Below are 71,100 nucleotides of genomic sequence, written 5' to 3' on the forward strand. Positions count from 1 at the left end.
GGGAAGGCTGATGTGAAGGAGGGTTTTGTAAAGACAAATCAAGGACAGATTGTCTGTAAAGTCACTGATCATAAAATAACACAGCAGCTCTGACTACAGATGTTTAATTCCCGATGGAAGGTGGCAGGAAGAGTGCGGGGAACCCACAGGAATACCCTCTGCCAGAGGGGCTGGCGGTCCCCAGATTGAATCCATATCGTAGAGACAGATTCTTCGCAGTTGTAATACAATACAGAAAACCTGGCAGCTGGCGAAGGTTCCCCTAACACCAGGCCCCATGTTACAGGCCCGGAAGTTCAGCACTGCTTTAGCGGATTCAGAACGTGGTGAAAAACAAAGGGGTTGTATCTGTTCGTATTGATTCAGCTCGTGCTACTAAATGCCACTCAATTGGCTGGGAGCCCCCATCCGGCCGTAGGCTCCTGCCTGCAATCGTTAGAGCAGGCCTGGGCAGCCCTTGATGGAACAGGAAGGCCAGTTCTAACACTTGGTGAAGGGAATTCGTTTGTGACTGAGTCTGTAATTGATTAACTCCTTCATCTCCATACACAGATTTCCATAGGTATCTTCTGGCCTCTGGGTATTTTGCCCTACAGTATATGTATGCAGCTCCCCTTGATTTCACTGCAGGTATGGGGCAGAATATGGCCACACACATTGAGGGCCAGATTTTCAGAAGAGCTCAGCACCTCACAGCTCCTATTGAGAACAATGAGGACTTCTACCCCTAGCCCACGTGAGAGCAGGGGCAGCTGCTGGGGGCCGATCTCCTTTGGGTACCTGGCCACTTGCTTTTAATTGTTTCTTGCTTCCCTCTCCCAGCCACAGACTTGACCCTTTGGGTCGGGTCAGTTGTTTGGACAGTATGTTTCTAGCAAAGCTCTGAGCCCTGGGTCACCAGGCAGAATGTTCTCAATAGGACTGGGTGAGCTCTTGCCACTCCATCGAATAAACAGCCTCGCTGCTACAGCAGGGTGGGCACAGTTTGCACTTAACAGCTCCTGCTGGAGAAATTCAGTGGAAACAGGTGTGGGGCAAGTACTCCAAGTACTGGAAAAGTTTGGGGAGATCCTAGCCTGGGAGGAACATGGGTTGCCAGGGTAACTAATAACCCTTAGCTCTTACCTTCTGCAAAGTCCTTGCAAACTGTAACTCATTCATCAGCTCCTTTCATTAAACCTGGGAAACCAGCATTCAGAAGCAGTGAGCTGACGAAGTGAACTGATGATGGATCCAGCTCCCTGTGGCAGCATGAGTGAGCACGCAGGGAATTAGTCAGCAAGATAATTAGAACCCGATGGACCATTGTTTTCCTTCAGCAGAACAGAGGAGAAGCCGGACTGTGAGACCCATGCAGATCTCAGCCTGCTTCTCTTGCAGGACTCTAACACCGGGGAGGCAGGAAAGTAAAGGAAGGATGGTAGAAACGTAAATCAGCATTGAAAGGGGGCTGCATTTTGCTGTGAGTCCAGGGCGATCTGGAGCGACTCCAGTGCATTCCAGGGAGTTATTCCAGATTTGGCTCGCACTATTTACAAAGGGGCTAGCAATCACCCTTTCGATTACATTGCTCGTCCGCTCCAGGAGCGACACCTCTGCACGAAAAGTGAGTCGCTGCGTTGTTCTCCCTTCAGAGCTCGGGCTGTCGAACATTCCATGCTCCTTGGAGCCCTCCAAAGTGGGTCATGCATGAGAGACCCATTAAAGATCTGACTCGAATGGTTTTCCACAACATGTGCTTCAGGTTCTTTAAATAACACCCATCTCAGGAGGAAATGGTTCCATGACGCTGGTTCGCCCAGGGCTCTCGCTTCAGAGTTGGATTTACAGAGAACGAGCAGATCCCACGAGGCTGATGACTTGTTAAATTCCATGCCACTTGCTGCTGCCTAGAGCGTCTCTTGAAGCAGAGTGGTGGTGGAATAAGGTTCCAGCAGAGGCACATGTGTTTCAACAACACAGCATGGGGGCATTCTAGGTGCTGAAGAAATAGCAAGCGAGCCAATTAGCCGCCACTGGTTGCTTTCCTCTGGTGCTTCTCCAGGGATGTGCTGCTTGGAGGGAGTTGTGCTCCATGGTCAGCCAGACTAGGAATGCAATAAAGATTCGTGACTGAGCTGACAAGGTGCTTCTGCATGGGCGTTTCTCCCCCGGGGGGGGTGGCTTTAATAGGTTGAAAATCCACGGAACTGGGTGCGGGAGCGCCCTCCCCCACACCTCATCCATGTGTCTTTTAATCTGATGCTGAAAAAACCTGCCTCCTGGCATTTTACTGTTATTTCCTTTAACCTCTGGCTTATTATCTGGCACCCACCCTTAGGTCTGAATGAGGGGAAACCCATCAATTAAGCACCCCTGTGGCCAGGAGGAGCCTGAGTCACTCTTTGGATGCTTGAATGCATGGTAATAAATTCATGAGCATGAGAGGGAAAGAAGTGACCAGGTTGTAATGGGGGCTGTACCAGTGGGCGACAAGTGGCCCAGAACCGCTGCAGTAAGCAAGTCGGTCCAGAGCACAACCCGGACAGTGACTACTTGGGCCTCTCTGCTTTTTGAAGCCCTATAGTCACAATCTTCACTGCCCAGTAGAATCCCAATTCGCTAAAATTTCCTGCCACGCTCTAGTCCTGCCCAATAGGCGGGGCTCGGGGGAGCCGCCTATGTTCTCAGCTCCCCTCCAGTCATGCTACCCCCTACGGGGCTTACACGGCTGTGCCCCAAAATACCACCACTGCAGCGCTTGCTTTCTCCAACAGCTCTGGGGGGCTTTGTTTGAGACTTCCTGGGACTTGGCGGGCTTGGCTTTGGCCCAGAACCTCCTGGTAGGGGTGAAAGCAGGAGTCTCTGTCCAGGATAGTCACGGCTCAGTTTACCAACAGACCCCTCTCTTAGAGCAGAATTCAGCCTGGGGGCAGATGCTGCTTTTGCATCATGTATATCATTGCTCTGTCATACAGGCTCTGGTCTTGCACGCACCTATGCACGTGTTTGACTTTAAGCTCACAAGTAGCCCCAGTGATAGCACATTCAGAGCGAAGCATGTGCAGGAGTGGTTGGTGGGTCAAGACATAATTAATTCCACTGTTACTTTATGGTGAGTCCCTGGTGATAAAAGTCACTTCCTGGACCGTCATTCTCAACCGTTCTGTCATTTGTTTTAGCAGCAATTGCACATGCCACTTGCAAGGCCCATAGCCTCATTCCTGCACAAATCACCTGAACACCCCTTTCATACACCCCCTGCTACACGTCAGACAGAGGGTACTTGAGAGGGGCCCAACCAAGCCTGCAGCTCACCATCCTGCAGCTTAGAGGGTGCCCAGAATCCAAGCGCTGGCTTGGGATTGTGCAAACCGTCCTAAATTTGGGGTCGTAACAGGCCAAACCAAAACCCCTATGCTGAAAAAACCTCCTAAATTTAGGGGAGGGATCTGAATTTTGCAGCTTGAGCTCATCCTGAGTGAAAAGAAAGCTGCCTCCATTTCGTTCCCAGTGCGAACCGAGCGCCCCTACAAGCGCTGAAGTGTGTTTCACAGTCATTGCAGTTGTCTTTGGAGACACCTGTGGGTAACTGTCCTGGCCCTGAAAAACGAGAGCATTGTTATTTATACCCACACTATGGAATCCCCTTAGAAACCAGTTTCCGTGCTGCTTTGCTATTGGTTTAATGAGGAACGTTCTGATTTAATTTTTAAGCAGAATGGTCAGTGCCAAGTTCTTCCAGTCCTCACACACACACTCAGAGCTTATTGAAGCCACATGGAACCCACAGCAGCACTCAGCCTTCGGGTGACTACCGTGTAAAGCCCGTCTGCTTAGCCTAGAGCAGGCTAAAAGCAACAGCCCAAGCCCAGATGCTGGTGGACGCTCCTGTTAGGCACTTACATGGGGGCAATTAGACACAGGCTCTCTATACTGCCCTAGGAGACTGGGGTTAGGCTCTTTCAGTGGACAGTGTCACCCGTTAAGGCACTTGCCTGCAAGATGGCTGCCGGCTGCACCCTGGAAATAAATGTTTACAAGCTCTTTTGACCCCAAATTGCTTCTGCCCTTGGGGAATAGGCCTGATTCTGAGGCCGAGAAAAAGAGGGCAGTTTTCCTTGCTGGTAATGGTTAAAAAGGCACCATTTTTTTCTCTGACATTGAGCCATTTCCTGCCCAGAAATTCCTAGGTCCCCTTCCCCCAGCCTGGGGGTGGCAGGAAACTGCCACCACAGCTCCAGCATGTCTCTGCTGCATGTCTTTTGGCCAGCAAAACCACGCAGTTGCTGACGCTGGCAGCCTATTCCCAAACCCCCTCACGCCATGGGCTCTGGGCGAGAGGGCTCTCATACGCAGCGATTCCTGGGGCAGCTCACTTGTCCCCGCCTCTCCCCTCCAACCCATTGCACAGCCCTGGCTTTAGGCAACAGCGACCTATCAACCTTCCGCCTATTTCAGCAGCTGCTGGGAGGCCCATCTTCCTTGCTTGCTTCCAAGCATGGATGTCTGTTCCCAACTTCTTCTGTGGAAGATTTTTGTGCTGGGGGAGAGAGGTGGGATCTTCCCTCCCTCCTTATTGGTCACGTTCTCCTTCCCATATACATTCATTCTCGCAGAGCCAGGCAGACGGCTTTTGCCTGCCCCTCCGCTGGAAGAGGAATGTTGGAGCAGCGATTCCACCTCCTGTATCAGCACCTCAAACCACGAACGGTCGCCCTTTATTGCTCCCCCCTGCTCCCCCTTTCCCTGCATCCATAGGGGCTGGACCTGGCTTGAAGTGGTTTCCATCATAGGCAGGGTTTACAGTTTCATTCAATGGCTCTCAGCACCCCTACTATAAAAATTGTACCAGCATCCTTTCCCACCATCTCTCCGCATTGTCTGGCAAAGCGAGGGGGGCAAAATTACCCTGGATACCACTGCTGCCCTCCTTACGTGGGTAAAACTCCCTCTCGCTCTAGTGTTGCCAGAGTCAGGCCTGCAGGCTTTGGGCCAGAAGTAGCCTATTCCTAAATCCAACGTCAAAAGCCAGGCTGGTTAGGTGGAGAAACCATCCTCTCCAATCCCACAGGGCATTGGCTTTCCGGCTGCTTTGCTGTGGCAGGAGCTGACCCTGGACTTCAGGGGGCGAGGAGGGTGAGAACTGTGAGCACAAGCTGGCCCCAGGTACTAGTGCTAGTGAGACCATGCACGTTCAGCAGCTGAGTAACCAGCGAACAGCCGCTCACTCACGCTTTGATCAAATGAAGAGGAAGGCATGGAAATCCTGGGCCAGATTTTGAAAGGTGCAATTTTAATCGGCTTGGCCTGTGCACTCCCACCCTGCTTGTGCGTGTGTGCAGGCTGGGGCTTGCACACACAACTCCCCCACTGCCACATCCACGTGCCTGGGTGTGAGTTAAGCAAGGCAACTCTGCACGTGTGAAGGTCTGGTGCACACAAACACCTTTCAAAACCAACCCTCTCACCTGGAGGTGGAACATCAGATGTGTATTGATTGACACATACAACATGCCCCCTGCAGGTACCCAGGCAACGCATACTGGAGTCAGACAGAGGCGCTTGTACAATTCTGATGGCACAAGTTACCACCCAGTAAGTTTTTTTTCATGGGCCAATCCTGCAGACTACCCAGGTAAGCTTGGCTAGGACTGCTGGATTTGACCCTGTCATTACAGGTGCTCACTCAACGTGTTGCTCCTTCCAAAGAAGATACAATCAATCCATTGCTAGGAGGCAGTGAACACAGGTGCATCAGCCTTCTTCGTTAGCAACCAGCTAATTAAGATGATAACCCCATGCTTAATAAATGAGCGCTCTCTAGTTTCTCTCACCTTTGGGGAGGGGGAGGGGGAGGGGGCAGTGGGAGACAGAGGATTGAATTTCCCATTGGCAAATACAACCAAATTTCGATCTATTGAAACATGATTTTCCACACAACTGCAACCACCTGCAAGGAAACAAAAAATACAAGCAGAGAATTCGTTTGTTTAAAAAATATCTTCAATAAAAAGGACCAACGTTCCTAAATTTTTTCTTTCTTTTTTGGGGGGGATGGGGGGATAAATATTAAAACCGTGGGCTGGTTTTGGTCAAACATACAGACAGTCAAGACTAATCAGCATCCTTTTACACTGGGACACAGAGTTTCCAAATGATCTGAAGATACAAAAGCCAGGGGTGGGTGTGTGTGTGTGTTCTGCACAGCTGGCTGTGATGTGGTGTCTGGTTCGTTTCCTACCGAAGGGCAAGGGCTATCGGCACGCTATCCTAAATATGAGCGCCACAGCCGGCTGCTCAAATAAACCATTCCTCATGCGTTAAAAATATAGATCTACTCTCCACCAAAGGCATTTCCCATCCCAAGCAAACCGCCCCCTGGACAAAGATTGCTGTCGTACGCGCAACACTGAGCTGTTCCTCTCTGGAAGGAAATCCCTTTATTTACAAAGAGACGCTAATGTGCAGTACAGACCCAGGCCTGGGGCCATCCTACTGGAGCCTAAGGGATGCCTGCAAGTTTCCTTACAAATTAATCCACGGGGAGGCGGAGGGGAGCATCCAAACAGGTGGGTTGGTTGGTTTGTTCTGTCTGGTGTTTAATCCAGAGCCGAGATTCCCCGGGGCAGGGCAGGGCAGGGATTGGATTTCACTGCAGTGACCTCTGATTTGCAGCATGGATCAAGTCACCAGGCTCCTGGCATGTAGCTGCAAGAGCCCATTCAGAGGCAGTACGGTGCAGCCCCAGGAATTGCCATGGGTTTGGAAGTGGCCCTGGTAAGCGGAGTGGAGTGGAGACGGGGGCGGGTTGCCTGGCTACCACACCCACAAGACCCCACGTCTCATTCTTGACAACTGGCTCTGCTCCAAGCCCAGGAACTGCACAAGGCAGGTAGAGAAATATCTCCCCCTGAGCCGGCGCAGGTGGGACTGCAGACTAACCCCTTCCCTAAGCGAGCAGGTTGGTAGGCCTCAGATCTCAATTTGGATCTGGATCTGGGGCAAACAGCAGTGACAACATGGAGCCTCGTACTTCGGGGACTTGGCCGCCTCGCAGCTCCACCGTGCACGCTTGCAGTGGTTCCCAAGAGACAGGCCCCACACAGCAGCTGATGCTGGGGGGCGGGGCGGAGCAAGGTGCACGGACAAAGCTACCTGGAGGGTGCTCACACTGGGGCAGTCTCACTAAGCATTGACCCCAGCCAGTGCTTTCATGAGCACTGAAATAAATCAAGTTTCATGAGAAACCAACCGCGTGAGGCCAGCAGCGAAGGGCCCCTGGGTCAGGGGATGGGTGTATCAGAGACGAGGGCACCTAGAGCGAGGAATGGAAGTTGGCACAGAGTCCCCTACGAGCAGGCATCTGTTGTGGGGCATGATCTGCGTTTGCCCGGCCGGCTGCTCCTTTCCATTGTATAAAAAGTATCAGAGGGGTAGCCGTGTTAGTCTGAATCTGTAAAAAGCAACAGAGGGTCCTGTGGCACCTTTGAGACTAACAGAAGTACTGGGAGCATAAGCTTTCGTGGGTAAGAACCTCACTTCTTCAGATGCAAGACTTGCATCTGAAGAAGTGAGGTTCTTACCCACGAAAGCTTATGCTCCCAGTACTTCTGTTAGTCTCAAAGGTGCCACAGGACCCTCCATTGTATAAAAAGACTCTCCTGCTGCTTGTTGCCCTTGGAAATATCTGGCCCTGACCAGTGGAGGGCTGGGGTGATGCTGGAACGGGGGGGCTGCAGCCTGATCCCCCAAGTGGTGTTTCCATCTGTGTCTTCCATGATCACGCTATGGGGCCAGAGCTGAGAGGGCACCCAAGCTGTTTCAGGCTGGGTCTCCAAGGCACAGCGGTCTCTTTCTCTCCTGTTTACCCATTGTTCACCCTTGTCACCCGAGCACAGTACCGCGTGCCCCGGAGACAGCCTGGAACTCTAGGGCCAGCCTTGAAGGAGCGTATGGAAGAGACGACAGGCTGGCGTGCGACACTGATGGCCGAGCTATCTGCACGGCCCTAGGAGCCCCTATGCATGAGCCGGGCTGGCAGCCGGCTGACACCCCTTCCACCCTCAGCTGCCCCCAGACAGGCTCTTTTGGGCACAGGGACACAAACCTGTTCTCTGGCCCCAAACAGCCACAGCCTCTGCTGGCAAGGTCAGGGCATGTGCCCCACACCCGGCTTGTCCGGTGTCCCGAGGGAGCAGATGGAGCCGCCTGTGTGTCTCACGTCTACACACTGCTGCATTTCTCTTCTCCTTCCCCCTCGCCCGCCTCAGGCCCTGTGAGCCAGGAAGCAGAGGGGCCACGCAGAGCCAGGATGGGGGAAGGAGAAGGGAGGGAGAAGAGATCCAAGCCCAAAGGAGAAGCCAGTTGAATCTAGTTCCATTAGGCCGTGCTGGCTTCTTGGGGGCTAGGACATCTCAGCTCCCTCCTGTCCATATCTCATCTCCTTTTCCCCAGGGGTGAAAGTAACTTAAAGGACTTACTGGTACGCTGGAGTCCCGAGTGGGGCGTGGCCTCAACCGGAAGAGGCGGGGCCTTTAAATCACCCCCAGAGCTACTAGCTGCAGAGGCGGCTGGGAGCCCCGGGTTGATTTAAAGGGCCCGGGGCTCTGGCTGCCGCTACCGCAGTGGAGCTCCGGACCCTTTAAATCGCTGACGGAGCCCTACCCCTCCTACCCCGGGGCTCCGGCAGCAGGGCTCGAGCAGCGCTTTAAGGGGGCAGGGTTCCCTGCAGTGGCAGGAGCCCCGGGCCCTTGAAATCACCGCCCGAGCCCGGCTCTTGCCAGTATGCCGTACCAGCCCACTTTCACCTCTGCTTTTCCCCCACTCTCCCTCCGCAGTGCACCATTCTTCTCCTGTAGCTTGAGCCCAGGCTCCCTGGGGATTAGAGGAAAAGGGGTGGGGCTTCCCCACATCATTTTCTGTATCCCCAATAGAGCTGCTCGGCCCCTGGAATTCCCGTGCCCTGGGAAAATACAAAAATTTTAAAAAAAAGTTTGTTCTGAATGGGAACAAAAATTCAACCATTTAAAATTTCCGGAAAACTTCAAACCTTGGACATTTTGTTCTGCAAAGACTGAGCCGACATTCCGCCAGGCTGTTTCCCCAGGCTCCCAAGCGACCCGAGGGCTGGTGAGCACTGGTTTCCATTGGGGGCTGAAAACCAGGCGCCCCCACTGGTTGGGAAACCAGCGTGTTGGGTAGCGACCCCAGGAGGCGGCTTGGCAGGCCAGGCCTGGAGGCAGCCCCAGGAACAAGTCATAAATACTACTAGGTCGGGGGGGAGGACAGGGGCGAGGGAGACAGGGACGGGCACAGAGCTCCTGCTGCCTCTCAGGACATTACAGCTCAAACCTCGCAGGTTCCTGCAGGCTGATTCAGGTGCTAATATCGAATGGTTGTAAACAGAGGGCAGGGTCCTGGGCCTGGCCCTAGTCACAGGTCGAACCCTCGGGCCATTTAACAGGCAGAGCAATGTAAACCTGACCCGTGGCCATGTTTACACAGACACGCGAGCTTTGATGAAATCCACCCCCCCCCATCAAGCCAACAAAAAGCATTTAAAATAAAAACGGCAAAAAGACGGCCGGGAGACTCCAAGAGACAGGACCCGGCCGTGACCCCGGGTGCGGCCGGGAGGGGATAAAGTGACCTCTTCAAAAGGGGAGAGGGAGCAGAGTTCAGCCACTTGGAGCTCCCCTTCCCCCCAACAATCCCCCACTCCCCCCGCTTGCTCCCAACGGGAATTCAGTAGTAAGAGTGAGGCCTGAGTTTGACGATCGAACGGCAGCGCCAGCCCAGTCTGATTCAGCAGCGCCCACAGGTGGCACCGGCGGTGGTGGGGGAGCAGCAGGGGGGATGTGGTGCGGGGTTCAGGGGTGACAGTGTTTTCCAGTGGCCGGGGAACCTGGCTGATGTTCATTGCTAAAGCTAAAAAGTGGAGGTGGATGGTGAGGGGGCATGTGAGGGGAGCGGGAGCTCCAGCCCCCTGGTCCCAGAGGCCTCCCCACCTGCCCCAGACAGAGCCAGAGCTCGGGGACCCCCCCGACACCGGTGTACAAAAAGAACTGTTTGTGGCGTTGCCACAGGCCGAGGGTGGCAGGCGCTTAGGACTCCGAGGACGACCGCGAGACGCTCTGCTGCAGCGCTTTGTATATGGCAGAGTTCAGGAAGCGGGGATAGGAGTCTCTGTGCATGAGGGTGTAGATCTGTAGCTGCGCGTCGTCGAAGGTGTGCGTCGAGGGCTCCTGCATCTTCTTGTTGATGACTTCGCGCACCCGGGAATCCAGGCTCACCTGAGGAGAGGAGAGGAGGAGACAAGGCCGTTAGGGGAGGGGAGGGGCAGGGCTGGGGTCCTGCACCCAGAGCGGCAAAGCCCAGCCTCATTCCCCCCTTCTGCCAGACTCCCCTGCACCTTGCAGGCCTAGGCTTGCAATGGGCAAATGAGGCCGTGCGGTTTTCAGAACAGCCCTCCTTTCCCCCGGCCCGCACAGGCCAGCCTTGGCTGAGAAGGAGAAGGTACTTTCCCCAGATGAGGCCATGGGCTGCGCTACTGGAGCCAATGGGGCCTCATCCTGGGCTGCACCCGCGCCGCGGCCCTCCTGGGCTCCGGGGACAAGGCTGTGCTGGCCGAAGAGGAGGGTAAGATGGCCGGATGATGGGCCGACTCGAGTCCTGGGATCCCCCCGCTGACGGGATCGGCCCCTGCCGAGGTCAGGGCTGAACTGGACCCGACCCTTCGGCCTCAGCCCAAATCTGTGATCACAGAGTCGGGTGGGTGAAGGGCAGCAGGGGTGGCCAAGAGGATGGGGCAAAGGGAGCAGGAAAGAACTGGGCCCGCGGCTGCATTCGCCAGGCCTGGCTCCTCTGCCTGCTGGGAAAAGCCCTGCTCTCCCCAGAGGTGCAGCCTTCCCCTTGGCCGGCAGAGTTAGCGGCTCCGAGCCCCTCAGCCAGCCCGGGCCAGCCGCGGGCTCTGAAATGCAGTGGAGATGTACCGCAAGCGACTAGCACCCGATGTGGGCAGTGAGCGCGACGGGGCTGGTAACAGGTGGATTTCTGCCCCTGTGACTCTGTGCTGTCGCGTGGGGCTCTGGGAGCAGCTGTGTGACGATCCAAGGGGCCCACAGGCCTCTGGAAAACCAGCTGGGGGGAAAGCAGAGCAGAGATGCCACAAAACCCTCCGGCCGCCCTCACATCCCTCCTGCAACTCCTGAGGGGAGTAGGTGGCTTTTGTGGCTTTCTGGTGCCCTCTTGAGGTTTAGGCCAGTAATGCACCTAGGGTGACCAGATGTCCCGATTTTATAGGGACAGTCCTGATATTTGGGACTTTTTCTTATATAGGCTCCTATTACCCCCCACCCCTGTCCCAATTTTTCACACTTGCTGTCTGGTCACCCTAAATGCACCCCATCTCCCATCCATTCACTCAGCATGTTTCTCTCCACCTCAAGAAGGTCACAAGCTAATGCCTGACACAGCCACATTGTATTCAGTATTGTCTCTGGGCAAGTTCCACATGCCCCCTAGATACAGGGCTTCTGCTTTATTGGGCAACGGCCCCAGTATCTGAGTACCCCAAGTGAGGCATACCCAAGATCTGTCCTTTACCTTTACTCTCCGGCTTTATAATACATAGAAGATCAGGGCTGGAAGGGACCTCAGGAGGTCATCTAGTTCACCCCCTGCTCAAAGTAAGACCAATCCCCAGACAGATTTTTGCCCCAGATCCCTATGTGGCCTCCTCAAGGATTGAACTCACAACCCTGCGTTTAACAGGCCAATGCTCAAACCACTGAGCTAGCCCCCTCCCCGCATCTGTCTCCCTGACCCAAGGAACAAAGGCTTGAATTACACCTACATTCCACGGTACCCGCTATGCACATGAGATGGCTGCAGGGTTTTGAGTGACAAATGTCTCATGTGCCCTGACCTTTAAAAACCAACACCAAGAGCAAACACGGGGCGGGCTGAAGAGTGAGGACGATGATCTGGGCCAAGCCCAGCTCCAGCAGGGAGTGTTTTAGAGGTAGGAGGTGTCTAATGGCCAGAAACACAAGGTGTGGACCTAGTGATAACAGCATGATCGCCAACTGGGGCTGGGACTAAGGGCGGGGTGGGGGAAGGTGGAGTAACTCTGCTACATGATAGTTTTACCCTAAACAAGTGAGGAGATCTACTGATAACTGATTTAAAATTTGTACTTCCCATTCGACCAGCGCTTTGAAAACAGGCACCCGTTAGTGCTCAGCATGCCTCTGCCTTAGGGTGGTGCTCGTGGCATCCTCATTTTATCGCCAGCCATGTTTTACCAGTGGGGAAGATGGAGACCAATGTCCTCCAATCTGGCCACCCAGTGGGAGGCATCAGAGGGCCTGATCATGCAGACTCTTAAGCACAAGTGCTAGCAGGATGGGGGGCTAAGTCCACATTTAGGCCGCTAATTAAGAGGCCCAGTTTTCAGGGGGGCAAGCCTGCAACTTTCCCTCCCCCTGACGTCAAAGCTCACTGCAGCTATTCATAGATTCCAAGGCCAGAGGGGACCCTTGTGATCGTCCGGGTTTGACCTCCTGTATCATACAGGCCAGAGAACTGCCCCAAAACAATTCCTGGAGCAGAGCTTTTAGAAACCCAGCCCATCCTGATTAAACCGTTGCCAGTGATGGAGAGAATCCACCACAACTCTTGGTAAATTGTTCCAGTGGTTAATTACTCTCACTGTTAAAAAGTTAAGTCTTATTTCCACTCTGAACGTGTCTTGTTTCAATGTCCAGCCATTGGATCGTATTGTACCTTTCTGGAGCTGAAGGTACTTAGCACCTCTGAATTATCAAGCGTCTGCATTAGATGCCCAGACGTGGAGTTAGTCTTTACTTTAAGCATCAAGTTTAAAAAAATAATGGCTTAAGTGACCTACCTAAATTCCCAGAGGAAATCAGTGTCAAAGGCAGGCTGATAAAGTGGAGATTCCTGGCTCCCAGTCCAATCCCCAGACCATTTTAACAGATTCATGGATTTCAAGGCCAGAAGCACCTCTCCAGTCATCTAGAGCAGTGGTTCTCAAACTTCGGCCACTGCTTGTTCAGGGAAAGCCCCTGGCAGGCCGAGCCGTTTTGTTTACCTGCCGCGTCCGCAGGTTCGGCCGATCGCAGCTCCCAGTGGCCGCGGTTTGCCCCTCCAGGCCAATGGGGGCTGCAGGAAACAGTGCGGGAGGAGGGATGTGCTGACCACCGCTTCCCAGTTCCCACCTGAGCCCAAACATCTACACCGCTATGAGTCCCACAAGCCTGAGTCAGCTAGCATGGGCCAGCCACAGGTGTCCAACTGCAGTGTAGACACACCCCTAGTCTGGCCGCCTGTATAACACCGGCCATAGAACTTCCCTGGAACAATTCCTGTGTGAACTAGCACAGAGCTTTCAGAAAAAGATCCAATCTTGATTTAAAAATGGCCAGTGATGGGAAATCCACAAGGATTAATTCCCCCCCCCCCCCCCCTTTTAAAAATCTACACCTTATTTCCAGTCTGAATCTGTCTGGCTGCAACTTCTAGCCATTGGCTCTTGCTATACCGTTGTCTGCCAGAGAGGAGATCCCACTCTCAAGTATTTGTTCCCCATGTAGGTGCTTCTAGCCTGACAGTGATCACCCCTTAGCCTTCTCTTTGTAATGCCATCATGAGCCTTGTCAGGGAGGAAGGATGTCAAACAACTTCCATCCTTTTGGGTGCATTCACTCCCCATCAGGTGAGTCCCCGTTCCGGCTCCCGCCGGAGGCCAACGGGTCCTGAACGGATTTCAGCAGGGGCACTGCTCCAGCAATGGCCGAGGTTGTTCTGTTCTGAGCTGTGAATGGAGAACCAGCCCTTTTTTTTTTTTTGGCCTGTCAGCACCTTTGCCCCGCAGTGGGGCCAGCCAAGGCTGAATGACGTGAGCGTGTGGACTCGCTTTCCCTCACTGCCTCGACAGGGAAGCCCGCCCCAGTCGGAGCATGGCTACCAAGCAGCCTGGAGTTCCCAAGAGTCCAGGGGCTCGGGAATCGCCTGCCTGGCCTGCCAGCATGCGGGGAGGGGGCCCAATACCTCTTTGGGCGAGAGGATGGAGATGTAGTCCTCGTAGATCATCCTGGCCTTCTCGTCGATGGTGTGCTTGTTGCACTCGTTTTTGAGTTCCTCACATGCTAACCAAAAGAGCATGTTTTCCTCGCTGTACTCAGTCCGTAAGAATTCCCGGAACACGTTCCTGCCCGCTGGGTTCTTCATCAGCTTGTCGAACGACTGGGCCCAGCCCTGCACTTCGTCGGGAGTTGGCTTGAGGCTGGTCGGGCCCCGGCGTCACCAAAACAAAAGGGGAGTCACGAGAAAGAAAGAAAGGGACAGGAGGGAACAAAACAGGATTATTGTGAGCCTGAGCCGCCTGCCTGCTCCGAGCCAACCCCCTCTGGTACGCAGCCATGGCGGGCCGAGAGAGGCTCGACAGAGTTTAGAAACTCTCACCCTGTGACCCATCTACCAGCTGCTCCTCGGCACCTGTTAGAAAACCTGCCCACAGCTCTCCCTCCACCTCTCTCTCTTCCCAATGCATCTGGACTATAGCATCTAGGAACCATACTGCAATTGTCGCATTTAATTCTCCAGCTTGATCAGTTCTTCAATCTGCCTAGCATTCTGCGGTTGACTGACACGAGAAGCACTGTGGAAAAGAAAGGGTCTTATAGAGTAAGGCATTCCGGCCAGGTCCTCACACGTATTTAGGCTCCCAACTTCCACTGATTTCAATGATTTTCCTAAATACTTTGTAGGAGCTGGACCTTGATGAGTCTAACACTTTCCTGATAGTGCTATAACGTACTATTAAGACTAGTTGCACCTTCGAAATGGTCACACCGGGGTTTTTCTGTTTGGTTAATCGGCCATTTGACCGGTCGAGAGGCTGCTCTTGATCTCAACTGAATTTCACAGTTTGAGACGCACCATTTCGCTGCCGGGCAGCAACTTCACAGCATTCCAGCAAGCAGTCAAAAAGGGAACGAAGAACAACCACAATCCCCCCCCCCCCCCCTTATTTTATCGTTGCAACAAAAGGATTTTGAAGAGAGCACATCTCCTCTCCTGGCCCTGAGCGCTGCTCTGTTTGTAAGCTCTGGAGAAAATCAAAGCAGCTTCTGCAGAACGTCAGTTTAGCACCAAAACGGAAAGCTGCATTTCTTGTCGGTTTGCTTTTCGGACTGCAAGATGGAAGTCTTTGGAGTGAATCCCCTGTGTGTGTGACTGCCAGCCCAGCACGTTTGAGCTGTAACCACAGCGCCCCTTCTGTTCTACTCCCTATCTCCCCGGACAGCCTTTACAGTGGTGGGCTTAGGAATTTGTTTTGGAGACATGGAAACAATCAAAACCTCAGAGCTCGAGAAAAGAAGCGGTTCTACAATATCACCACGTGTTCCTCCCCACCTTCTAAAGGGCAGCACGAGAAAGCCACTTGGCAGGAATGTATGTTATAGTTTATTATTACCGTTTCCATTCCATCAGCCCCTCGGGTTCCCCCGTCACAGGCCAGGACCCCACTGTGCTCGGTGCTGTACAAACCCAGGACTGGAGCACACTGAGCGACTACCAGACGCACGTTTAGCAAATTCCTAATTTTAGCTCCCAGATTTCAGTTATTAGTTCAAGTCGTTGGACTATCTCCAGGAGCTCGGGCTGTTCTTCCAGCAGCAGCAAGGCAATGTAGTGAGATGGCAGGATTTAGATTGAATAATGCCCGGCTCTCTCATGCTGCCTGGAGGAAGCTCTGGGGTTTTCATGTAAACTCCACAGCCAAGCATGCTGCAAAGGGATGCCTGCCCCTCTAGACAGGTCCGATTCCTGGCCTTGGGCAGGGGGAGATAGAGAGAAGCCGGCGCCAGCCGACAGCAGGTCCATGCCTCACCCACCCGCTGGGGTTCCCGAGGCAAACGGAGCCTCATTTTGCCAACAGAACGGAGCAGTCCCTCGACTAATTATAAAATCCTTATATGGCAAAGGCTCCCACAGCAGCCGGGCCTGCCACCCCCCTTCAGCCTTGGTATTCCGCGACCTTACGGCCCGAGGTATATTTAGATCACTGCTGGCTACGTTTAGCTGTCAGTTTCAGTGTGGGAAAAACAGGCCTGGAACAGCAGGAGGGTACCAGTGCTGTGAGTGTGCCAATCTAGAGGGGAAGGGCACAGCCAGGGCCTAGGTAAACTGGTACCTTCGCCCTTATAACCTCTCCTCCCATGATAACAAGACTCCTGTCGACTTGGTCTCCTGTAGCAGGGAAAGTATTAGCTAGTGCTTGAAGTGCAGGCCTGGGAACCAGGAGGAATGGGGTCTGATTCCTGCCTCTGCCATCCACTTGGCTTGTGGCCATAGGCAACAATCCCTGACAGGCCACTTAGCCTCTCTCTGTGCCTCAGTTTCTCCTGTTAACGGGGGATGATCACCAGCAGCAGCACAAGTGTGTGTAAAGCACCAAGATCCTCGGGCAGTAAGTGCTAGAAAAGGATTCTTACTTCATCAGGAGGGGCTGGGCAAAGCCCAAGCAGCGAGTGGTGCTGGTGTCTGGGGCTGGGAGGTAGGGCCAGGGAGCAGAACCACGCTGGCCTCGCCAATCATTATTCCTTCCCCTGCTTTTTCAATTTTTGTTCATAAACTGCCCCTTTGAGCCGCCCCTCTCAAGCCCTGGGGAATGGGGGTGCGCTGCACGCTGCCAGGGAATGGGGGTGCGCCTTGCCATGGGACGGGTCAGTCCATTGCAGCTGGCAGCCTCTTCAGACCGGACTGACTGCACAGCGGCAACAGGAAAGCTTAAAACAAAACAAAACAGAACAATGGGGGGGCAAATAGCCCAGCCAGCGCAAGCGAGACGGCCCACGACACGCAGCAAACATGGGGCGAGGGGCGCACACCAACGGCTGGGGAGGAAATAATACTTTCCACCTGCTGCCCGCGGCACATCCCCCAGCTCGGCATTTAAACACTCCTCGGCACCTTCAAACGGGAATGGATTCGGTCTCATGAGCACCTTCACAAGTTAAGGACATATTACAATGTCCCCCTTTGGGGGAAACCGAGGCACCGAAAGGAGACGCTGTGTGTGACCCAGGAGAAAGTTGCAAGCCACTGGCAGGGCAGGGAACAGAACCCCGGAGTCCTGACTCCCTGTTCCCAGGTCTAGCTGCGATGCAGTGGTGCAGATCAGCATGATGTGTGTGCGTGCCAGTGCGAAGGCAGCGTGTGTGATGCATCAGGGGATGGGGCAGAGTCAGGATCCAACACACTCTGCCGGCCGCTCCGCAGACTGGCTAGACAGCAGAAGGGCCTATCTGGCAGCCCGACCTATAGCGGCAGGCAGCCGCCCGCCAGCCCACTAGCCATTCACATAAAGGGTCAGAGTCACTCACCAAGCTTCACAGTTTGGAATGGTCTCCAGTTTGGTGTCTCGAGACGCCCGCCACGCTCGCTCCCGATCTTCGTTCCTAACAAGGAGACGGAAAGGTAGTCAACGGTGCTCAGAGGGAACAGCGCTGCACCTTTCCACAACGGCACTACAGACCCAGCCTGAAGCGAGCAGTGCACCCGGACAGATCCACCCTGTGCATCGGGCGTCTCCTAGGGTCAGGCTGGCCTTTGGAAACGATCCCGAACGCTCACTCTCTGCTGGAGCCCGGTGCAACTGATCGGGTCTCTCGCTGTCTCTGCATCTTTTGCACAGATGCTGCAGCCCTTTGTCAGTTCACATCCTTGTCTGGTCACTACCTGGCTTTGAAGAATACTCAGATCCTCAGGAGCCACCTTGAGTAGCCTGTAAACAGTTTACCGACCAACCACACTTAGCGTTTGCTTGTCGACAAAGCCCAGGGGGAAAAGGCCACTTCATACCAACAATGTGACTCAGCCTCAATTAGTTCAGGCTGCTGAATTGCCTCTTGTTTTGTTACACAGGCGGAGCCCTCCAGAGGCAGCAGCTACCTGTCCTGTCCCTGTCTGCTTCCTCCCCCAGCTCCCCCAGTGCATCAGAGCCCTAAACTGCCCCCACCTCCGCCTCTACCCTCGACGGGATTTCACGATGGTGTCCCGTGGAGAAAGGCGCGTGCACGTCCCCTGCTCCCACCACTTCCAGCCAGGCCCAGGTGACGGCGGGCAGTCAGACAGTAACAAGGGCTGCAAGAGGTCTCTGTTTTGGGGGAGTTGAAGAGCCATATCGGTCTCTGCTTCCCTCCCCCAATACAGAAACATCAACTGCTGCTGTGTCATCGACTGGGCCAGGTTAATTCCGAACGCCGTTCCCCACTGCTGTGTGAGACAGCTGCTACGGGGCAAAGTCAGCCCCTGCCCCTCTCTCCTGCCAGCTGCCCACGATCACTTTGCTGTCTGCCAGCCATGAGCACGGCAGCTCCACAAACCGAAACACTTCTGGTTGGTTTGGTTTTGTAAAAGGCTAAAACACTTCAGCGCTCTTATTGGGCTCTTCCCTCCCTGCTTCAAAGTCACGCGCCAACAGCCCTGGGCGTCCTGGTGTGTTTTTAACCGAGAAGACCCTTTGAGATACCTGGTTCCTATTGTTATCAGAGCCCCATTCCGCTAGGCACTACAGACACACACAGTGAGAGATGGTCCCTGCCCCAGAGAACTTACAGCTTGACCAGATGAGACAGAGGCCCAGAGACCTGCCCTCGTTCACACAGCCCCTAAGCTATCAGACCCCACTGTCTCCCCAACTCTAAAATCCAAGCCTCGGAGATGCAGGATGGCACTGAATTAGTGCTCTCACAGGCGAGAGCAGTATAAATGCTAAGACAGAGACATGCAGTATTGTAGCTGTGTTGGTCCCAGGATATTAGAGAGACAAAGCGGGTGAAGGAATAGCTTTGACTGCACCGAACTCCTGTTGGTGAGACACAAACTTTTGGGCTACCCAGAGCTCTTCTTGACCTGAAGTTCCCTCGCCAACAGATGGAAAATTCAAAGTGGCAATTACTGGAACCAGCCAGTAGAGGGCACTGCTGCCCCAGGCCAAAAACAACAGAGGAAACACAAACCCAGCAGGAACCACTTACAATAATCACGAAAAAATGAATCCATGAGATCTGTGAAGTGAGCTCTGAAGTCAGTGGCTCAGGCAAAGGGAACAGTGATGGGATTTCAGATTAAGCTAGTTCCCGGAAGCCCCAAGCGCACCGAGAGCGGGGTAACCTCTGACTGCAGCCTTCTATTTAATAAATGCACTGAGATACTCAGATCCCACGGTAATGGGAGAGGGTATATCACCCTAGACAGAGTCAGAGAGAGAAGCAAACGCCTGCATCAACGTCTGATAGCTGCAGCAGGGAAAGCCAAGCTTGGATTTTATGCTTTCTCAGAACCCCAGATTTTCACTGGAGCGAGCCAAATTGGTCTGAGTGAGAAAGGGGGTACAGTACCATGGGGGCTGTAGGTACTGCCATGCCTTTCAAAGGCCTACTCCCTAGATCTGGTGCTGAGAAGTCCTGGCTGCCCTCCATCAATGGGGGTGGGATAAGCACTCACACCGCAAGCACCCCCAGCTGGCGGAAGTCTGGAGTGGCATCATCAGCAGCTCAGGTTCTCCTAGCCCTTCGAGCTTGTAGGAAAGACAACAACTTCCATCAGGAAACGACAACAGGATGGACAAAAATCACCTCCTTAGCTGAGCTGGGCGAATGAAACTGGAGCAGAATTGAGTCCGTCTGCCCGGGGATCCTTCGGAATGGCTTCAAACAGGAGGCTGACTAATAAAAAGGAGCTTCTTGTGCAGGTTTCATGGTAATGCTTTGCACTTCCAGAGCTCTAAGGACAGCAGCTCACATTGATGAATTAACTCTTAAAACTCCCTGGGAGTTAGTTCAGGTGGATCATCTCCATTTTACAGATGGAGAAACTGAGGCACAAATGTTCTCTGGCTTGCCCTAGATGACATAGGAAGCTGAGCTAGGACAGAAACCTGAACTCCTGACTCCTAGTTCTGCACTTGAACCGCTGCACCCTTTTACTTCTCCATAGGACCATCAGCTTCCCCACAATAAAATGAACACGACCCAAATCTGGATACCTTGGAAGCCCCACCCTGGCAACAGCCAGATGAAGAGAAGCTTAAAGCTACAGCCATGAGATGTACTGATGCAAAGCACTACGCAAGAGCTAGGAGAGTGTAGGTCCTACCGATACCAAGTTCCACTGGCTGGGAATTTGCAGGCCAGGCTTTGCCCCTGAGAGCTGCAAGGGACCTGCTCTATGGAAGCAACTGCCCGTGGAAACCATGCCGCTGACATGGCCAGGAGCACGGCCTCGTTCCCCTGGGAGGTTTTGCTCCAAGGGGTTAGTTTGGGTTTTTTTTTGAAAGCCCTCAAGTGAAACCCTTGTCTCCCCTCTCTCGCCAGGAAGGGTGCTGTGCAATCGGAAAGCAGCACGCAGGCAGGCAACTTCCCTTGGGCCTCTTGAATTTCACATGCGTGGAAAACCGCAACAGGAGCAGCACTTCCTGTTTGCGACATTGTCCCTTCTCTGCTCTTACCAGATTAAGACAGAAACTTCTTCCTTTGCAAGGCAAAGGCTGCACAGCAGGGTGGGGCTCAGAAAACAACAAGGGCAACCTCTCACTTCCTCCAGGGCCCCTTTCTAGAAGGGCACCGAGGCGGCGTGAGAGCCAGGCTGGGCTCTGGCAGCTCTGCTCTGGGGGTGGCTGTCAGCTGGTTTACAGCCGCCTGCTCTCCTACATACTGCTCAGGCCCGTACTGTCTGCAGCCCGGTGCTCCCACCCCCCTGGGACATTCACAGCTTAGCATGGCAAAGGATCGCTCCCCACTCTGCTTTTAAGTTATTTTGTCCTGGGTTGTTTTTTCGATACATCACAAATGGTTGGTGCTTCAAAGCGCTCGTCCCATCGGAGGAGTTGCCGAGCGCTTTACAGACCTTCATTAATTCTCACAACCCCTCAGCGAGGTAGTTCAGGGCCACGCTTCCTACTTTTGAAATGTAACCACTTCTGGGGTGGAGCTTAGCTGTTGCGTAGGTACCCTGCAGCTGTTTAGGACAGGTGGCGAAGGAAAACGTGCAGGGGAAATTCAAAGCAGCAAAATGTGATCAGCCCAAGTGGACTCTGACCATTAACCCCCTTCCTTTTAGAGACGGTGCCACAGGGTCTCATCCGGAGGATAGCACCCCACACCTCTACACTACGCTGGGGCACTGCTTTGGTACTGACTCAGAGGGGAGAGTGCCACCTACTGAGTCACCGATACCATCTCCTGCACTGACTACATGTTCCTTAGAAGTCCCCCATGTGAGCATGGTCACAGCCCAGTCCTGCTTAGCTTGCAAAGTCTGAAAAGGCCACGGCAGAAAGTTTCTGTGGCTGGAGGAAGCATACGCTGTGCTGTTGTTGTTTTCAACTGGGAAGTTTATTGCAAGAAAAAACTATTCGCTGTATGAATCAACAAGGCCAAAAGTGCCAGGGGATAAAGCAAGGGTCTGTGTAGCGAGTTTGGGCTGTCTCAGCATGGTTACCCAGGTGTGTGTGTCTGTGTACACACATGTACACTGGGGGCAGGGATTGAGCAGGGATTTCCAGCAGAAGGTAACAACTGGACTGCAGTAGTCACATTGCCTCTGCCTCCTCACCCAGCATCAGATTCCTCTGCAACCCTGGGGGTGAGGTGTGGGGACAGCTACTCTGCAAAGGGGTCTTTGAGGGTCCCTCCACTGTCAGTCTGCCTGGATCAACAGGTCTGGTTTCTGCCTGGAGGAAGCCGCACAGACGGGAGAGAGCCGCTGCGATGGATCTGGGGACTCTCCCTTGTGCAGAAGGTGGCTTTGTTGGAGTACTGTGGTTCACTCTCCACCCCTAGCTGTGCAGAGGAGGAACCTGGCACAGTACAGGGACAGCGAGGCCCAGAAGGGAGACAGTACGTGAGATAGCACTTCATGTCTGCCTGTATGGGAAGGAGCTGATACAACCCATCGTAGGTTTTTTTTGTTTTTTTTTTAAATTAATGGAGATATCCTATCTCCTAGAACTGGAAGGGACCTTGAAAGGTCATCGAGTCCAGCCCCCTGCCTTCACTAGCAGGACCAAGTACTGATTTTGCCCCAGATCCCTAAGTGGCCCCCTCAAGGATTGAACTCACAACCCTGGGTTTAGCAGAACAATGCTCAAACCACTGAGCTATCCTTCCCCGCCTTACTCAGCCTCTTGCATACCCAAGACATCCCTAGGCCACAGCAGGCCAGACTCATCCCTGGAATTAGCCACCAGCTCCGCTGATCTCACAGCGGCAGCGATTTTGCTCTGATGAGCTGGGGAGTAACAGTGCAGCGTCTGGGTAGCCATCCAAGGTCAGAAGCCGTCGGAAGAGAGAACGTCGGCCAAATCACCTGAGACAGAACCTCAAACAGCGCAATGGGATCTAGGAATCCCGGCGGACATGGACAGGAGACATGGTGAGGGGCGAGCTTTCGAAGGAGGCACCGTACAGCCAAGTGCCCATTTGCCCACACAAGTTCTCAGGCAACCATTGTGCGGGGGTATTTGTGGGATCCTCCTTCGGGAGAGAGGCTGGGCTTCCAAAGGTCACAGATGCCGCCCCGCCCATTAATCTCCCTCCCCCCAGTCATACAGTGCACAGAACAAATGTGTCCAGCCCACCGGAATGGTTTCCTGCACCCCACCAGCCTCCTCGGGAGAGGGACCGATTCTGGGCCTGCCGTTCAGCGGGCAAATGCTGTTTGACACTGAAAACTAGGGGCATCTTGCTTGGGCAGGGACACTGTACCACTGAACTGTGCAGGAGCTTCTGCCAGCTGCTCTTACAGATGTGTTTACATGGTTTTAAGCAGCTCCCTGCACGAAAATGACAGAGATTCTAACCAGGAAGAATCATTATTTCCCCCCTGACCTGGCTAAATAAAATCAAATCACCTGCGTTGGGCATCCTAATCCTGAGCAGGTTGTGTGCAGACATGGGAATAACCAGACAACAAGACTGCCCACCTGCTGGGCTCAGAAATCCAGGCCTGGGTCTTTAGTGTGACTGGCACCAGAGAAGCAAATACACCACCTCATGAATCTGTGCTGGTACGAGCCAGGCAGGGGCTCCCTCCCTCTGAATCAGGAGACGATTGGGGACTATTTTAGGTCCATTTGAAATAGATTATCGGCCCTAGATCTGGGGGACCGAGAGTCTTATCACCTGCATGGGATTTCTGTGCCCCCCTGAAACAGGCACCAGGTTTTGGCCCCAAAGTGTTACTCACACTTCTCCGTGCTGAGCAGTCTGGTAGGGGCAGCACAGTCCGTTGTGGATTTAACAAGTTTCCAAAGAGCGATTAATAGGCCAGGCCTCAAGGATTCCCCGGACCGCAAGTCGCGTTACACTCCGTTCATTTCAGAAAACTCGCCCCTTTCCTCCATTTACTACGTTCAGAATCTCAGGACAAAAATCGACAAATGCCTTGCGTGGAGGAGAGTGAAAACACACGCACGCACAGTGTGCTCCATGGGGCAGCACAAACACTGGGGCCATCTGCTCAAAATGGTGTTTACAGTCAGTTTTTAAACACTGCACTAATTAGCCTTCCACTATAAACCAAGCGCAAATACACAAATGTCCTGGATGCTTCAGCCCGGCGGGTGGGGGAGGCCGTTCCCACACATGCCCCACAAGCTTCTAGTGGCAGATTAAGAAAAGGCAGCTCTGCATTTTCGGAGGCCCCGACCAACATCACACCCGGCCGGAAGAGCCTGCAGACATCTCCCCCAAAGGGGTGCTCTGGGCTCAGCGCCGTGGGGCATTGGCAGAGCTGTGCAGAGGAAGAATGCTACCTTGGCTGTATTGTAATGGGCCAGGAGCGCACTGCACAGACGCAGACCACAAGATGGGCCCTGTCTCAGAGATCTTACAATCTAAGCAAAGGACAAAATCACAGACGAAGGGGCCCCCCAGGAACAATACACCTGGCGTTTCAGCAACAGGGAGCTGATGGGGGAGATTTTGGAACACGACCCACACGGGGATCCAACTCTCCCCTCAGGGCCTCGTCCCCGAGACACAGGCAGCAGCGGGTGAGAGGGATGGGGAGGGGGCTTCTTTAGCGCCTCTGGTACTGAGCAGGGCACAGGACGTACCACGAGCAGCTGCAGCAGCAGCACCAGCAGAAGCAGCAGGCATTGGGGCGGTGGTTGCCAGCCGGTTGCACCGTCGTCGGAGAGGTCTCATGCCGGGACATCGAAAGGGGTCTCTCTGTGGACTCAGGTCCCGTGTACTGGAAGGGAAGAGCACGGAGAGGATAAACGAGCTGCAGGGCCTTACGAACCCCTCCCAGCTCAACTCCCCCCCAACTTCTTGGAACCCAGATCCCCCCTCTGCTTCGCGCTGGTCGCCAGCAGCACCGCGGAGCTCAGACACCCTCTGGACAGAATGACGAACCTTTAGGTAACAACCAGGCACCTGTACAACCTGGGCTAGAGAGGAAAACACCTCTTACTCCAGAGGGGTGGGGCGAGGGCTTGGGCTCTTTCTGCCCCCAGAATGCAAAGCACAGACAGGAATCTGGCTGCACAGAACGCCACGCCTTGGGCGGTAGTTCCTGCATTTGTCCTGCTATCTGCTCAATGGTTCACTGGGATTTCTTTAAGGCTCTCCCCTGGCCAGCCAGTCCAAGGATTTTCCTTTACGATGGTTATTTCATCTCCGGTCCCCCAACAGGTCAGATCTCCAGCTCACCTGCTTCCCAGCTTCATACACAGTCGGCATGGGCAGCTTGTACGTTCCCTGCTGGCCCACCTCTGCTCGCCTGTCCTCCTAGGTGATGGTGACTGTCGACACGCCCCCCTAGGGCCTTTGCAGCCTACTGGATGGAGCCTATGAGAACAGAGAAGCATTCCTTAAGCTAAATCCACCTGCAGGCCAAAACAGGGACCCCCCTCTCCCGCAGGCTGGAGACATTTAGGCAGGAAAGAGCCACTGAGAAGGGAGGTGCGCAAAGTTAGCAAGGGCTCGTCTCCAGCACTGGAGCCAACAGCGCACTCCTGACAGCGGTAGAGGGGCAAGAAAATAAAGGATGCAAGGAAGGAAATAAAATGTGAGAGGGAAAGTGCTGCTCCTTTAGGAGTGTCTGTCCAAGCAGCCCCTTCTGCAGTGCTCATTGCTAATGCTTCATTACACCCTGTGCTCTGCTCCGCAGCTCAGAGCGCCATCGCGGCATTAGACGAGCCTGCCCACACTAGGTTCTGCCAGTGATTCATGTGCTCCGGTGGGAGCCATACAGTAGATGAGGCCCTGGGGTTGTCCAGCCCTGCCCTGCCTTCTCGACAGCTCCCACTGGCCGTAATTTTTCGTGCGATTCCTCTAGCATAGATACAGCCTTAGAGAACTGGATAAGGCAAGAGCCGAGCGTCTGCCTGTATGAACTACTGTGGCCCGGCCTGTTACAGGCCCCTTGGTAATGATCCAGGAGGAACATGGATTTGATTAACAGCGACACACCCTGTCCTGGGCTGCCCAAACCTGGGGAGGTTCTAACCCCTCCTCAGCCAGAGGGACAAGTGAGGGTAGGAATGGCCAATGCGGATGGATGGGTAGGAGCTACCCTGGAAAGTGTCTTGTCCTGCTATGGACAGGATGGAGAGAAACAGAGCTGAAGACACCTGTGCCCTACAGATACCCAGAACCACGGGCAGGTGGAGAGTGCTATGGGAAGACCAGCTTTGCAGTTGAACCAGTTTGCACCTCTCCTTGCATGGGAAGAGACCGGGTACGGTTCAAGCTCCCCCAGCGCGATCTTCATAGTAGAGAGTTGAGTTTTACTAGGGGAGTGCGGGGCCCGGGACATAGGCGCTGGGTTTCTAATCTGCTGGGGGGTGCTCACCCCTGGCCCCGCCCTCGCTCCACCCCTTCCCCCAGACCCCACCCCCACCCCGCCTCTTCCCCACCCAGTTCCACCCCCTCCCCGAGCATGCGGCGTGGTAGCCGCTGGAAGGGAGGGGGAGGCGCTGATTGGTGGGGTGCGCTGGCAGGTAGGAGGCGCTGGGGAGAAGGGGAAGTTCTGGTAGGGGGGCTCCTCCTTGCCCACTCTGTTTGCCAGTGGTTCACCTCCTCACCCCGCTCGTCTGCCCGCCTCACCTCCCAGCCCGCGAGGCCCGAGGTAGTCGCCCCGATTCGCTGTACCCAAGGGACAGCTCTGGCCTCTGGTACCCCAAATGCCTGCACAGCATTTCACGAAGCAGGGAGGCAGGCCCTGGTGCACAGTCACCTCACTAAGTGAAACACAGCCCCTAGGACATGCTCAGAAATACCTCCCACAAAGTGTTGACCTTCCCGGCCCTGGCTTTGTTGAGAGAAGGATTTCTGGCTGGGAGATCTCTGACTTCCACCTGGAAGGCAGATCAAACAAATCCCCCAAACATCACATTAAACCCTTCCTTATCTATGAGGCCCCTTGTTTGGAGGCGAGAGCCTCACGCAGGGAAAACAGGCATGTTATACCAAATATTATGATCGAAGGCTCTGCTTGGAATTCTGTTGTGCAATCCCATGCTCTCCGCAGCCACGGAATTTACTGCTTCCCCGGGCGAGCTCCACCGTGACATTAAGACACAGCTGCATCTACCTCCCTCCTGGGAAGCCCTGTACATGTAAGGGGAGTCGATAGACTCAGGAGTCAGAGGCAAGTCCAGTGATGCAGGACAGGACTGCGCTGGAAAGGCCGAGGGAGAGTTAGATGGTGCCATCTGAGCACAGGGAGATGGGAAAGGAAGTTTTCTTACAAAGCAGAGCTCAACAGTTTTCATTTGCTAAGAGGAGCGAGTCGGCAGAACAGGTACAGAGAAGCGTTTCGAACTGCTGCTCTAAAGGCCGGAGGGGCTCGAAGACACAATGCACTCATGCGGTGAGGGAGGCAAACACACCTCCTCTTCCACCGTAGCCGCGGCAGAATCACAGCAGAAAGAACCGTGCCAGACAGCAAAGTGGTTCATTGATCTGGGCTGCGCAAACCAGAGGGCCCGCCCAAGCCCCCGGCATGGCAAAGAACTCTCAGCCCGTCTGGAAGACATTTCACTGACAGGAGGAAAGGACGCCCCTGGCAGAAGACAATTACCAGGCCATGACACACAGTTCTAGACGGATGGCGACGGAGGCGTGTTTATACTACTCAGCCACTCCTCAAGGTGCTGCCCACCCACTTACCAAACCTTGCGAGTGTCGGTACTTTTATACCCCCACTGATCCCCTCACAATCTCTGACATACGTATTTATCCTCAAAACACCCCTGGGAGGTAGACGGTGCTGTTATCCCCATTTTACTGCTGGAGTGGATGGAGCAGCTCACACCAGACCTAGGTAACGGTGTGATAAGCAGCTGCGTTGCATCCCCAAGAGGCCTGAGTTCTGCAGGTATCCATCCAATCCTCCCTCTTTAAAATCTACCAGAGACCCCATCGGAGAGGCGGGGAGAAGCCACAATGCACTGACAGCACCCAGCTCCACGAGCGCGCAATAACCGACTGGGATGGCAAACTGTTTGGGGTGGGGAGTGTCTCTTTACTGAGTGTTTGTACAATGCCCAGCACCATGGGGCCATGATGGGGGGTCTCTAAGCGCTAATGCAATACAAATCGTAAACAAGAACCATGCCTGCATAAGGTTAGCCCCTCGATGAAGAGAACAGCCGGGTCAAAAGGAGCTGAAGCAAGACTGAAGTGGATCCAGCCATGACATCAACCTCTCCCCTCCATTTATCAAAGTAACTCCAAGTACAGCTTCAGCGTGGCAGGGAACTATGCTCCGTCCTCTCAGATGGGAATCTAGCCCCAATGATTCACGCACTGAGCATCTCCTTTCTGGAGTCAATGTATCTCAGGCTGATGATGGGGCAATGGAAACTTCAGTTTGGGAAGAATTTTGCAGCCCACTTCTTTAGCAGGAAAAGCCACAGAGAACACACTTTCCATAAAAAGCAACAGAGGGTCCTGTGGCACCTTTAAGACTAACAGAAGTACTGGGAGCATAAGCTTTCGTGGGTAAGAACCTCACTGCACTTGCATCTGAAGAAGTGAGGTTCTTACCCACAAAAGCTTATGCTCCCAATACTTCTGTTAGTCTTAAAGGTGCCACAGGACCCTCTGTTGCTTTTTACAGATTCAGACTAACACGGCTCCCCCTCTGATACTTGACACTTTCCATAAGCTCCCAGGTCATTTCTGGGCTCAGTCCAAGCCCCTGGGCCAGGGTGGATAAAAATTTAGGATTTTTTTTTTTGGAGGAGCAGCGGGGGAATCAGATTTTTTTCTGTTATTTAAATTATAAGAAGTTTTTCTTTTTAAAAATAAACCTGCTTAAAATGCAATTTGAATGTAATACAAAATGTGTTAAGGCCTAAACTTACTATGATCTTTTAAAACAAATAAAAAATATGCTGAATCCGAGTCTCTAGCAAAAACTTTGAGTTAAAGGCCGCTTTTCTATATAAAGAAAGAATCTGGGGAAAACTTCCAGCTTTTGAGGTCAAGCTTTATAAATATGGCACACTAGGTCATGTACTGTATTAAGGGCTTGTTTTGTTTAATACAAATAAATTGTATATGCTGTTTTGTGTGTTTAATTAAATTGCAGTTACCATCCTAATGCAACTTGACACAAATCATGAACAAAAAATTAATTATCTAGTAAAAAAGCAATATATCCTTCCCCATGTTCTGACGTACTCAAAAGGTACAGTTAATGAGAATCTGAAAATATTAAGCTAAGTAACTGCATAAATAATGTACATAGCTATAATAGCATATCCTCCTAGGGAGCAAAAAGATGTACCAAATCTAGTGTAAAGGCTCTCTATTTAGTTGTAAATCAACATGTTTGAATGGTTATATCAATGAATGAGAATGCATCTAGCTTTAGAAAATTACAGAAGTACAAATGGAAAAAGGTGAAATCAAGGCTTTCGATTTGGGGATTTAAACCATGTTTAAATCAATCCAACCTACTCTGGGGCTGGAATCTTTCCAGGCAAAATTTACCCGACACCTTCTAGCCAGGTGAACTGTCACGGCAGCCCTGCCTCAACTCAAAGACTATTATCTTACAATGCTACATTTATCCCTCCTTCCCCACAGCATCGTTCAAAGGCTGCATGGCAATCCCATCCCATCCTCTATAGTCAATCCTGAATGGTAACACTGGTTAAACCAGCTGTTCAATGCTTATTTACGGATGTTGTTTCTTTTACTTTAACTTTGCATCATGGTACACCTCTACCCCGATATAACGCAACCCGATAGAACATGAATTCGGATATAACATGGTAAAGCAGCGCTCTGGGGGGGCAGGGTTGTGCAAAGCAAGTTCGATATAACGCGGTTTCACCTATAATGCGGTAAGATTTTTTGGCTCCCGAGGACAGTGTTATATCGGGGTAGAGGTGTACCTCATTTTAGGGCCATGTTCCATCCAGGCTCATGTCTTCCACAACTTTCCAACTGAAAAGTTTGCGGCACAACTAGGCTCCAAAATTTAAGCTTTAATTAAAATTAAACACCATGATTGCAAAAAGAATCTTCATAATGTAAACCAAACGGGACCCAATTCAGCCATGCCTGGCTGCCTGCATTTGCAAATAAGACAGCCTGAAACCATAGTTCCAAGAGCTGTAAACCATCCCTGTTCACTCTGGATCATAACGACAACAATTAATATGTCACAATAATGAATTTTTTCACTGCTGATCATTTTAGCAGAAACATCCCGCTAGCGTTCTTAGCCATCATTTTTGAATGCAGCAGTGGATACTGGGACAGTGAGGAGGGTGGTTGCTGTCAAGGATGAGGAACTAAGAGTTGATGCCCTTCACCAAAATTACACATCACTTCTGCCACTGCCCATTACATGAAGGTAAAAGCAAAAACTTTTCCCCAAAAGTAAAACCCTCAACTGTGCTCCTTGGTGCTCAAACCAGCAGATTCACTGGGCACCAATGCCCCATGTTTTCACCACCTGTGTGTCGAAGCCTCCAATTCCTCACCCCTCTGATAACTCCTACAACACAGTTCTGTGCTGCCTGTACAAAATCCACAGCACAGTAAACTGAACGCTGGGAGGTAGCAGAAAATAGTCTGGTTTGGTTAGTCAATTTCCTACTCAATAACCACACTTTTAAAAACGTTTGGTGCTTGCCACAAACCTGTCAGGCTGCTGCATAATTCAGCACTAGGATGCCACCGAAATCAGGAACCATTGTGCTAGGAGCTGTACAAACATAGAGCAAGAGACAGTTCCTGCCCCAAAGATCTTACAGTCTGACAAGCTAGGACAAAGGGTGGGATGAGAAACAGGAGCAGAGAGCCAAAGTTACTTGCCCATATCACACGACAGAGTAGTGATAAAGCTGGGAATAGAATCCAGATCTCCTGACTCCCAGCCCAGTGCACGCTATGCACTAGTCTATGTTGTCTCTCTACATTCCCTTCCCTCTATTTCACACAGGGCTGCCTGCAGGATTTAGAAAGGATTGGACGAGAAATTGTCTCATTGCTGATGACTGTGGACCATGTGGAAAGGCAGGAAGACGACTGCAAGAATGGGAGGTGGAGAGTGAGCTCGGTGGCGTGTCCACTCTTTTGCCCTTTGAGAGACACCCCGTTATAACGAGAATTGTTTGTGAATTGGGATGTTACATGAGGCCATTTTTTCAGACCTGTCACTGTTATGGTGCTTTACAGCACCCGTCTGTCTCTGTTCAGCCCGCTGCGCTGGGCTGTTACCCTGTGTACATTTTTTAGCAGGGCGTTAATATGGAGTGTAATTTGGGCGTTCGCACACATCTAGACAAATTGCACGAGGCACTCGGTACGCCCCAGGAAACACAACGCAGCAATCCTCCTTTACAAGGGTCAGTCACAAATTTTGTTTTATTTGATTTTTAGCTGCAATATTTATACATTTCTCTCCCGGCCCTTTGAAGAAATTCCACTGTCCAATACATCTCACTGGAGCTGAAAGGGAGCGTCTCTATTTCTCTCCTCAAATGTACCTATTTTTAGATTTCAAATGCTGGCAGAGTGCCTGTGACCTTGTGAACCTGCTTTGCAGCAATCTCGGCTTCTCTTTAAGGGGGCTTTGCAGTCAGGCAACCTTTGAAAGCCACTCTCTTTTTGGTTTGCTGGTCGACTGAACCTTTCCCATTGCGATGGTTGCTGTTTCATTTGACAGTGAACTCGAGCGGCAAACACCTAAATCCAAGCAGCAACCCAGCCTCAATCACTCGCTAAGCTGTACCAAAAACAGCTCTCGGACCCTACTCTTGAAACCTGATTGTTCCAAGGAAAAGGAAGCTGCTAACCACGGAACAAATGGAAATAGGGGATGGCCTTATAGACAACCTTGCTCAGCTCTCCTGTCCTTGTACATGCAATAACTAAGCCAAAGCTTCAATACGATGTAGAAAAGTAATTATCCACTAATACAAATCGTTGCTTCCCAACAGGGTAGCGGCTCCCAGCAAGAATGCAGCGCTCAGACCCTCTAATTACAGCCAAACGGGATGATGTGCAGGAACAGAGTAAACACGAGGAAACCCAGCTAGCCCAAGTACTTGGAAAGCTTCCCCTTTAATCCTAAAAAAGGCGTAGTCAGCTACGCATCTGCCCAGCTCCACTCCTCAGTGGGCCCAGAGGTGCGTGGGTGCGTCAGAGAGCAGGGCATAGAGAGGAGAGCGCCGTGGCTGGAGAGCATGTGAAGAGGAAAGCTGCTGGGAAAAGGAAGAGAGAAGGGAAGATAGCATTCAATCCTTCTGGGCTGTGCTCTCCTTCAACCTCCTGGGCTAACTCAAGCCAATGGCTTTTAGCGTAGGCCTCTGTTTACGCTTGCAATAACCGAAGCTACCAATGAACTGAACGGTGGGCAATCACATACCATCTCTTCATCAGCTCCCCCTTCTCGGATTCGGGGCTCTCCAGAGATCCCTCGTCTCGGTATCGTGAATGAGACGAAGCACGTAGAACCAGAGAGGCCGAGAGGGAAGCAGTGTGTGTGGGTGGGTGAGGGTGGGGCTGTAGAAACCCTGATTGGTTAACCAGAACCTGGCTCCCAAGGGCGGCGAGCATAAATGATGATCAGACCTGGCTGGGGAGGAGCACCGGGCAGTGGGCAGGAAAGCTGAGGAGAGCCAGGGGAGAAGCAGCTGGGAGTTTCCTCTCTTGGGTGAAAGGCAGAGAGAAGCCTGCGCCTAAGGGGCGTTTGAACTGAAGCCTGAGGGAAGCTGTGCTGGCAGTTCCTCAAGGGACTAGAGAGAGCAGGTCAGGCTCCTGCACGAGGCCCGGAGGGAGGGTCTGGGAGAAGCAGGGAGAGACTCAGCCCAGGCGCAAGGGGAGACCCTGCGGGGAGCCGAGCAGGGGTAGCACTCCCCGATGGAAGGGCCAGGGGTGGAATGCTTCCAGGGACTGGCTCACAGGAGCCCTCGGGGGGGATATGGCTGGAAGGAAGAGGGGGTCAAGGGAGGCAGCAGCAGGACTCTGGCGATGCAGACCATGGCTGGTCAGTAAAGGGGCTTTGGCCTCCCAGCGTAGTGGGAGGGCCTGGTTCCCTGGCCCGCCATGGGGGAATGTGGCACGAACTCTTCTGATATAAGGGACAAGGACTTTTGAAGGCCCTGGGATGAGAGGCTGTAAGGACCACAGGGCCCAGAGTCAGGAACAAAAACCTGATGGAAGGACTCTGGACTTTGTTACCCTGGAAGAAGTCGGATTAGAATGTGTGTTGGCTAAAAAGGTCGAGTCGCAACAAGAGACAGACTAATGCTGGACCGCCATGAGCATCGGCAGGGGGGCGCTAGAGACGGAAGCGCTGCCACGCTCCACCCAGCCACGAGGGAGCACGCCTATGGTGAGTGCAACTCTTCCACTAGGAGGTCCATACTTTTAGAACTCACATACATTTAGTATGATTAGTACTGCAGTGGCCAAACAGGAACCCTATTACGGCCCATTGTGCTAGGCGCTGTACAGACCCAGAACAAAAAGGTGGCCCCTGCCCCAAGGAGTTTACAACCCAGGTAGAAGCAAAGAGACGACCGATGGATACAGACAGAGGGAGGGAGTACAAAGAAACATAGAGACAACACTGGTCAGCACGATCGGGTCTGGGCACATCAGTGGTCTAATGGCAAGAGAGCGTTTTCCGGAGGATAAGCTTTGTCTTTGCTGATATCCGAACAGGTACATGGGCTAGTGCAGTAAAACGAGTCCAGTTCTAAACCCGTCGGATTGTAGGACTCAAAACTGAGCTTCCTGACTAGACAACATAGGGTGGAGAAGGGCCTGGGGATACTGAGAAACAACGATGCTGAGGAGAGCCAAGAGGAAAGTGTCTTAGGGACACTGAAAAGCATTAGGGACTTTTTTAGCAGGAGTCATGGTATATTTAACCCCTTCTGTGCTGCACGATGTACAAGATACAGCCTACAAACATGTGATTCTATTGCCTGCTGGATGGCTCCGTCTAGCAGGGCTGGTCAAAAGATTTCAACGTTCTTTCACCAACAAAGGCGGGGCAAGCGTAGGGTTTGGTGGGGGTTTTCAGACTAGCTTTATTCTCGCGTGCCGACAGGGTGGGCTATTGGCAAAACATTCACATGCAAGACCCCCACGTTCCTAGAAAGTCAAAGCAGGTGCAGGAGCGAACGGGTCAGAGTAATCCGCAAGGGGGCACAAGTCTTTGGGAACCCCTCCGTGGGCATCGGGGAGCCCATACGCTCGTACAACAAGGCAGGTGTACAGAGCTTGCTTGGAGGCCCTGTGCAATGCTCACACCCATGCAAGACTCTTTCCAGACCTGTGTCACACTGTGCTGCACATGGAGGGCAGAAGATGACTATTTGCTTTCGTTAGGCGGCTCAGAAGAAACCCCTCAAGCCACCTGCGGAGGAAGCACTGACTTGCTCTCAGCGGAGCCCTGCTACAGTCCCACCCGGAGCAGAAGAATAATGGCCGCTGGGAATGGCATGGGACATAAAGATAGGAGGAAATTCGGGGATGAAGAAGGCCTGGAGGACTACCCATGCACTACCCATGTCAGGTCACATAGTAACAAACCAGATTTCCTCCTGTCCCCATCACATGGAATTTGGAAGGGTAGCGGTGTGGCATATGGAATCCCATGGAGCAGGCTGCAATGTCGATCGGTGTACCCTAGTGTATAGCCCCTGACTGGTGGGAGGTCGGAGGGGAAGGGAGGGATCTTGCTTTGCAATGCAGCTGGAGCGTTAACTCCTCTCACAGCAATTGCCGGCACATATTTTACAGGGTGTTTATGGACGTATTACACAGAGCTGGCAAAAGGCACAATATTAAGCAGTGCAGAGACACTAGTGCAATTCATAGAGAGAGGCCACACTACAGCACACAGAAGGAAGTTCAGCTAGGATAGCTGATGCCAGCAGTTGGAGTTGAAATACTTTGTCTCAAGAGCTTAGGAGAGGGAAGACTGTGGGCAAGAGACAGAGAGAGATAATTCTGAAAAGAGGAAGACTTGAACAAGGGAGATTTCCCAAGCAGACAGAATAAAACCTCCCTTAAAGGGGCCCTTGCTCATTTCTGACAAAGCTTCCCAAAGCCCAACAGAACTAGCCTTTTCCCAGCAGTGCTAGCTACCCAGCTGTGTGTCTGTAAAGCACCACTTCTGCCTCTCATACCCTTGCTTTGCCATGGTCCCCCGGTCTCAGGGACGTCAGAATCTAGTGACTGTGAGCATCAGAATTCACTGCTGAGGGCCCAGTTCTGATGCCAGAAATTCTGAAGTGTGAAGAGGAGAAGGAGAGCGTGTGCATGTCTGCATGTTTCTGGAACAGATTTTCAGGAGTTTATGAGTTTCGGTTTTGGTCTTCAAAAGTCCACACCAAAGGGTGCCCCCGCCCACAGCTCTGGGTGTACAAAGTAAATTTAAAACATAACAGCGTGGGACTTGGGCATGTAACCGTCTTTGCAAGGTACGCATACAACTGCATGCTGAATTTGGGTGAGCTGTTACCACACATACATTTGCAATGACTTAAGTGTGCAGCCAAGTGGCTAGTTAGATACATTTTGTATGACCAACTGCACATTCTGCATTGGTAGTCACAGCAACTGTGCACCTGAACTGGGACATCTGGGTCTGTATCTCAAAATATACGTGTCTTGGTCATCAGTAATAAAAGGGAATAAAGGGGTCATGGGTGGAAAATGTTTTTAATAAAGTCTGGGAGCACACGGGACCTTGACACTGTCCCCTCACCATTTTTAAAGCCTAGAGAGGGCAGGTCTTTAAAATTTAAAAATTCAAAGTCGACCACTACCACTGAGAAATACTATTCGTCCCCAAGAGCCACAGTTTTCCCTGGGATATAAATACAATGTGTGAGCTTCCCAAACAATGAACACTGATGCCACATGTGTGCGCATTCCTACCTCTATCTAAGACAGACGAGTCTGGGGCACAGACACAGACAGACAAAAGCCATGTTAATTTCAATTTCACCAGGAGAGAAAATTGTACTTTTGAACAATACAGAGGAAAAAAAACTGTATAGAAAAGTTATGTATTTCTTTTTTAACTAGAAGCAGATAAATGAGAACAGAGTTCTGCCTTTCCACAGAGCGTTTTCCTGTAAATTCACATAGCAGACTACTGCTAAGTCAGGTGTCCCAAGTTGGGAGTATGTCCGTTCGATGATCTGTTTGTCCAACACCGTTGGGAGGATGCAAATTTGCCTCCAAAGTCACCATTATTTTACAACCCACTGATGTTCTGATGCACCGAAACATCACTCGGCAAGGCGTCAGTGCAGTCATGACATCAGTTTGTCCCAGAGAAAATGACAAAGGTGGTAACTGTAGACTGAAATAAACTTAATATGGCACCCACACACCCTCCATCTATATTTTATGGGTTGGGGTGGACTCCTAGATTGGTACCGAAGAGCACACAGTTGCTATCTACAACATTCACAATCCTGGAGACTAACAATCAGTCCACCAAGTTAAGTAGGAAGGGAGAAACTACACTTAGAATAGAAGCAGACCAAAGTATCACCTTCGGGTGTCACATGAAGAGAGAGAGTATGAGAACTTAGGGGGTTACCAAGGGGGAACCGAGAGGTGGCCGAGTTGAAACGTTTTGGGCTGACTTTATCTGCCAGGCAGGGATTTCACATGAGCACAGGCCATATGGGGAGTTATCACATGGGAAATCTCTAATAAAGTGATCTTTTAAGAGCGAGTCCTGCACACCCCGGGCTCCTACAGTACTGCACGAGACGAGAGAGAGCAAACTTAATTCTAAATGATCTACAGGAGGGACTGCGTGCTTCCAAAGAGCAGTCATGAGATCAAACAGCCCTTCCCCCCTCCCCAGGTTGTTGGTTCAAACCTCAGCCCCAGTTGAGTTCTGAGTGCAAGTCATTACAAGATGCTAGCTGCTCCATGCTCTATCTGAAATCAGCTTGACAGCTTTGGAGGCACCAAGATTTGGATGGGCACAGAGAGTGATTTGCACCCTCCTTGTTGCTAGAGGTGGTTAGGTCTGATTCTCAGTCTTTTTGTGCAAAGCAGCTGGGAAGTTGGCTTCTTGAGGGCTGCCCCTTTAAATCTCAGTCATCCAGAGCCACCTCCCAACATAGTCATGACATAAGAACGGCCATATTGGGTCAGACCAAAGGTTCATCTAACCCAATAGCCTATCTTCCAACAGTGGCCAGTGCCAGGTGCCCCAGAGGGAATGAACAGAACAGGTAATCATCAAGTGATCCATCCCCTGTCGCTCATTCCCAGCTTCTGACAAACAGAGGGACACCATCCCTGCCCATCCTGGCTAATAGCCAATTGATAGACCTAGCCTCCATGACACTGGTTCTCAACATATTACACATTGCAGGCCACATATGCGGCCTGCAATGTGTAACCTGGGCTGCAGGGGCCGGGTGGCAGGGCAGTGGCAGCCCAGACCCCTCCCCTGGACCCCTGCTGCGTGGGCTGCCGCCCCTGGACCTCGGAGGTCAGCCGGCCGCCCCAACACCAGCTGGGAACCTACAACACCGGGCATACCCGCGGCCTTTAGCACACATGCTAAAGCAGCACCCCTGTTCCATGAATTTATCGGATTCTTTTTCAACCCGTTATAATCTTGGCCTTCACAACAGTCTCTCGTAAGGAGTTCCACAGGTTGACAGTGCGTTGTGTGAAGAAATACTTCCTTTGGTTTGTTTTAAACCTGCTGCCTATTAATTTCATTGGGTGACTCCTGGTTCTTGTGTTATGAAAAGGAGTAAATAACACTTCCTTATTTACTTTCTCCACACCAGTCACGATTTTATAGACCTCTATCATATCCCCCCTTAGCCGTCTCTTTCCCATGCTGAAAAGTCCCAGTCTTATTAAACAACACAACACAACACACACGCATACACACACACGTCACATACAGCTAAGAACAAGAGAGCAGGCCTGTCACTGCTCTAAATTATGTTAGCCGGGGTGGGGAGCTGCAAAGAGGACGTAAAGCTACCTTCCCCCGCTCCTCTCGGATCCCGTGCTGAGCACAGCTCGCCCAGACCAGAGAATCGGCGGGTGTTTTGAATCAATTCAGCAAAGCAGCAAAGGAGACGCCTGTATCACTGCTGTACCTGTTCTGTGGATGGAAACCTTCAATCTAGCCATTCTGCGTGCCCCTCCAGCAGCAGCCCAACTATAGTTCCTGACACAGCATCTCAGTTTACGTGAAGCATTTAAACAGACTTGCAGATCTGAAGAAAGGAATAAAAAACTGAGTACCTCCTCTAACAGGAAAGGGAGTGGCAAGGGAAGTGGCAGAATCAAATGAAGAGTTCAGACCTTTTTTGGGAAAGCACCATCAATGAGTTCTCCCCTCCGGTGAGCCTTCCTGTTCAGAGTGAAAGCTGACAGGCCTGTCCCCGGATTGCTCCCATCTGTGTTGACGTGGTCCAGGAAACTCAGAGCTTGTGTTTCATACATTTACTAGACAAATGTTTTACTGGGGAGTGGAAAGATATATACCCCGATGGAATTACTGCCTGAGTTTTTGCTTTTCCTAGGAAGGATTAGGTTAAAAAAACAGCGCTGATCAAAATCAAGGACAGGAATGGTGCAAAACTTACTCCACTAGCATCTCACAATCATCTTTTCTTCCCACTTCAAGCGCCTCGGAAGGCTGTGCTCCCATGTCTGACACAGACTGTCACTGCATAGCCAGCGATGGGCATAGCTATAAAGACAGATACTCTGAGATAACAACATCCTGTGATACACAAGCAACTTCCCAAGAGTTGCCGCCATTTAAGCTAAAAGCAAGGTGTTATGCCTGAGAGCTTATCACCCCCAACAACTGGAAACCAAGAACAATCGCAAAGTTGCCCCTACCTGATCTGACCCACAGACGCACAAGTTTAGTGCTTTCTGGAAATACCTGGAATGTCCTGGCATTCCTGCTGGTGAAATGGATTTACTACAGCTGCTGAGGATGCACCAGTATTAATAGGGTTAATGATATGTTGATTTTCCTCTCCTGGAATGGGCATTATTGAATGATCAGCAAAGGTCTCTGGTAGTCACAAGGCCACTTTCACAGTAACAAGCCAGGGTAACTTGTAAGAGCCAAATTTTCAGCCCGAACATACCTTATACATCACTTATACATTGCCTGTCCCTTCCACAAGCAGCACACCTAACAACTAGGCGTGCGATACTGCTTCTAACCTTCTATCACTCTAAGCTGCGGTCATGAATCAAGGGTCTCTCACGTAAAGCACCCGTTACCAACAAAAGTGAAAGAACTTTGTTCTCAGCCTACGCAAAGGGCCGTCACTTTCTGATTCATCCCAGACTGATCGGAGTGCTGAGTTACAAATTGTTACCTGTGTATAACCAAGGAGGAGACATTCCCGCCTTACACACAAAGTAAGGTTGGTTCTTTAGGATTTTCTGGCCAAGACTGACTCACAAAGTAAAACACAATCAGAAATGCAACCTCAGTTTCCTTTTTTCAATGAAATGCTCCACACTGTCACCGGCTGAGAGCCCTGCACCCAGAGTGTTAACCCAAGACTGAAGCAGAGTGAAAACTGATTTGAGATTGCCACGCTTGGGCTTCCCCTACTCTGCTGATGTCACCTATTCCAGCATTTTCCAGAGGGGGAGGCATACCCAGAGGGAGACCCTGAAATGCCAGCACCATCCAAACCCCATTTTTTCAGTTAATACTGAGAAGAAGCAATCCCACAGCACAATGGGCAAAAACGGGATTCAAATGAAAGTGAATGACACAGAGGTTTGTGAACAGGAGAGCGCATGGGGCATGGTATTTCTAGTTTTTCAGAGGTACGGGCCCCTGAGCGATGAGATCAACAGGGTGGGAGTGTGCTGGGGAGTGGGTGTCCTGATCTGAATAGCCAAATTAAACCTGGGCTGATTCTCCAGATCTCCAGGTGCCTGTGCTTGGAGAGCACCTCCCGTAGCGCAAGCACCACTGGGTTATCAGTCAAGTGCAAGGCCTAACGCCAGCTGTTTTCTTCAGCTTCAAAAGGGGGGGAGGGAGCCCAAAGGCCAGTTATCTCCCCTCTACTCCATGACACACCCATGCACTTAAGACCCAAACCAGCTTGACAGCAGCCATCCCACGGCTCACACCCTTCAGACAAAGGGTTCCTTTTGCAAAGTCATTCTCTTTCACTGCACCGGAAAACTAGGGGTTCCCCTTTTCAGTGTGACAGCTTTCCGGTTAGGCCCACCCGCTTCTTGCATTTGCCAAGAAGGCACCTCCCTTCCCATGGCCATAAAGCGCCGCACCCATCCCCCAGGACGGCACTGCCTGTCCTTGCCCCTTAAGGCAAGTATACTCCTGCTTCTCTTCCCAAAGAGACGCCACTCAGAGTATGTCTACAGTACGGAGACTGTACCAGCACAGCTACATCGCCGTGGTTATGCTGGCTTAACTCCATCATGGAGACGTAACGTACACAGAGGGGTTTTCTGTCCGTGTAGTAACTTTACCTCCTTGAGCAACGGTAGCTAGGTTGACAGAAGCATTCGTCCATCAACCTCCCTGTGTCTACAAGGGGGGTTAGGTTGGAATAGCGACACTGATCAGGGGGTGGATTTTCTCCATCTCTGACCGATGTAGCTATGTCGACCTTAGGCCAGCCCTAAGAGAGAAGCAGGACACTCCTGAACTAGCTGGTGTGGGGCAGAAGAGGAGGGAGCTGGGACTTTGGCCAGACAATTGAATTCCCCAGCCCCGTCACACAGACCACATGGTGTAAAACACAGGAACAATGGAGGAGACACAACCCAGGGGAGTGGAGCTCCAGAGAACGTGTCTGGGAAGTTGTAACTGTGGCTCCCCCAATTCAAGCCAGCAGAGACCGCTTCATACATCATCAACCACTGTTTACACAGGGGAGGGACCAGATGAACCACTGTCCCCCCCGCAGAGGAAAGCAGCAGTGTTTAAAAAAGGACTTCTCCCAGAGGACATCTATTTTTTTGCCAGTGTATAAGCATGAATCTAATTGCCTTTCGTGTGGGTTTCCAGGACTTCCCTGGCTGTTTCTGCTAATCATCAGAGACATCTATTTAGAGCAGTGGTTTTCAAACTTTTTTTCTGGCGACCCGTTGAAGAAAATTGCTGATGCCCGTGACCCAATGGAGCTGGGGATGAGGGGTTCAGGGTGTGGGAGGGGGCTCTGGGCTGGGGCAGGGGTGTGGGAAGGGGTCAGGGCTCTGGGCTGGGGGTGCGGACTCTGGGGTGGGGCTGGGGGGTTGGGGTGCAGGAAGGGGCTCCGGGTTGGGGGGGGTCAGGGTTGGGGCAGGGGATTGGGGCGCAGACTTACCTCCGGCTGCTCCCGGTCGGCGGCACAGCTGGGGTGCAGAGGCAGGCTTCCTGCCTCTCCTGGCGCTGCGGACCGCGCTGCGTCCTGGAAGTCGCCAGCGGATTCGGCTCCTAGGCGGAGGCGCGCAAGCACCGCCCCCAACTATCCCAGACTATTATCTCTGCCAACAGGATCCATGCCTCTCCTTATCACCTATTACAGCCCAATCTGAAGTCCAGTCCTAACCCCAGCTGAAGTCGGTTACTACATTCAAGCAATTGAAGCTGTATTGTTCTATAACCTCCTTCAGTCTGGGTCTGTCATGACCTTTTACAGAGCTAGAAAGGACTGAGGTCAACACCAGACTCACTGCAGGATGCAGGAGAAGTTGAAACTACGTGTGTGGGTGGGAGACTCTGATTCAAAACGCTGACACCTTCAGTGCTAACCAAGGAAACACCATAAGCGGCAAACAGCTGGACAGTCAGACTTCACAAATTCACACCGTGGCAATCCGCAAACCCTTGCATTCACATGAAAGAAACAGCAACTCACAACAGTTCCAAGGACTGATACATTGAAGATCCCGGACGACCACTCTGAAATGCTTTCAGTTTTACATTGGGCACCTAGTGCTCTTGCTAAGTGCGTTTTGAACACATACTAACAGAGGAGGGAGGAAAAAAACATCACGCTGACAAAATGCCAACACCACGAGCGGATTCGTCCTCCGCCCTCCCTGCAGCAAAAAACAAAACAAAACAAAAAAGAACCTTCCTCTTTTACCCTCTGGCCGGGAGGAAGAGCCTGAACGAATAGGCTTCTCAAGGTGCCTGGAACATCAGCAAATCTGCAGTCTTTTAGATCAAGTCAGGGGAAATTCTAGACAGAGGGTCTTCCCCCACAGCGGGTGGGGCCGGAACATGAGGGGAAACCCAGTTTAGACCTTTATAAGGCAAAGTCAGCTTCTTGAATTTCACCCCGAACTGAGCGGGAAGCCCTTGCAGATTACAAAGCACAGGTGTCTTATGCGCCACCATTAAACTGCTATGTAAGCAGGGCAGCTGCACTCTATACATTTTTAGACACCACAAATCCTGCATCTTGGCAGGGGGTTAGACTAGCTAGATGACCCTGGCGGTCCCGTCTAACCCTATGATATTGGCTGATGTTTCTGAACGGGACTGAAATGCGGACCCCAAGCAGAGCGCCTTCCTGCAATCCAGGGCTCTCAATCCCAGGATCTCAGTGCACTTTGCCAAAGGAGCTGGTAATGTCCCCAGCACACAGATTGGGCAGCAAAGGCGCATAGACATTAAGTGACTTGCCCCAAGTCACACAAGTTAGCAGCAGGGTTTCCCCAAGATTTCTCTACTCTGACCACTGAACGGCCTCTCACGCAGCATTTCAACGACGTTCAGCTATGCTCTTCACACCAATTTGCATTGTACAATAAAGGTGTGTGTGTGTGGGGGGGGGGTGTTATGCCATACCCTAGGGAGAAGAGCTCTCGACACTCCAGTCAAAATGCCTGTTTGCTTACTTGCTAACTCGTGGCATCAGGTAACATAACCAGGCTCAGAGACATTTCTGCACCCTGTGTGCACTCAGGACAGCTTTATTAAGTTCCCCCACCCTGTCCCTAATAGGCAGGAAAACGCTGCATTTGCTCTTCAGATCAGTCCCGCGTGCTCTTGTCGTTTGCACAGGAACTGTACCTCTCCTCCGATCCCCTGCCCGTTCCCCTCGCAGCAGTCAGATTACTAGGAGCTCAGGGCCCATCTTCCAGGCACTCAGAGAGTGGTCCCACTGTGAAATGAATGGAGCAGGTAGAAGATCGCCGGACTCAGCCCTAGGTTATTTTAGAACACTACACTGGGACTGGACTTGATGCTTTAAAAGACAGAGAAGCCACAGCGCTTGGAAACCGAGTGAGTCAATTTAAGGGAGGGGGAAGAGAAAGAAATCCCATATGATGGCAAAATTCATGCTGGTGAAGCCCGTTTGCTGCAGGACAGGGTGCAGCAGTGAGAACGCTCCAGGCTCTAGAGCAGTGGTTCTCGACGTGCGGCCCATTCAGCACACGTGTGACATCCTCAGAGACGTAAGGTAGTATAGCTATTGTGTGGATGTGGCCCACACAACACACAGAGAGCTGCATATGCATCCCACAGTGGTAAATAGATGGAGAACCACTGCTCCAGAGGGACTCCCAAAGCCACTCTCTGAAACACCTGGCACGTCTCAGCGCAGCCAACAGCGCTCTGCCTTCTCAGACAACGGCGCCCCACACCGCGACGGCTGTCTCACAGCCTCGGCACCCTGCGCTTGCTACCTGGCAGTGGTACAGGAAGTTGTACAAGCTATTATTAGGATTGGTATTTTTCTTTAGCAATCTGGTTTAAAAAAAGAATAGAAGGTGGCGCTTGAAAACATACCAGACACTTACAGGCCAGCCTGCAGGAGAGAAACCCAGCGTTCTCCACCTTCTTGACTGCTTGGGGCAACAGTGCTGCCATTGGGTTGCGCTGTTCTCCTCCAATCCTTAGCGGACAGGAACACCAACTAACGGCCCAGAATAGGAACCGATCATTGCCACGCTGCTGTCACTGCAAGGGATCCCCAACTAATACGCAAACCAGTCCAAGGCCAGGCCCTGAGCTTCAAAGGCCACCATGAACAGGGACCAAGCTACTCAAGGGGCTGCCTCTCCCTACACAGCCATGAGAGCCGTGCACCTCAGGAATAGTAGCTTGTCAGTGATCCATGCAAGCCTCCAACTACCATTCTGCCCCCAGACCCGCTCAAGTATCTGACCCTTAGTGATCATGGAAACTCTCCGAGCCTCCATCTCCCCCCATTCTTTAGTGGGGAGTAATGCATCCCTGCCTCACAAGTTGAGCGGTGAAGCCTAATTCCTTAGGGTTTTTGAGGTGCTTTGAGATCCCCGTATGACCAATGCTATTGGAGTGCAAAGCAGTATTGTTAATTTCCCCTCTGCATTTCATCACTCTTATAAATTCAGCTTCCAGCAACAAATGCAGATGAGTCTGTGCAGCTGGTGGGAGAGGAGAAACAGTTTTATGGGATCCTTTTACCATCCAACAATTGTGCTGGCATCCCAGAACACAAACTAAAAGGCAGACACTTATTTTAAACTTGGGGTTGGGAGGGAGGCGTAGGCCTTAACCAGAAAAGGAGAGGGCCAAGTTATTTCCAGTCATTGCTGGTGATAAAGAATGGGTGTTATTTCTCACTGTACCTCCAGCCTCTCTTGCTGCCCCCTCTTTTCACCTAACGAACCAGGCACTGGGACAGAGCTTGCTTTAGGAGAAGGGGGAGCCAAGGAGACCAAACCTACCCAAAATGGGCACGTGGCATCAGAGCTGAGCCAACAGTGGAACACGTTTCCCCATGAATATTCACTGACATCTGAGAGTAAATTTTGATTGGACCACGACTCTAAAACCCTTTCACTTTCTCATCAGCAGTAGAGCTTTCTCAGGGGTGAACACTTGTGTTACACACAACTTAAGCAAGAATACTGGTCAAAACTACGTAACTAATCAACACAACAGGGACTGTGAACATCCAGAGAGCAACAAAAATAGTACAAGGTTTAGAGAACCTGACCTATGAGAAAAAGGCATGTTCAGTCTTGAGAAAAGAAGACTGAGCAGGGACCTGGTAATAATCTTCAAATCTGTTAAGGGCTGTTATACAGAGGACAGTGATCAATTGTTCTCCATGTCCACTAAAGGTAGGACAAGAAGTAATGGGCTTAATCAACAGCAAAGGAGATTTAGGTTAGATATTAGGAAAAACTTTCTAACTACAAAGGTAGTTACACTCTGGAATTGGCTTCCAAGGGAGGTTGTGGAATCCACATCATTGGAGGTTTTTAAGAACAGGTTGGACAGACACCTGTCAGGGATGGTCTAGGTTTACTTGATCCTGCCTCGGTGCAGGGAGCTAGACATGATGCCCTCACAAGGTCCCTTCCAGCCCTACATTTCTGTGTTTCACAACAGACTGTCCATAAGTGACCTTATGTGAATCTGAATAACATAAAGCCCCAAAATGTTCAAGAATTCGGACACCCCTTTGTGAACAGAAATAAACAGGCGGAGGTTTCAATTTTCCACCACACCAAGCATTGTCATGTATGCCTGTGCAAAGGGACATAAAACACTACCAGATCAGGATTCTACACCACAGGCCATGTTCAATGCCTGCTTTGCACAGGTTTAAGTGACTAACCAAATTGCAAGGCAGTGGAGATTGATGCTCAACAGTCTGTCCAAGAGATTACATGTTCCAAGTTATTTGTTCCCCTCCCTTCCACCTGTCTAAACACCCTCCTGGCTTGTTAGTTCACCTAGAAAGCCAAGACATTTCCTACTTGTTCAGTGATTCTAGCCAGGTGACTGAGTTTGCAGTATTCTGCCTTGGCTGAAGCAGGTAGTGACCTTTTGTACCTTCAGTGACCATCCCCTCACTAGCCCTAGTCGTTCCCCGGACCTGGCAGCATGACTCTCAGCTCCACTTCTTCAGTGGCTGCCGTCTCTACATCAGATTTTCAATTTGCAGCACAGATTTCCCCCCGGGTTTCATTCTTACTGACATGTGTTCCTGTTCATCGTTGGATCCAGGCTTCAGCACAATGGAAGATGAGAAATCGAGAGATGGCAGCAGGGAGCATCATGGGCTGGGGCAACCTGTAGGACTCAACGGCAGACTCATCCCGTGAGTAGATAGCCGTAAGAATTGCTGCAGGCCTCTTCCTCAGCACAAAACCCACAGGGATGGCTGGATCCGGGAGGAATATGAACCCAGAGGCTCGGCAACCCGATCTGTGTTAAAACCAACAAAATCTATGGAGGGGAGAGAGAGACACACACAGACTCCCTGGGGTTGGGTGTACAACTGCTGCTAGTCTACCTGTCTGCTGGAAAACCAGCCCTCTCCTTTGCGCTGGTAGCAGACCGATCCCAGCAGAGCTGTTAAAAGCTCTTCTCTTCCTACTCAGGTGTCTCCTTATCAATGATGTAACTCAACAGCCAATGGCCAGATTTTAACCAGGAGAGATAAATGCTTCTTCCTTCCAGCCCTTCACCATTTGGAACCCTCATCCGGCGGGGGGCGGGGAGGGGAGAGCGCTCTGTCATCGGATCCATCTTTCCCAACCCAAATGTCTACGTTGGTCTGCTGATAACGATCAGATTGCTACAGGGCTCCCAGCCATTTTCACCGGCTGGATTTGTAGAGGGCATACGGCTGTGGGAACAGTCCAACACACTAACCCTAACCTGGCCTCTGTTAACCCTTCGCTAGCACAGTCTCTGTGTGAAGATAGTACAGCATGACAACTCTCTTCCACGTGCTCACAGCTCCACCGCGCAGAGTGCTGCAAAGCAGATATGCCTACCTGGGGGGCTTTACCCCACATCCCATGCTAGGCAGCACTTAAATGGCTAAAAGCCTGGAACCGATTTGCACAGCTTGTGTGCTGATGTGAGGGCAAAACCCATCGCTCACCCTCATCTGTAGCAACTTTCCCAGAGATTCCACCTACGCTGATTGAAAGCACAGGATAACAAAGTATATTTCAAACCACATAGATTCTCAGCTAGTGTAAATTACCACTTTAACAGAGCTGGGACAATCTACCCCAGCTGAGGAGGTGCCCCAAATATCTTTTGTATCCACTGGCGTGGTGGGAATTTAGTAGCATGTTTTACTCATCCCACTTTGAACTCCTTCAGAATAAAAAGGAAAGGAATTAGCTGCAGTTTGCTCATCAGCAACTTGTAAAAACAGCTTGTGAGGTATCAGCATGCAACTGTACTGCTGTATGAACAACACACCAGAGGGGGCGGGGGGACAAGTTGTAATCGACTGCCTTGTCCTAAATCTGTCCACAGCCATACAGGGTTATATAAAATGCCTAGTATCTGAGCCCTTTTTAGCTACAGTAGCAACAGAACAGAAGCACCAAACTTCTAAGGGTAGCAGGCAGGGAAAGGGAATGGCTATCTTTAAAATCTACCAGAATCTTGTAAGGGGTGAAAAGCTACAAGTGTGGCTAATGTCTTGCAAAACTGTTTCAGCTGGGGTGCCAAATTTCAGAGCGATCCTGTCCCCTGAACCAGCGAAGACTGATCAAACAAGAGGAGGTGTACAGAACTTCCAAATCAAAAGATCTGTCTTAGCTGAAAGGTCTCAGCCATAAACATGTCTCAGCACTGCGGAATTTGTTTTCCTCTTGGGACTTGTTGGGTTTCCTCAGCAGCTGTGAAATTCTACGAGGTACCCACATATTAGGTTCTATAGTTATTAACTGCACAGGGTCCCCAAAGGTATTTTGATCCCTCTGCTTAACACTATCCAGAAAGCTGTGACATCCCTAGAGTTCGATGAGCTCCAGCCAACTCAGGGCACAGATGTGAAGTTAAAACAGTGGCCCAAAGAAGTAGGTCATGTTATAAATTCACTTCCCTACACACATCGAATGGGAATCTCATAAGGGAGTTACAGTTTGTTAAGCGTTCAATAGAAAAACCATGTACTGCAGTCGAACGATGCAATCCATACATGGCTGTTACAGCGCCTTCCCATAGCCTTACACTTCCATCAAAACATAAGTCATTATTAAGTAGAATAAAAGCAGCACACACAATAACCAACCCTAACTGAAAATTCTAAAAGACTAGGAGTGGAGGTTAAAGAGCATATGTATAAGAGGAGTAATACCACCGTGATACACAGGTAGCTATTAAACAATCCTTGATGCCGCATAAAAGATGCTTAACAAGCCATAATTATTTGTTTAGCATCTGCTTACACCTGAGTCGAAGGCATACTTGAACTCTCTTCCAAAGGCATGGCACCATCCACCCACGCGGTGGTCCACAGAAAGAGAGAAAGGAGAAAAAAAATGAAAAACAGGATGCCCAAGATAAATGTGGATCCAGTTAGGAGACACTGGTGAAAGCTAAAACAACATGCAAGCTAGCCACAAATAACCCTGCTCCTTCAAATCAATCCATCCCCCAAGAGAGGCTGCACTTGTCTTTTAGCTCAAACAGTACAGGTGCGGGCTTTGAGACCCAGAGACGTTGTATACTATCATTGAACGGCACTTCCTATTTCCCCTCAGGGTTTTACTTCAATCCAGGAATGATCAATTTGAAGAATTTAATACCTATATAATGTTACTGCATGTACTGTGCACAGACTGGAAATGTGGGATGTCATTTGCTGTAGGATTTAGACCAGTGGTTCTCAAACTAGGGCTATCGCTTGTTCAGGGAAAGCCCCTGGCAGGCCGGGCCGGTTTGATTACCTGCCCTGTCCGCAGGTTCGGCTGATCGCGGCTCCCACTGGCCGCGGTTCACCGCTCCACGACAATGGGGGCTGCAGGAAGTGACATGGGCCGAGGGACATGCTGGCCGCCCTTCCAGCCCCCATTGTCGTGGAGCGGCGAACCGCGGCCAGTGGGAGCCGCAATCAGCCAAACCTGCGGATGCGGCAGGTAAACAAACCGGCCTGGCCCGCCAGGGGCTTTCCTTGAACAAGCGGCGGCCCTAGTTTGAGAACCACTGGTCTAGACCTTAAGAAATCAATCAGAGTTATCCAGTAGTTAAATCCTGGGCATCTCGTTGAAAAATGAAGGAGACCCAGGTTTTTATTCAATTCTTCCAGTCCTTGAATTAATATTTTGGGGGTGAACCCAGACACGCACTGCCAATTATAACATTCTCAACGTTGGTTACAATTGTAATTATTCGGGGCAAGAAATGGATCTGACATTGCCACTTTAAACACACCCCCTGCCCCCAACAACCAGGAGGGGGAACAAATCATTAAGACCGATTTTTGTCATTTGAACTCAAAGACAAGAAGGCGACTAAGCGCACCTTCCAAGGAAATGAGCCACCAGTGAGAGGGAGACTCAACCCATATGAACGTTTAGAAAAGCAAACCCCACATGCAATTGAGAAATGCTGACATCAGGCAAGAATGCCAGAAACCACTGACATTTTGGCTAAGCTGCTGTTATCCAAGTACGCGAGTTTGATCAAGGGTTTTTTTTTTTTTGCTGGAATAACAGTGGGCTTGCACTCTCTCTGAGATAAGCAACATTCGTTTTCTTTCTTTAAACATTTATGTGGGGCTGCGTCCCTTTTAGGTGATTATTTCCAGGATAGTCAAAGGAACCTAAGGGGTTGAGGCACCTGATTCTCATTGAATTGTCAAGGGGTGTTTGAGGGCTCAACTCCTTTAGATGCTTTTGCCAGTTGAAGAAGTTTCCCATCCAGTTTAACCCAGGATTTGAAGCACCCGGAGAGCATACCTGAAGTCTTCATATCAACACTGGATGCCTTTCCCGAAGATACGCTTTGGTCAAACACTCGTTACTGGGCTCAAGACAGGAATAACTGGAAAAAACTCTATGGCATGTGTTCTGCAGGAAGTTAGACGAGATGACCTAATGGTCCTTTCCGGTCTAACTATAGGTTGGGGAGGGGCAATTTGAACAGGGGCCTGCTCTTATTAATTCTAAGAGGTTCTTTTATTTTTTAAACATGCACAAAACAGCGCCCGTCTGGCCCTTTAGAAGGAAGTCACACAACGACGAAAAACACTTAATGAAGAGCCTCCGGGAACTCTAATCCCTCCTCCAAGGAGGAGGGCGCAAATTCAAAACCGTACGCAGTGAGCACCCGCTCCAGAGGGAGCACCTTACACAACACTTCCAGTACCTAGCGAGGACAACACTCTGCTCTCAGAGCCACGCCACCCCTCTCCACTCTGCCCCCTTTCCAAGGGGCAGAATTCCCAGCCATCTCCGCTGGGTGCTCGGCATGGAATACACCCAATATGTCAGCCCATGGGCCAGACAGCAGAATTCAGCCCTGCATGCTGCTTGGAACGCCTGCTCCGAGCAGCTTGCAAAGTAGGTTAGCAAATGGTGCTGTGTGTTATTTAAACAGGACGGCAATTCCCCTTCTCCGGACATGTTAGGGGATGCGATCGTTTCTTCAGGGACTCTTTGGTTTAAACACATGCAGTTGTATTAAAGCCTGCCCATGCCCCCACAGGCTTCTGTAATGGGATGCCCACCACCCCCCGCATCCCTAGCATAACCCTGACCAGTCCTTCATTTCCCTCTTCTCCCCACGTGGCTCGGCAGGATGCTGGCCTCGTAGTGGGTCTTCCCTACCTTGATCAGCCAGAGGGGTCGCTGTTGAGCAAAGAGGCGCTCCCTCCCCTCACAAGGGGAGAGTTAGGCAGCCCAGCCCCCGGCACCACTTGCTTCACGCAGAAGGCAGCACTATATAAAACATAACTTGTATGCCCCACCCCTGGGCGGTGCAAGGAACGGGATTAGCCTGAGGTGACAAAGCTCCCTTGCTCAGTGTGTCTCTGATGACTACATTCCTCGGCCTGCTATCGCCCAAGCATGGCCAGTGTGTGACACACCCACCCTGGGGGCCATGCAATACATGAATCCTGCCGGGAGCTGGACAAGCTGCGGGATTTGCGTAGGTGACTCTTTCCTGCAGCGGTAAGGAATTCTCAGCGATGAAAGCAAGGGGACGCGAAATGCCTGCAGAACATAGGGGACCGAAAGGAGGGTGTGGGGGGTTGTCACACCCTGGGGTGCAGTGTGGGAGCTGTGGGAACTGCTGTGTCTCTCTAAGACACACAACTGGGTGAGGCTGGCTGCGTCCCCAACCCAGTTGTGTGTCTTAGAGGGGAGCAGCGGTTTCTCACAGCTCCCAGACTGCACCCCAGGTGGGACAACCCATCACAGAGGGGCACTGCACAGGCATGCAATCAGTGACTGTGTCCAAGCATGGGAAAATTTCATTTAATAGGCTGAAATGAAAAAATAAAACAACCCCACCACAAAAACAAACACATCCCAACAGCAGACAAATGGGGACTCTTAAAACTTAGCTGAAGAACACTGCCCCAAATCTCTAATTAAACAAGACCATCCCATTATTCTCTCCAGAACAACGAGAACCAGAACTTCGATTGTCAGCTCTTTGGGGCGCGGACTGTCGTTTGGTTCTGTGTTTGTACAGCACCTCGCACAATGGGGTTCTGGTCCACAAATGGGGCTCCTAGGTGCTATGGTAATACACATAATAACCAAATAAAATCTCCCCCATCAGCTCCTAACACATATGGTTAAAGCTATCTGCTTAGCTTCAAGCTACCGCAGCCTGACACAGGAGCTCTTTTGCCCTAACATCTCAAGTCTCCTCTTTTGTCACTGATGTTTTCACCTGCCAGCACCCATCGTTATTCCCTGAGCCCGTGTTTCCTCATCACAGCAGTTTTCAGCGGGGGAAGTCAGAGGGAGAACTCACAGACCGGTTTTTCCCAGGTGCTCTCTTACTCCACAAGGTGTATTGTTGCTGCAGGCATCAGAGCTCTCCCCTATGTCCTCAGACAGCGGAAGTCTCTCTAGGAGAGGGTTTCCCTGACTGTTAAAAGAAAGGCCAGAGGGCAGCTGAGGTTGGGGAGGAGAGGTCAAGCCAAACTCTCTCCAGAAGCAAGAGACGCTTGGAAACTTCCAAGAAAGATGCAGGCTAAATGGGTTATTTACAGTTATCTTACGCTCATAGCTCACAGATGCACAAACAGTTCAGGAATATAGACGGTGAATATCATCCTGGGGTGTGTTAACAAGAGTGTCAGACACGGGAGGTAAATGTCCTGCTCTACTGGTGAGACCTCAACCGGAGTCCTGTGTCCAATTCTGGACAAACTGGGGAGAATCCAGAGGAGAGCTACAAAAATGATGATAAAAGGTTTGGAAAGCCTGACCGATGAGGAAAGGTTTTAAAAACTGGGCATGTTCAGTCTTGAGAAAAGACAACTGAGGAGGGACCCAACAACAGTATTAAAATATGTTAAGAACTGTTATAAAGAGAACCGTTTGTTCTCATTGTCTACTGAAGGTAGGACAAGCAGCAATGGGCTTAATCTGCGGCATGGGAGATTTAGGTTAGATATTGCGAAAATCTTTCTATCTATAAGGACAGTTCAGCTCTGGAATTGGCTTCCAAGGGAAGTTGTGGAATCCCCATTATTGGTTTTTAAGAACAGGTTGGACAAACACCTGTCAGGGATGGTCTAGATTTACTTGGTCCTACCTCAGCGCTAGAGGCTGAAATAGATGGCCTCTCAAGGTCCCTTCCAGCCCTGCACGTCTATGGTTCCATGTAGGTGGGGTAGAAAGAAAAATGGAGGAGATTTTATTCCCGCGGGAAGATGCAGATTATTTTTGTTTTGTCTCTTCTCTTCGATCAGCATGTGCGGCTCAGGGCAGATGCATACAAACAGGAATGGTGAAGAGAAGAAGTTCATCTGTTCATTCCCCACCTGCTTTTGCCATCACTGTGACCTCCACAGAAAGCAGCAGCAATGTCGGAAACAAGGGGATTGTAACTTTGAGCAGCAGAAACCGATTAACTAATTCTTCATAACTAGGAACAAGCGAAGCAAAGCACAGAAGATACACAGGGCCCCACACGGGCATAATGGCACTGGACTCCACAGCGCTCTTTCCCAGGAGACATCAGCTACTCTGTTAAAGACCTGTGGTTAGCACCAGATTTGCAAGAGCCTAATACTATACCCATATTCCGGAGAACCTTGCTGACCCTGAATCAATAGGTCCAATCTCCAGCATTTGGTTTTATTCTCTATTGCTCTCCATTCAGAGGCTGCCTTTCAATTCACTGGTGGTGTTAAGCGAATCCAACCCTCTGACTTATGGAAATAAACTACACAAAATACTCCAAGTGGACTCCCTTGCAACACCACCATTCCCAGACTAAGTGAGAGTTTCCATAGCAGTTAGCATGGGCCCTGCCTCCGGGAATGTGCTAGGTCGGTTCAATGACAAAAGCACTCCCTTCTGCGTCTCTTCCCCATCTGGGTCCTGGGAGCATTAGCAACATTCAATACCCTGGGTGGAATTCTGGCCTCCGTTTACACCTGGCCATGTCTGCAGCCTCCGAGGATCTGCCCTCCAGTCTTCAAAGTGTTTCCCTTTCATCAGGACAAGGATGAAGGGAAATTAGAACGGCCAGCCACAGGCCTAAGGACCACCCCTTCAAAAGGCACCCCAAGCCGTCCAAATGGCCTTTCCTTCTCTCACAGTCAGTCGGAAACGCGCGGTGTATGCTAGTACCTCTCTTGATTAACCCAAAGGCCTGGATGCGAGTCACTTCTACGCTCACCAATCACAGCACAAGCACCTCTTCACTATCACCAGCACGTGCAGGTACCAGTCCAACTCCCAAGGGCAAGGATGAAATGAGATGAGAGCCCTTCTAGCACCACGCAACACCCCCGTGTGCAGAACTGAAGGTGGGGGACGCAATCTTATGCCACTTCTCCTCTTGTAAGAAGTTAGAGCCATGGGTGGGAGGGAAGAAGGACTACTGGGCAGCCACTCTTTGTACACTGCCGTGCGATGTGTTATTAAATGCTGCCTCCTCTGCGGACATGCTGCTTTCCATGGAAAATTCTAGTTACATTCACTTTGACTAACACATGGGAGCTGTTCTGGAAACTTGTTGTAAACATCCAGGAAAGCATCCTCCATGTTTAATCATACGGAGGAGTACCTAGTTAAAAACACTTGGGTCTGTTTAGCATTTAAAAGGCTTTCTGATAACAAAAAAAAAAAAAAAAAAAAAAACCTAAGCAAACCACTCAGCTGGTTTGAAAAAAAACAAAAAATAATGGACCAGGTGGCAACCCCAAACTCCCTGCAAAGGAGAAGGAATCAGATCTCATAAAAAGTTTTGAGCACTGGCTGGAGAAAAAGCTCTCTCTACAAGGGAGGTCACGTTTTAAATAGAGCAACTGACTGTTTGGCCATCCTCCATCCCAAATCTTGTTCTCAATTAATGCCCAGCTCACTAGTCCCCCGCACACCACACCTTTTCCTCTTGTGATTGCTGTCTGTGCATTTTCTAGCAAACGAACCGTTAGGAACGTTCACAGACAGAACATGTTTTAAGTGAATACAGGCAAAAGTGAATTGAACTTGTAAGTGTCAGAATGCACACTGAAAAAAAAAAAAAAAAACTAGTTCTCAATTATAATCAGTCCAATCACAATGTCACGAATGGTTTAGAGAAGGTAGATTGTTCATTAAAAGGTGGCAAGTGCATAACTGGTGAAAGGAGACAGTTTCCCAAACGACACAAAATTAGCCTGTGGAACTCACTGCCACAAGTTGTCTGAGGCCAAGAGCTCAGCAGATTTCAGGAAAAGACTGGACATTTCTATGCATAACAAGAGTATCCAGAGTTCATAGCAAATATTAATGAAACAAACAAGAGTTTGGGAAGTTCTATAAAACCCCACATTCAGGGCATACATCAACTTCTAGCTCCTGAGAGTTCAGAGGAAGATGATCTCCTAGGTTCATCTCATCTGCAAGGCTTCTTCCTCTGACGCAGCTGGTGCTAGCCACTGTCAGAGACAGGCCACTGAGCAAGACGGAACTTGGGTCTGATCCTGTCCAGGAATTGCTACGTTCCTAGAAAGAAAAGCTCAACTTAATGAGTTATTTGCTATGGGGGAGTCTCTTGGTTCTCTGAAGGCTGCACACAGGAGTTTAACACACAGGTGTCATGAGGATGTGAGAGTTAACCTCCTGCGAACCACAACCCCTAGAAAGCAGTAAGACAGCAAGCGAATTAACCCAACACCCAACTCCCTCCTCTATCTCTATCCTCGTTCATTTTCTACCTAGACATGTACGGGGGGCGCCCATCGCCAGAGCACGTGAGCACATGAGGTAGGGAAGCATTATCCACATTTTACAGGTGAGGAAACCAAGGTACAGAGACCAGGTGACTTGCCCATACTCCCACAGGGGCTGTGGCAGAGCCAGGAGACAACAAGACCATTCTTCCTCATGTTTTATGGTGCCAGGCTCTCCACCCAAGACCGTCTATCCAGACGGATCACATGCCCCCCATATCACCATAGTTTCTGAGCCCCTCCCAAGGACTGAGAGCGAGCGGGAACATCTCTGCCTCCTCCTGCTTAGCCTGCAAACACATACCCACGGGTAACTGAGGACCCTGCCCTCCGCTTGCACCTCTGAGCTAGGCAGGTCGTCAGACACGACACTGTTATAAAATGCTAGTACTGAAAAGGGAAGAGGCACCATGGTTTAACTGCTGCCCAGGTAACAGGAGTTGGGAGTACTACAAAGGCATCAGCCTCCAGAAGAGGACTGCCGCGCCGGTCACGTCGCTCAAACGTCCACCTGAAGGCGATGAAAAAGCAGTGCAGGTGGGTGAGAAATGGCCTCTGGCCACTCCCGCCCCGATCTTGAATCTTTTTGCAAATTTGCAAGTGGTTGGCTCGGGGGATGGGTGATGAATGGCACAGAGAGCTTTCGACCCCGAGTGTCATCTGTCTCGCTCCACCTCATGTCGCTAACGTCTGGAAGTCGCTGCTTGCTACAGGCCTGAGTGAGACGATGGGGGAAAATGGCATCAGTATCACCAACGGTCAACACAAAGAGCTGTGCTCTGGGCTGCACGGGTTCTCAGGGGACGGGGGTTCACACTACAGTTGCAGCCCTTGACAGCAGTCTCAGTGGAGGCCCAGGATTTGATAGGCCACGAAGGGCCCTTCACAAAGAACTGAGAGGGGCTAGGTCAGGCTGGAGGCCGGCTGGCAGAGTGGTCTTGAGGAGCTGACACTGCCCGGGCTGCACCAATTCTGAGTTCAGTTTCCAGGACTGTCACTAAAATACCTTTTGCTAGCACTGAAGTCACTCTCACAGCAAGCAAAAGAAAGTTCTCTGCCTTGGAAGCTGCGTCCGTATCACCGAGTTCTTTTTCAGACAACTAGCTTCAAACTTCCCTTGCCGGTGAACACTGTAAGTTGGGGGGCTACGTACCCATCGGCTCGTCTCTGCACTTTAATCCAAAATAGTGCTTGGACATTTGCTTCCTGCTGGAGGAAACTGTTCAAGAACTAGTCAGTCTTGTGTCTGTGCATGAGACAGAGAAGGGGAAAAGAAACCCTTCTTGTTGACTGTCTGACTTCCCTTCTGATACACCGCGTTAACAGCCAGGCTCAGCTCCCACGGAGCAGGCTGTCTACACCAGCCTCGCTAACACAAACCTGCCAGCTGCTTTTCCTTCGTCGGGGCTATCATCATTAACATGGATTTTGCAGCCCCACACAGCAAGAAGAGGGTGACTTCCCACTCACAATATAGTACCAGCGTGGCAAACTTTCAGCACTGTTGAAAAGGAGAAAACTTGGTATTTAAAATTTTGCATGACATAGTCTATGCAAAAAACTTTTAAAAACACACAAAAGCCTGTGGTATGTGAATGAAGCACCTTCCAAGGGTCAAACCACACCTCTCAAACTCTTGTCTGAGGACGGAGGATGGCTGGAGAATTGGATGGGCGAGTTGTTATATAACCCAAACCCCGATACACAGTTTCCCAAGGTCAGGAAACCCCTTTTTCGTTTCTATGGGTCCCAATAACATTTTTTGTTCAGGCTAAATCCTTTGATTTCACAAAATGTCCAAAGGCACAGGCTTGGCAGGGCCAGGTGAGGACTCAAACAGTTCCCTGCAATTTAGGGCTAAACCCATTACTGTCGGTAACCATGACAGGACTCGTTTTCTATGAGCCAATCACACTGAGTGAGAAGGTTTCACTCTCCGGAATGCCCATAACCCTTAGACAGTGGCAGAGTCAGTGTTCCACTGAAATAACAGTCCAGCTGTGAAGCATCCGTACCATACAAGCCCAGAAGTTGGGGGCATCTCCTGCAGAGCTTGGGGGAGGAAGAAAGCACCTAAGAAATGGAAAACAAGCTTCAGAAAGGCTTAATATTCCCAGTTCACAGTACCAGGCGGATCACAGTTCACCAGACACACCTGTGGAGGAAGATGCCTCTTCCTGAGCCAGATTTGTGTTTTGCAGCCACATAAACAAACAATCTATCAAACAATAAGGCCTTCTTTTCCGTACCCAGCCGGGAGGACGCAAAATCCCCCTACCACATTTGATGTGTTTCTACCTCTCTTTCCTGAAGCAGGAGGAAGAGGGGAAACAATGGATTTCTAGCTGAACACAAGTGGAGAAAAGATCTATCCCCCATCACTCCATGGGGATCGAGAAAGATAGCTGACTGAGCCCAAATTCAGAGACAACTTTTTATGAACTGCAAGCTGCGGAGTGTTTTAATTACCAAACGTTTTTCATAAGTACAGTTTTATCCCCAGTCCCATTTGACTACATACTACTGACTCTGACATAGTATTGCTAGATACATTTGATAACACAAGCTAACTCGCTAACAACTTTAGGAGTGGCATGAGCATGTCTGGCTTCCACATTAATGCCCTAACCTGGCAAAATTTAAGTGCATGCATAATTGATTTCAACAGGATTACTCACTTGCAAAAAGGTTACGTGTATGTATAAGTCTTTGCAGGGTCAGGGCATTTTCCATTTAGTCTGGAAAAGAGAAGACTGAGAGGGGACATGAGAACAGTTTTCAAGTACGTAAAAGGTTGTTACAAGGAGGAGGGAGAAAAATTGTTCTTAACCTCTGAGGACAGGACAAGAAGCAATGGGCTTAAATTGCAGCAAGGGAGGTTTAGGTTGGACAGTAGGAAAAACTTCCTGTCAGAGTAGTGAAGCACTGGAATAAATTGCCTAGAGAGGGTGTGGAATCTCCATCATTGGAGATTTTTAAGAGCAGGTTTGACAAACATGTCAGGGATGGTCTAGATAATACTTAGTCCTGCCATGATTAAGGGGGGGAGGGATAGCTCAGTGGTTTGCACATTGGCCTGCTAAACCCAGGGTTGTGAGCTCAATCACTGAGGGGGCCATTTAGGGATCAGGGGCAAAAAAAAAAAAAAAAAAAAAAGAAAAAGTTGGGGATTAGTCCTGCTTTGAGCAGGCGGTTGGACTACCTGAGGTCCCTTCCAACCCTCATATTCTATGAGTGCAGGGCTCTAGACTAGATGACCCCTAAAGGTCCCATCCAGTCCTATGATTCAATAAGATGGTGTAGTAGAAATGCATGTTATTCACAGTGAATTTGAAACATTCAGAATTGTTGCTTTTCATTCTTAATTGGCAATTGCTCTCATTTTCATAGTATGTCAGTAGAAATTTCAAGGAGAAATTGGCCCTGGATGTTAAAACTGCTTTGTCCACAAAAACTAGTGATGTATCATAATTTCCCTATGTTTTTACAGCCAAAGGTTACCTTCCCAAAAGTGTGAAAATTTCAGGCAGGCAGGCGGGTGGGCAGGGGGGGGAAGGAAGTCATCCGGTGTGCAGTATGTTGAATAGAACTGGAGAAAGGTCAGGTTTCTGGAGGAAACTACTTCGGTGTCCTCCAGGAGCTCAGTAACACATACTAAGCCCAGACTGCTAGCTCCCAAACTCCGGAGCCTCAGCATACAACAGTGTCCTCTCTGCATGCTCAGTAAAGATCTCTTTCCTACAACTCTGCCTCATTACTTATTGCTAGTGAAGCATTGTGCTGGCGATCTGTGTATGAGACTCTTCAGAATGCAGCGGCTACCCTACCAGCCTGAACCATGGCCCATGGCATGACGCCTCTAGGAACTCTGGATTTAATTAAACACTCTGCAGCCCTGGTTTCTAGTGACACCCAATGAGGGTACTGAGCCCTAGCAAAAGCACAAGAACTCCCCAGGGCCTGCCTGGCTTGGATTTAAAGAATTAAGAAAGAACTGACAAAAATGAGCAGAATAAAACACTTCTGTTGCCAATCAGAAGAGAAAAGGCAGAAGCGGAATGGACTGGAATGAAATACAAAGCAGTGACAAAACCGTGATGGAGAACACTAAGCAATCAGGAAAATAATTTGATTGGCTGCGACAAATAATTTAAGCACGTATCTAGAGCTAGGAGGGGCCCTGGTATCGTTCATAATGGTTACAATTCTGAATGCAGTTTGATCTTAAAGAGGATACTCCTCAGATCAGAATTTTTCAGAAGTCTTTGGCAATGGTAGGGTGATGACAGTTATAATTATCCTGGGCAGGTAGGTGGTTCAGATATTTCACACTTCAAGTTTCCTGGTAACTGGCCACCAATAACTCCTGAAAGCTTGCTAGAATTCCTATAAAGTTACTTGGTGCACAATCCGGCTTCCAATTTTACACCACCATGAAATGTTTGGGGGATTCCCACCCTGGTTTATCCTCTTCCTCACCCTGTTTCTTAGTAATTACTGGTACCATCCAACATTAAAAAATATATATATTTACTGAAGTATCTAAATCACTCGCTTTAAAATACTTCCTGTGAACAGCTCTAAGAATGCAAGTGCCTATGCAAAGCCAAGTAAGGAACCGAACAAGTGAAAGGAAGCCTCGTGGACGAGGAGTAAACTCTGGAGCATACAGGGTTACAGCAGGGTGGAAAGATGCCCTGAACCCCAGGAGAAACTGAGTGCAAAGGGAACAATAAAACTGCACTGCCTCCCGCTTTCCTCTTCATAGGCCTTGTGACAGATCTGGAGCTGCTCTGTAATAATTTATGAATAGTGTATGTTGACCTGGTTATTGGCATGTGGACACTCACACATTGGTTTAGTTTAATAGGAAAAACAAGCAGGAAGGAAGAGAATGACTCAAGATCAGCGCTCCTCAGCAAACATCTGAAAGTGAAGGAACAAGGCCCAGACTGTCAGCTTTGAAGATTTTAACCCCTTCCCAGCCAACCTGCAAAACTAGTTTTGTCCCGAAGGGCCCAAGCCGGGAAATGCAGATGAACCGAACAATTCTGGAAGTTTAAAATGGGTTTCTCTCAAGAGAAGGGGGAGTTGTTCAGGGAGCAGCCACTGGCATGGGGGGTGGGGGTGGGGGGAGTCTGAAGAAATCAGGCCTGTCTAGGCTGCCGTCAGGGACAGTACACCTCTCGGTACGACAGACGTGTGCAAGTGCAGACCACACGTTGTATCCAAATCCTGTTTCTCTAAATGCTTTGTTCCTGTTGTCAAAACAAACACCACCTGGGTTTTAAGAAGGCTGTTCTGGCCACTGAATACCGCTGGTCACAGACTCCCACAGGAAAGAACCGCTGGGACCCAAACTCAGGTGGATCTGCTGGGTAAGCACCATTGATACGCAGAGGACCCTAGCCCAGACTTGGTCTCAGCATGGGAGAATGGTGTAGTTGCATCCCAGGATAGGCAAAGACACGAGGCCTGATACCCACGGGGGTGCCCTCAGAGGCCAGGAGGGGAGAGAGGCGCAGCCAGCCCTGTACCTGTGATAGGCCTTATTGTAAGTGACTACTCCATTATATTTTTCACTCCCACCCTCGCCAGGCTTGCTTTGGTGCCATAATATGGAAACAGCCAGACCTTTCCTGAACTATATTACAGTGACCACCCAGGTCAGTTACAAGGAGTTTGGTCAGTTACTGCAGAGCAATGCACTCTTTTATTAGCAGGCAGCTCCGGTCATTTGTGGGGAGGGCTGGTGGGCAAAAGGCCGTGTAGGGACATCTGAAGCTGCATCCGCCCCCAGGAAAACAGCCTGGAAATACCTGCTATTTGGTGCACAACACTCCCAAGGCAGAAAGCAGCAGCACCCGGCTCTTCACACATTCGATGGTGATTAAGAATCATTCCAAGAGGGCTGGCTGCCTTGTATTCAGAGAGGGAAATGAACTCCCCTCCACGCCGGGAAATCCCTCCCACTCACTCGGAACACTTTTTGTTTAGTTTCTTTAAAAAGGCCCTGGCTCTGTGCCAAACCAACAGCCCGAGGAAGCTTCCTGAGACATCAGAGCTTCCCGGAGGAACCGGCCTGTTCCCAAGGCACCTCCGCAGGTGATGCGCGTAGGGATGAAGCGACAACAACAGCCTGCGCTTCTCTAACCCATCTGAGATCCACACAGCTCCTTGAAATAGTACTGACACTCCTGTAGGGCCCAGAGCCCCAATCGAAGATCAGGGCCCCACTGTATCATCCCCCCGCCCCCAACACACACACTCCCCAGGTATCCTTGCTTGAGACATGGGGAAACTGAGTCACGGAGCATGTATGTGATTTACACAAAGGTCACACAGTGCATCAACAGGAAGGGAACCCAGGAGTCCTGACTGCCACCTGTGGGGGGGGGGGGGAGGGAAGAGGTTGGTCACAGGCTGTTCCAGGGGGAAGCCTCCTAACAGTAAGGCGGGGAAGGGATCCTCTCCCCCACCCCCGCCCTTGGCTTTGCATGGCTGAGCCTCCTCCCGAGGCCACCGCTGCACGCCCCCAGCAGAGCCTGCAGCTGCCAGGGGCCCGGCCTCTCCCCGCCTCGTGCGAGCTGACAGCGCTGCCACGCGACATGCAAGGCAAAGCCCTGGGTCAGACAGACAGCAAACGCCTGGGGCAGGAGGGGCCGCGCCTCCCCCGAGCTCTTCCTCCTCCCTGGGGCTTCCCCCACCCCATCAGTCGGCATGCAATTCAGTGACCCCCCCCCGCTCTTCCTTTCCCCCCCCGTCCAGCTCCCTCTAATCAGCCGCAATCCCTTGCACATGGGTTTCATTAGAAAGGATGCACATGCAAAAGGGCTCAGCGGGAATGCATGCTGCCCAGGAAGCCGAGCGGCTCTCGGGGGCTTCCGCCTCTCCTCCCCTCTAGACAGACACACTCCCTCCCCGAGCAGCACTTCACAAGGCTACCAGCGGCACTTGATGCATTTAGGGGGGGATAAAAAGGGGCGGCGGCGGCAGCCAGGGGGAGTCCAGTGAATACAAGGCTGGGGAAGGGGCTGGGTGCCAACGAAGGGGGGGGGGATTTAGCGTCTCTCTCCCAGGAGATACACTCCCGAGCAATGCCCTGGGAATGGAAGATTTGCAAGACAGTGCAAAGGGGGGGGGAGGGGTGCAAGGTTGGGGTCTCCCCCCGCTCCCCACCTCTATGCTGTGGTCTCTCCTTAGAGGAAACCCCTCTCTTCCCCGGCTCCTGCACAGAGGCTGCCGGCCCGCTCTCTCCCCACTCACACAAAAGGGAAGCAAGAAGATTTTTGCATCCATGCTCGCACATTGCTAGCACCAGCTCGGGCTGGGGGGGGAGCCTGGCTGCAGAGCCAGGGTGCAAAGGGGAGGGGGGGTACTCACAATCTGTGCATCCGAGTCCCCCGCAGCCGCGCAGCCCTCCTTCCCTTTGCCGAGGCACATCCGTTCCCCCCCAGCCCCCCTTTTTTGTTAAGCTCCAGAATCGACACCCTTAGAGAGACGAGCTTGGAGAGGCTGGCAGGGGCTGCACTGCGCACGCGTCCCCCGGCCCCTGCGATTGACTTCCTAAAGCAACTGCCTGCCGTTTCTGCACTTCCTCGCAGCAAAAAGCAGCCGCCCCGGGCAGTGCCCGGGGCAGGGGCGAGCCCAGCTCCTGCGCCTTCTGCAGCCGGCCCCTGATCCGCCGCCGCCTCTGCAAAATCAACGCACGGGCCGGGGCCAAACGGGGCATCCTCTGCTCTGCCCGAAGTTGGCGCCTCCATCCCTCGCTGCTCCAAGGGTTGCAAGCCACTAACCTCCGGCTGGACCACGCTGCCGCCGTCCCTCGGCGAGAGATGCATTCATTTTCTGCTTGCATTGGCGGCCCGGGGGGGAGCGCGCATCCTTCCTTCCCTCCTTGCACGGTTTGCAAGTGCAAAGGTTGTGATCAGCGGGCATGACTCTGGGACAGCAGTGGCTGGAAATAGGGTGGGGGGGGGGCGGTGAGGAAGAGTGGGTTCCCCGTATCAGGAGGGTGGTTTGTTTCATGGGGAGCGTTTGTCACTCAAAATCGGATCATTAAACGCCCGGAGAAGAGAAAAAAAAATCGTGCCTCAAAACTGCATCCTCCTCCAGCGGTAGAAATGGGCCCCTTTGATTGTTTTAAACCCCTTTCCCTGGGAGAAGCTAGGGACGGCGCAGGGAGTGTTTTCGATGCACTCAGAATGTGCTAAGAGAATGTTTCACATAGGCCTCGATGGGCCTGGTTCAGTGAAAACCCAACGCGAGCCCCCCTCGATTGAGTAACAGGACCCCCAGCTCCCACGCAGGCACTAGCCACTCAGCCCTGCTACATGGAGCAGGCTTCTGGAGATTTTCGAGGGAGTGTTCCTAGCAGAATCTACCTGTTACACTGTTACATCCTCATTACACTTGGGGAATCTTTGGTCCCTTAGGGCCCGATTCTGCAATCAGTTGCAAAGCCCCCCTTGGCCTCAATGGGGGCAGGATTGGGCCCTTCCAACATAAACTTTCCCAAATCATCAAAGCACCCCTGTTTCAATGAAGCAGCTGGCAGCCTCTCGGTTCCCTGCCACTCCCCATCCCCCCGCCATCCAATTCCCAGTTGCTGGATTTGCTTTAGGATTTCATTTCAGCTGGAAGCGCTGACAAGTCTGGTCCAAAGCTCCGTTAGCAGCTTCAGGACTTGGTGGCTTTTCATTTCCCCAACAAGTCCTGTTTGTGTTTCTTTGCTGGGGGCAGCTCGTCCATAGGCCCCCTTCCCCCAGTTGAAATATTAGTAAAAGGAACAATAACATTTGGTTTAAAAATGTCTTTAAAAAAAAAAAAAAAAAAAAAGAAGAAGAAGAAGAAAGCATTCGCTGTAGACAGACTGTCGGACGGGGTCCCAAATTCCATACAATGGAGCATTGTGTTTGAATAGCTAACCTAAACTGCAGCCGGTCGGTTTTATGCTACAGGCAGCTTGTCCTTATTATCTACTTCTTGAACATAGAGTCTGGGGAAGGAAAGTATCTTTGTTAAGTTACAATCGCCACGTCGAATAACCAGGAGCCCTGAGCTACTTCGGCTTAGATGTTTTGCTAACCATTTCCCACTCCCCGCCCCTAACTATAACGGAGTAAAGTACATTTTTCTACCCTTAGAAGGGTACAGCACCAATTCGAACATTTGGTAGTAAATTCTGGGACAGCCAAACTGAAGCTGACCAGGGTTTTGAAAGGGAATCAAGGAAGGAACGGGACATCTCACCTGAGCAGGTTTGGTGATAGGTTATAACAGTTTACTGTAGTTTAGACACATGTAATGATTCAACTGCACTGCTCAGCTTTTCAGGGGTCTTAAAAACAAATCTTCTCCAGTGTATCTAAAACCAAATCTTCTCAAGTGGCTAATTTTACACAAATCAAGTGTAAAGACCTAAAAAAAAGTCCTCTCTTTTGTTACCTGTATTTTTAGACATGAGTCTTGTCATAGTCCTGCAATGAAGTTTCTCAATGCATTTGGCTGACCTGGGGGTTGAGGTGAGGAATTGCACAGTAACTGAATTAAATACCCACCACTATCCACACCCCACACCATGTATGGAGGGGGACACATTCATTCCAGGATTGGTTTGCTGTGGGCTGTAATACGGAGTACATCCAGTAGGTGTCGTCCAACTCCACCACTAGACGAGTCTCCAATTGTATCAGCCAAGAGAGTGATCCCTGTGAGGGATTTCCTGATGCCATTGGAGATTACAGCTTTATCATCTGCTCTGCACTGCATCTCCAGGTCATGCTGGCTAGCTGGCCGTTTCTAATATATGAGGATTGGTAAGACTTCAGTGTTCATTAAAACAACATTCACAATGACATAGTTTTAGCCTGAGTTGCAGGTGGCACTGTTTAGATTCTACCGTCTTGCAGGCAGATGTGCTGGGGCCATAGACACCCATGACCTTGCCTAGGAAAAGGCAAACGGAACCAAAGGCTTTAAAGGAATATCTGAGGAAAGCGTACGTGATGTGTAGTGTTGCTGTAGTGTATCTATCTAACAGCTATAGATACCCGCCCCAGAGCCAGCTGCAGTTCCATGGTGGCGGAAGTGAGCCTGTTATTATTCCTGTTGCAGCCATAATGTTCTAGGCGCTCTGTAGACAAAGAAGGGACAGTCTGTGCCCCATGAGGGACTTGCCATCCAAAGAAATCTCTTATCTCCCCCACGGGAGTGTTGTGAAGCCTCTGGCAGGGTCTAATTTTGGCCTCCGTCACTCTTATTTAGTGGAGTGTTCCTGGAGCTATTCCAGAATCACACTGGGTTTTTTTACTGAGGGTGGAACCTGACCTTTGAGATGCTTTGAGATCCTGAGAGACAGGCGTGCTAGAGAAGCACACCATGTTATCATAACAATAACAGCTCACAGAAAGAGCATCTGAACCTTTGACTTCTCCATATATAGAAAGAATTCCAGTAACTCCAGGCAGAATGTCTATGGACAGGGAAGCCTCTTTCAATGAACACCTGAGAACAGACTCAGCCAGTCTCAAGGCTGAATTGCATGGCGCCACTCCCTACTGAATCCTTTCCCCCCCTCATCTGCAAACCAGCGTGTGATGGAGAAAGAAGCCGTAGAATGGTTGCTCCAGATACCTCTCCAGAAGAAGCACTGCGATACCATCACCAGAGATGCCGAAGGAGCAAACGTCTCCAAGTTGCTATCCATTTGTTTCTAGGTTGTGCACCCACAAGGATTAAACAGTTAATTACACAGAGTGCTTTTGCTCTGCTCTGGAAGGTATTTATTGAAAAACCCTCCCTCCACTTACATTTACACATCCTACCTGGATGATCCAGTAAGATTTTTTCCTGCTGAGTGCATGCCTGCGGGGGATGGAGGCTCTTATCACTTGAGAGGAAAGATCCCTCATTTAGACAATGTCTGCTTACTCCTTACTCATACGGAAGCCAATGGAAGTTTGGCCTGAGAAAAAAATTGAATAAGGGCTTCAGGATTTGTCTCTTTGACGGTAGCGCCTCATTTGAGTTAATGCAACGATAGTGGAAGTTATAGAAAGGACTGGAGAAGTGTGCACAGGTTAAAATAATTAAATGGTAGATTAGCTCTCAGAGACAGACATTGAGGGTCAGATTCTCCCGTGTCTCTGTGTCTGAGATCCACTCAGTGCAGGGGAAGCATCTTTGCAGACTAGCTGTTGGTTGGGAGGATACTATCTGTACGTCTCCGTGTAACCCATTCCTTGTTTATGGATCAAGTGTCCGCTAGGGAGTATCAGAAAGCTTCCGAGTGCTATGTTGGGCATTTGGGGTTCTGATTTAGCCATCAGATAGATAAAAATTTATGTAGCCAGGCAAATCCCTGGCGACTACTCGTGTGGAGACTGAGGAGCAGAGTTATTCCAGCAAAGGTTGATCCTGACACTCAAATGATTCCTTCTGTCTGCTTTTTCCTGATGGTCTGATGTGACTTAGTGTTGGATGTTTGCACCCAGGCTTGGCCAGGCCTCATCCCCCCTTTTTGTCTCCCTTCAACACAGACACAGATAACATAGAGCTCAGGACAATCCATCCTTTTCCCAGGATAGCATCATAGGAGCAGAGCTGAAATTTGGTGCAGAGATTGTCCTCAGGCCCTCAAACACATAGATAATGCCACAGTTTGGAGCTCTGGGGTGCAGATCTCATATAGGCCATAGAAGAAAGAGGATTAAATGAGGGCCTTTGCGTAGCCAAAGGCTTTGTCTCTGGGGGCCTCTAATAAGACCAGTGGAGACTTACAAACACTGACAAGATTTTTTTTTTCTCCAATGTTTTCTGAGTCTTGCAAAAAATAGGTATAGCAAAAGTTGCAGAGAGAAGGAAGGGCTGGTCATTGTGTGCCAGGAATGGGATTAAGAACAGACTGTAGGGCTGTGGCCCCAAAGTACTGTGTTTGGCATGGCAGAAACAAGATTATCAGCTCTGCTGAGCAGTAGCACAATCAAACCCATACTATGTTCTCAAGAGAATTATTTATATATTGTGACTTGCCTAAGAATTGCTTTCTGTGTTGGGGAGCTTCCAAACTGTATTCTGTTTGCAAAACAAAATCAAACAGAAGTAACACTGGTCAGTGCAAGTCAGAAATAGAAGTAGGGCAAAAGCCTTCTTCCAGTATTACTTTTCAGAATTTAATTGATTTTATTGCTAGCAGGGGCAGTAGTGAATAATGCTCTGCATGTCCACAGTATCTTTCACTTGAGGATCTCAAAGGGATTTACAAAGGTAGGTGTTCTTAGCACTGTTTTACAGCGGAGGCGATCAAAGCACAGAGTTTAAGTGATTGACCCAAGAGGACACAGGGAATGGGGAATAAATGAAGTTAGAAATCACAGAGATGGGGCTAGAATGCAGGGGCCAGATCTTTGGGTGTGGCGAAGCTGCTCTTTGAGCAGGACCCCAACCGGGGGAGGTGGCTTAAAGACAACTTTGTGCTTCTCCAATCTTTGAAGCAGATAGGGACCAGTTCAACCCCTGGCGAAATATGGAGAGACTTCACAGCTGCTCTAACCTTTGTCAGCTGCAACAGCTCCCTGCTGGCCCAGAATCACCTTGCTGACCCGCACAGCCAGATGAAGAGAGGAAAGCTGCTCCGGGAGTCGTATCACTCATACAGACGAGGGGATTTTTGGTTTGGTTTCTGAAGTAAGGTATGGTATCTTCAGCTAGTGTCTCCCTACAGGTGAAATGGCCCCAGTGGGTATGTAGGGGGGAAAGGGGAGTATCAAAGGTCTCAGTGGGAGGAAGCAATGACATGAAATATTGGTGTTTGGGGGATCTATCTGGGGTGAAGGTCTTCTGAGGGATCAGAGAGAGGAGCCCATCAAAAATTTCAAGAGAAGGAATTCTCCGGCACAAGCAGGGAGGGAGCAGAACGGCCTGGTTGTATAAACCAGCTAACACATAACTTATTGCAATATGCTTTGATTTTTATTCTGCTTCAATGAAAAGAAAATCTCTCTGCATCACTTCCTCATCTTTAGTCACTTTGTTCAATCTGATGACTTTTATTTCTCTAAAAAAAAAATCCATCCCTGTTTGATGGTAAATGTTACTAACTGCAGTCTTTTCATTCCTTCACTTCTATTGAAATGAGGACTTTTCTAAGCTAGCATTACTTTTCACAGATGGATCTCAGTCTATAGCAGTAATAATGAAATCATATCTCCTTTGTTGCATCCATTGTTACCTTTATTGCAGGGTTTTTACAGGATGATATTTGACACACCTCAAAACATGCAGGGGTGTCCTGCTGTCTATCAGTTGTGGAGGCTAAAGGACATTACAGGCATGACTATATAAGCAAGCAGTATTTCAATATTTCACAGTTTTAAAATTACAAGACCAAGGACTCATCACAAGAAAAGGCTGGTAATGGCACTGAGGTTTCTCACTCATGTATAGTAAAGGCTGAAAGTCATTGTTAGACATACAATTTGGCTTAACACTAAATGGTCCCTATTTCCAACTAATCAAGTAAGTACCTTACTGAGGAAGGCCGCAGGGTCAAATTTTGACCTCAGAAATGCTGGGGTAAATCTAGAGTAAGAGGTGTCAAGTCAGTCGAGTAATTCTGGATTTATAACTGTGTAAGAGAAGTTAGAATTTGGCCCACCATGCTGAATCTTCCATTCCTTTAGCAGTTTCTTGGTAAGTTCTGTGGATCTGCCCATCATAGTTTAAATTGTTGCACGTCTTTGGATGCCCATGAGAAGAAACTGGTGTGGTTTATTGAACAGTAATTATCAGAAGCTGAGACAACTTGTAGCTCTCCTAGGGGCTCACTCCCAGTTCAGGCACTATGGTACTTTATTCTAACTACCTCCTCCAAGGTTTCAGGTTCTTCTAATGAATATTTCGCCATTTTCATCTTCTAGTATCGCTTCAACTCTACTCCTCTGTAAAAGGAAGACAAAAAGAAGCGGAAAGACTGAACAATAGCATACAGCTGTCCACTGCAGCAATGTGTGATCAAATGCTATTTCAAAAGTTACACCTGCAAGCAAGAGAAATGCCAGATTTGGGGGGGAGGGGGGAAGCTAATAGAAATGAAGTGTCTGTATTTTTCTATCTATTTGTAATGGATGTAATGCTTAGAAGGGGTTATTCTGACAGTAGACATCCTCCTTGTTCAACCTCAACACAGATTTAATCATAGGCTTTCCTGCTGACACTGCCAATGAAGGAGTGAATGTGGAGGAGAGGTGTGTGGGAACTCATTTCCTATAGATCACTAAACAGCTGTCAGATGGCAACTAATGTCAGTTGCTACCAGCCTGAGCTGAATTCAAACCACTGACCTAGCGTGAAAGTGCCTGTATTCCATAGAATCATAGGGTGAAATCGTGGCCCCCTTTGAAGTCTATGGCAAAATCCCCATTGACTTCAATGGGGTCAGGACTTCACACTCAGAAATTAAGAGATGGAAAAAATGTTTTAGGTCATGTGGTCCATCCCTCTGCCAGTGCAGGAATCTTTTAGCGATCTATTTTTTGAGAGCTTTGTCCAGGCTAGTTTTAAATGTTCCTAGAGATGGTGCTCTTGTAAAAACTGTGAGAGCCATACTATCGGTTCTTCAGCTGCATGTTTCAGGTGAAGGTGAAATGACTAATTTGCTCTTACCCCTGCCCCGTTGCTTGGAACCATCACCCAGTTTCACTGACACAATTCTGACACCGATGTGGGCATGCAGTCTCTTCCTCTATTCTGACGAAGGGAGGGGAAGTTTCCTGTTTTTGTGCAGCAGTTACATTGATCCAGAATGCTCTCAGGCTGTGGTTCCCTGGTACACATACAAATTCTAGCACTGTACAGTACTTCATGCTTTTGTGTCTGTTACTCCAGGTTTCCCCTCCCAGCATTAATGATGAGCTTTGGTACTTGGCCCCAGCGCATCAATGCTACCAATCTCCCATTCAGTTGTGTACTCCAGCCTGCAAGGGAGCCTGGGTTTTTCAAAACACTCAGTCTTATGACTGCAGATTGCTGCTCCCAATTGAACGAGAGGTGGTAGGTACTATCTGGGATGGCTAAGGCCAGCCTTATAAATTGGTACAATTGCCTGGAAAGGTTGGGGTGGGCTTTTCTAGCAGACTATTCCATGATGTTCACATGCTCTCTGTGCTGTAATCCAGTTCCATCTTGCTACAGCTGTGGGACTGTCTGCCCTTCTCAGCACTCCAAGGCCTCTGCTGTATCTGGCATTAACATCCCAGGAATCTGCTCAAGGCAGTCGGAGTAAAGCAGAAAGACATGTTTACAAATGCTGGCGGAGGGGGGAGGGGAGTGCAGGCAGGAAAGTCAGAGGCAAAGCCAGTGTAAGAGCCTGTATTTTAGCTGTCACTCTAAAGAAACGGTCTTTAATAAACAGCCACAGACAGCAAGCAGCAAAGCCACTTTGCTCAGGTTTCCAAGGCTTTTGCCACAATTATTAGTCGGGAACTGGGCAAAGATCATTTATCATGAATGTGTCTGATAGCAATTTTATGCAGAACTGTAATGTATTATATATATTGCCATGAGTAACATTAATATAGCACCTTGCCTCCCAAGGGATCCCAAAGTGTTTCACAAACTATATATACCCACCTAAGCTGCACCCATCCCTAGGGTGGAGTGTGCAGCCAGGCAAACAAGTGGTGCTTAGTGCACTGAAAAACAGTTGTGTGGGAGATCAGGGAGAGCTTCTGGCCAAGGACAGTGGCCTGCTGAGTCTTATGAAAAGTGCACAGAGATCGTTGCTGTTAAAGAGAGCAGACAGGACCTAAGCTTTCCCTTTTCATCCAAGAGACTTTGAGATGGAGAGTTCCATGGAACTCAGTTCATCTCCCTGGGACAGCTGTGAATTTTGCATGGGGGGAAACCGAGACAAAGAGCAGTTAAATGACTTAGCTTAGGTCACATATTAAGACATTTGCAAAGCTAAGAACAGAACCCAGATATCCGGACTCCAAGTTCCCTGCTCTAACCAATATAACTTATTTGGTGCTAAACTTAGTTAAATAATATGTGTGTACCTTTGATCTACAGTTCAACTGGCCATGGGTTACTGAGTACATTCCAAGAGTAACTTGCCTGCTAAGCCCTCCTCTCCTTTAAAACTAGAAATGGACAGATAAGATAGTGAAAGAAATCAGTTTAACTGCTGGTATGTGCTCAGACATACCTGAACTCTGTCCAAGTTATCTGCTAGTTTCTGAATGTTCTTTCGGGGTGGGAGAAACACCTCCAGTCTCACAGCGCCTCTGGCAGTTTTCTGGCAGGCTATCAGATGGTTTATTTCCTGAGCCTGTGGTGAAAAACAAACAAACCCCAAAAGACAAAAGGATAAAGAAAGCAATCACGTTAGACCAAAATGGGCCAAATAAATCTGTAGGGTAATTGCTGTGAAGTCA

General features: G+C 50.4%; 2 protein-coding genes across 3 annotated transcripts in view; both read right to left on the reverse strand.

The window, feature by feature from the left end:
* Positions 1–9,999: 9,999 nt before the first annotated feature.
* Positions 10,000–41,181, reverse strand: RGS19 (regulator of G protein signaling 19). Its single transcript, XM_054045944.1, has 6 exons — positions 40,880–41,181; positions 24,732–24,869; positions 24,134–24,270; positions 17,397–17,471; positions 14,056–14,290; positions 10,000–10,274 (listed from the first exon to the last, which is right to left on the reverse strand). Exons 2-6 carry the CDS (start codon positions 24,759–24,761, stop codon positions 10,086–10,088), a joined length of 666 nt encoding a protein of 221 aa, XP_053901919.1. The 5' UTR covers positions 24,762–24,869; positions 40,880–41,181; the 3' UTR covers positions 10,000–10,085.
* Positions 41,182–67,855: 26,674 nt separating this feature from the next.
* Positions 67,856–71,100, reverse strand: part of LKAAEAR1 (LKAAEAR motif containing 1) — a 15,303-nt gene continuing 12,058 nt past the window's right edge. For both annotated transcript variants that reach the window (XM_054045779.1, XM_054045778.1), the window contains exons 3-4: positions 70,872–70,994; positions 67,856–68,604 (exon numbers count right to left, since the gene is read on the reverse strand). In XM_054045779.1, coding sequence (XP_053901754.1) covers positions 68,542–68,604; positions 70,872–70,994 — 186 coding nt within the window. In that variant the 3' untranslated portion in view covers positions 67,856–68,541. The remainder of the gene's footprint in view (positions 68,605–70,871; positions 70,995–71,100) is intronic.

Source organism: Malaclemys terrapin, chromosome 12, assembly GCF_027887155.1.
Source record: "Malaclemys terrapin pileata isolate rMalTer1 chromosome 12, rMalTer1.hap1, whole genome shotgun sequence".
NCBI classification, from domain to species: domain Eukaryota; kingdom Metazoa; phylum Chordata; order Testudines; family Emydidae; genus Malaclemys; species Malaclemys terrapin.

Bases quoted from the DNA above. Each gene is read 5' to 3' on its own strand.
- RGS19 (XM_054045944.1), bottom strand. From the start codon at position 24,761: ATGCCGACTGTGTATGAAGCTGGGAAGCAG. The intron at 24,271-24,731 runs GTGAGCTGGAGA...CTTCCCTTCCAG, and splicing joins TGTATGAAGCTGGGAAGCAG to TACACGGGACCTGAGTCCAC. The intron at 10,275-14,055 runs GTATTGGGCCCC...TCCTCTCCTCAG, and splicing joins CCATCCTCTCGCCCAAAGAG to GTGAGCCTGGATTCCCGGGT.